General features: G+C 54.5%; 5 protein-coding genes across 6 annotated transcripts; 2 read left to right on the top strand and 3 right to left on the bottom strand.

Annotated features, from left to right (window-relative positions):
- Nucleotides 1-570: 570 nt before the first annotated feature.
- On the bottom strand, nucleotides 571-10,368 carry LOC134136695 (histone-lysine N-methyltransferase PRDM9-like). Of its 2 annotated transcripts, none has more exons than XM_062568631.1 (4): nucleotides 9,197-10,368; nucleotides 7,615-7,735; nucleotides 4,801-4,902; nucleotides 571-4,584 (listed from the first exon to the last, which is right to left on the bottom strand). In XM_062568631.1, the coding sequence occupies exons 1-4, from the start codon at nucleotides 9,560-9,562 to the stop codon at nucleotides 4,058-4,060; spliced, it is 1,116 nt and encodes a 371-aa protein (XP_062424615.1). In that variant the 5' UTR covers nucleotides 9,563-10,368; the 3' UTR covers nucleotides 571-4,057. The 2 variants fall into 2 exon arrangements, with proteins under 2 accessions (XP_062424615.1, XP_062424616.1); XM_062568632.1 differs by having other exon boundaries at nucleotides 7,621-7,735.
- Nucleotides 10,369-12,404: 2,036 nt separating this feature from the next.
- Nucleotides 12,405-32,381, bottom strand: LOC134137623 (uncharacterized). Its single transcript, XM_062570839.1, has 13 exons — nucleotides 31,901-32,381; nucleotides 30,425-30,551; nucleotides 29,377-29,490; nucleotides 29,073-29,189; nucleotides 28,696-28,809; nucleotides 24,887-25,780; nucleotides 22,699-22,766; nucleotides 21,934-22,027; nucleotides 18,021-18,146; nucleotides 17,045-17,158; nucleotides 16,220-16,336; nucleotides 15,934-16,047; nucleotides 12,405-13,949 (listed from the first exon to the last, which is right to left on the bottom strand). Exons 1-13 carry the CDS (start codon nucleotides 32,285-32,287, stop codon nucleotides 12,901-12,903), a joined length of 3,435 nt encoding a protein of 1,144 aa, XP_062426823.1. The 5' UTR covers nucleotides 32,288-32,381; the 3' UTR covers nucleotides 12,405-12,900.
- Nucleotides 32,382-33,938: 1,557 nt separating this feature from the next.
- LOC134136694 (zinc finger protein 777-like) lies at nucleotides 33,939-40,134 on the top strand. Its single transcript, XM_062568630.1, has 7 exons — nucleotides 33,939-34,022; nucleotides 35,000-35,126; nucleotides 36,683-36,796; nucleotides 37,145-37,276; nucleotides 37,373-37,507; nucleotides 37,939-38,521; nucleotides 38,657-40,134. Exons 1-7 carry the CDS (start codon nucleotides 33,954-33,956, stop codon nucleotides 38,808-38,810), a joined length of 1,314 nt encoding a protein of 437 aa, XP_062424614.1. The 5' UTR covers nucleotides 33,939-33,953; the 3' UTR covers nucleotides 38,811-40,134.
- A 1,104-nt stretch (nucleotides 40,135-41,238) lies between these two features.
- LOC134136690 (zinc finger protein 777-like) lies at nucleotides 41,239-45,790 on the top strand. The gene is made up of 5 exons (XM_062568626.1): nucleotides 41,239-41,286; nucleotides 41,627-42,040; nucleotides 42,558-42,684; nucleotides 43,134-43,253; nucleotides 44,277-45,790. The coding sequence occupies exons 1-5, from the start codon at nucleotides 41,263-41,265 to the stop codon at nucleotides 45,332-45,334; spliced, it is 1,743 nt and encodes a 580-aa protein (XP_062424610.1). The 5' UTR covers nucleotides 41,239-41,262; the 3' UTR covers nucleotides 45,335-45,790.
- An 882-nt stretch (nucleotides 45,791-46,672) lies between these two features.
- LOC134137622 (uncharacterized) lies at nucleotides 46,673-65,765 on the bottom strand. The gene is made up of 14 exons (XM_062570838.1): nucleotides 65,718-65,765; nucleotides 64,143-64,457; nucleotides 63,097-63,223; nucleotides 61,451-61,705; nucleotides 60,124-60,342; nucleotides 59,427-59,540; nucleotides 56,998-58,131; nucleotides 54,090-54,205; nucleotides 53,233-53,412; nucleotides 51,609-51,995; nucleotides 50,080-50,203; nucleotides 49,437-49,547; nucleotides 48,748-48,855; nucleotides 46,673-48,029 (listed from the first exon to the last, which is right to left on the bottom strand). The coding sequence occupies exons 1-14, from the start codon at nucleotides 65,739-65,741 to the stop codon at nucleotides 46,927-46,929; spliced, it is 4,317 nt and encodes a 1,438-aa protein (XP_062426822.1). The 5' UTR covers nucleotides 65,742-65,765; the 3' UTR covers nucleotides 46,673-46,926.
- Between the last annotated feature and the right edge of the window lie 1,653 nt (nucleotides 65,766-67,418).

Raw genomic sequence — 67,418 nt, 5'->3', positions numbered from 1 at the left:
TTGCAAACTGGTAGCCTGGCGAATCCCATGTCAAAGCAGAGTGATGCTCTTCAAGGCCCTCTGCGCGCTTTAGACCCTGCGTTACCAGGTCTTTTCTGCCACAAAACAGAACTGTCTTGGGGCTTAGACCTGTTGTTGGGAGGGTGAATAATCTGTAACTCCCTGAAGAGAAGAGAAGCAGTGGGTTTGCTGATGAGTATGTATCTGAGCAGCAGCTGGATCCAGCGACAGAAGGGGAAGGCGTAAAGGATGAAGTTTGGCATTAGTGGTTCCCTTTACCTCGAGGTGCCACGTGGCCATTACAGAAAGCACCCCACAACCTTTCCTACACATATGCTCCCAATATCAACAACAGGCAGGAAAGTGCTACTGGCATGTTTTAAAAGTGAGGCAAAAAGAAATTATGAGTATTGTGCGAGTCAAGCAAGATAAGGCTGAAACCATACAAACACAGATGGGATTGCCTGGGAAAGAGATTCCTTTTTTGATTGCTTTTGCTAAAAAAAACAACCACATCAAAAATGAAAGATGATTTCTTCCCAGAAACGGCATGTACAAAATCTCAGCATGTGTAGTTCATTATTTATTTGCATTTCAGTAGCACCCACAGCATACAAGGCACCAGTCAAACACAGGAGATGAGATTCTTCATTTGAGGAGATCAATAAAAACAGACAAGTACAGAAAAACTTTAAAAAGAAACAATCTATTGTCAACATTAGTCATAAAATGCCAGATAATCTTTAATTTATAAGCTGAACAGAGCAGAATGGAAAAGGACTCTTAAGATGGCAAACCATAAAGCACAGTCAAAACAGGGCAGAAAACCCTCATATGCTACATCCAGAGCTTGTTTCTACCACTTAGCAGAATTTAGTTCTTAAAACTACAAATATTTTATTCTTGAATGTGTTTCTGTCACTGTTATTCTTAATAAGGTGTTATATATCAGGGTAAGCTTTACATTTTTAGATTGAACATGACCAGTAACTATTTTAGAAAAAAAAAGAATTGTAAGTTCTCTTTAATAAATACCTAATTTGCCAAGGATCTGACTTTTTTTCTGTGACTGCACAAACAACAGTTTACACAGTAGCTGGTATTTCCTGATGCATGAAGAGTATTTCTAAAGGCAAATATACTGATAATCACTTAGATTTCTTACTCTCCCTGCTACAAGGTTCAGAACAGAATTTGTTCTACAGAAGGTCAGACTCCATGATTGAAGAGAATTGAAACAAAAGCTCCCAGAGAAGAATTCAGAGAATCTCATGATTCCTGCACATGTGTTTTTATAGGAAGACTCAGGCAAAGAATGGCTAGTGTATACATCCCTCCTACTTGTTTCCTATCTTGACTTCCCAAGTATTTCTACCAGATACTAGACTAAAGAATTACTGTATTTTTATCACACTTCAATCAAGCTTGTTCTATTCTACTTTAGTCTACATTTTGGACTAGGATAATGGCATATGTTGCTGGGCTTTCTGATGCTAAACTTATGCTATATATATATATATATATATGTGTGTGTGTGTGTGTGTGTGTATAGCATATTTAATTTAAGAAGTATATTTATAGTGCAGATTATTTAGCCATGGTAACAGATGGGACATTTTTGTCTCATAACACAGTAAGGTACCTGAAGAAATGCACTGACCAATAAAAGTGCACGTACAAGAGGGCATTTTACTCTATATAGGTAAACATGTTCTTGAAAACAGGGTAATTTGCTCTACAGTGAATTGCTTTTTGGATACAGAAGGAACAGAAATGTCCTATCCAAGTAACCACTGTGTATTAACAATGTGTCACGTCCTTTACCACTGGCCATAGATCTTTATTACACTTTAAGTTTTAGTGTTATTTTTCATGGAGTCTGAAAAGACACTGTTTAAATACAGCTTCAGAAATAACTGATTTTGGAGTTTATATTATGTAATTGTAGTGTGTTGAGAGAGAATGATTACTATAGCACACAAACTATTTGTTTAATTATTAAGGTGCTAAGCCCATTCTCAATTAAGGCAAAATTTCTACTAATATCAATGGAACTGAAAGAGGATCTGTATTTGTTAGAAACGAAGTCAGTAAAACTTATCTTCAAAGCTGAAAGGCTTGACAAGTCCTTTTATTTTCCTTTTCATTTAAAACCCATTAAAATCTCTGCATTTTTTAATGTCACAAGGAGAAAATACTTCATCAAGCCCTTTAGAAGACATCTCTAACCTTAAAGTTACACATTTCTCTTATTGTGCATGCTCCGAGTCTCAGGTCAGACAGGAAGGATGTTACCTATACTTTTCTTGCCAAATCAAAGCCCTTTTACTCATAGCAAATTGAAAATAAGATTTTCACAAAAATCATCGATACAGAGTCTCCTAGTTTCAGTACTTCAGACACTCATTTCTTAGGATATCAACTTCATGTTGAAATGCCTTGTTTTTCTGACTCCACATCTCCCTACAAATCTGAATATTTACCGTTCAGATAAATCCAGAACATTCTTTACAGAAACCACAGTTCCTCTGGCTGTCCATTCTCACTGTGTCCACTGCTAATGCTGAGATCTGCTTAGAATCTTGAACAAGTGAAACTACACATAATCATTATTTAGAATAGCCCCACTGCTGCGTGGCTTTGCCTCTCTAACCCCGTTTAATCTCCGTCTCCATTTAACCCGCTACACAAGCATTAGTATTTGCATTTCGGAGCATACAAGTTCTGTTTGAAGTGACCGCCTCTGCCCAGGCTTTCCCTGGATGGACGCTCCTTAGCTCTGCGCTTGCACAACAGCGGGGAAGGAGGCAGGAGCTCTTTCATTGAGGTTCTGCTTGGGACTAGTGAGATATTAAATTATGTGGGAGAACAACAACAAAAAAGCTGTCCCAGGGCAATTTATGAGAAAGAAATAATGAGAAGCTGGGGAAAAAATTTTCTGTAAGCTATACCCATATTTAGGACTGGCAGGGATCTCTTGGGCCAAGTTTAGTACCATCCTAATGTGGACAACCATGTTACACAATGGCCCTCAGAATTTATCACACTTCTTCACTGCACCCTTATTTTCCTGCTCCTACTATTTCTCATAGGAAGCTGAGAATAGCACCTTAATTCAAGGTCTTACTACAAAACAGGTACTTTGAACTAGGAAGTTACACTAGTTTTTCAATCTTTGCACTCAACTGGAATAAGCAAAAAATACTGCAGATCCTCCCCATGCTGCAGAGAGAAGACGCATGATCTATCAACACTGTCTCCACAGGACTTGTCTCTTCCTGTTTGTTAATCTTGTCTCTGTACATGATGCTATCACTTGTTTCTTTAGTTTACAGAGAACAGTAATTTTACATATACTTTGCACATATGTTAAGAATACACCCTTGCTCTCCTCCAGAACCTCAGAACCAAATCCAGCACCTCACCCACTGTACGCAGATGTTGGAAGCACCCGTGTGATTCTGATTTCCATGCAACTGTGCTTTCCCTGCCACCACTACTGTCCTACTACTCTAAGTGCTGAACTAACATCTTTTTGCTATTCTTACATCAAGCGCAATTATTTACCGTATTGTAAGCTCTCAGAAGCCCCATTTTACTGCTTATAACTCTGCGGACATTCCTGTTCTGATCTAAATATTTTGTGCTGATCTTTCACAGTCTTCTCGTATCTGAAAAGCTTCCAGTGTTTTCCTGCATTAATACAGGCATTCTCCAGTATAGGCTGTCTGGTGCTTCTGTTTTTTTTTTGTTTTGTTTTGTTTTTTTTTTGTTTTTTTTTTCCCTTAATCATGCCTTTGGTACAGTCACAGCTCTATACACTCCCCCTCCCAGATATGAATCATCTGGCCACTAATTAAAATCTGCTACTAATCAATGTTTATTAAGCTGGCACCAACCAGATGCATTTCATATTTGAATTTGATTCAATTGAATAAAACTGCTCTCATCTTAAAGCTTCCCCTATAATCAATATACGACTATAAGCCATCATCTCTGGGTAGCTTTTTTCACAAATGAATGGAAAGTCTATCCCAATAAACTTCTGGCACATGGATTACATGTAAATGTTATGCGTTCGCAGGTGATTCGTAAGTCTTGGTTTTTCTGTAAAACTTTTTTCACATTCTGTGCATTTATAAGGCCTCTCTCCAGTGTGAGTTCTTTGGTGTCTAATCAGATCTGCATGCCGACCAAAGCTTTTACCACAGTCCGTACATATGTATGATGATATTTGATTCTTCTTGGTGTGAATTTGCTTATGTTTTAGAAGTCCTATTTTCAGTTTAAAAGTCTTCTTGCATTCTATACACAGATAAAGTCTTTCTCCTGTGTGGCCTTCCTGGTAAAAATGAATCTCTTTGAATTTAGTAGATTCTCTGTCACCAAGAGCGTTGTTACCTGTTCTGCTTCCCATTGCCTGATCTGCATCTGAATTCTGACAACTCTCAAAAGTTACCTCCTGGTCTGAAACGTGGCAGCTCAGGTCTTGGGATTCTCCTGAAAATGATCCATGCAGTTTTATGTTCTCTGAACTCTGTGCATGACTCTGCATCTCAGATGTGATCACAGTCCCACCGAAACCTGGAATGAAAAGATTCCACACGTTTCCTTTATCTGACCTGATCTAACAAAAATCTCCAAAGAGTAAAAAATCTTGGTGACTACAGCTATACTTTTTTTTATACAAAACTTGTTTTATTTGCAAGAGTATGCTATAATCTCCCCACCATTCTACAAGCCTATGCAGTTTCAAGGAACTGCAGATTTAATTTTTGACTGGTTTTAGACCTCACGCACCTGTGCTAAGACTTGCAGAAATGTATCTTTCCTCAATATCTTGCTGATCCTTGACATGCAGCGCTTCTTGTGACTGGGTGTCATTTTGGGGAGCGGGATGGTCTGCATAAAGCAAACAAAATGGAAAATGTCATTTTTTCCTCTATTTTTTTTAATTACAAATATGTTGCCTAGCCTACTTCAATTGTCTTGATGCATGCAGAGAATTGCAGCAAAGTTGCACAAAGACAGGTGCTGAAGAAGGTTTTTCATCAAGCAGTTCCCTTCAGTCTCCAAGGCCTATAGTTTATGTTTGCCCTTTTTTTTGGGAACATGACTCATTTTCATTCATTTACATGAAAAATACTGCCTTTTTCTTTCCCAAAGAAACCTAAATGAAAGAGCTTTCAAGTCAAGCAATCAGAAACAGCCTTTTCCTCTCTTTTCATCACTGTTCACTATGGATTGAGCAGGCATCCAACAATTATATTTAAGGTTGCCTAGACACTGCTTTCAGTGACTTAGCAATATTTACCCTATAACCAATTGGAGATGAAATATCCATTCAGAATTCTGTTATAAATTTAGTTAAAACAGTTCAGTCAGTCCCTGAGTAAGATGAAATAAGTAATGCATTGCTCTGACACATTAAGAAGTTCCTGCACCCTTTTCATAGACAGGCTCTAACCCGTTAATGCTGTGAAGCAAGGACTTGCTGTTCGGGGAGGGGGGCACCACTGTGGTGCTACCTGTATTCTGAGTGCTGTGAAAACGTGCAAGTTTGCCCCAATTATAAACATCTAAAAGTTTCCATTTTTACAGGCCTAGCAGATTCTCTCTCACTTCCCCCCCCCTTTTCAGGAAATTATCTGATCATTCCCTATGTGCTGAATATCCTCCATACCCTCGCAGTTTGGGTGCTGACACGATGCCCACGGGATTAAGCATAGAAAATCCAGAGTTGTGGGGCTGGAACGGGACTTTCCCGGCCTCCTCCTCCGCCTGCTGGGGCATGAGCAACTGCACTGCAGTCGGGAGGGTCTTCCCGTGCCCTCGGTGGTCCTGCTGCTGCATGATGGGCAGAGCAGCGCGGAGAAGAAAGTTGCCTGACTTACGTGCATGAAAGGTAAGACACTGGAAGCAGAAAGAAAGAAAAGGATGCAAAGTAGGGGCAGTGGGGGGCAAGTATGAGACCTGATAGTGAGCACAACTGAGGCAAAAGGAGAGAAATCATAACAAGAACATAAAGGGAAAATGCTGGAGTTGAAGAGGGTGCTCAGACAAAAACCGTGATGGAGTAAGAGCAGAAAGAGACAATCTGAAACTGGCAGTATAAGGAGGGAAAGGTCTCAGCACTACGCAACATCTTGGGACCCACTGTCTAAATACACCTCTCTCTTTCCCTCCAAGAAAAAAGCCAGTGAGAAGAGCAAACTATTGCTGCAGCTGCTCTGGCACCAAAGAGGGTGGTCTGGAAGCAGAGGGGGCAATACCTATCTTCCTTTTTTTTTTTTTTTTGTAATTAATTTTAATTTTATTTTAAGTATTTTAGAAATTATATCCAAAAGATTGAAAGCGTTCAAAAAGGAAAGGCTCTGGACTAATTACAACCATAAAAACTTAATTCAGCTGTATGGTTCACATATGTAATAGTTCAGTCCCACATGTCTTTCTGATAAACAACTTATTTTCCCCTCAAGTAACCCCTTCTAATTCAATACACAGCACCTTTTAAGATCAAAGTTGTACAAAAAATAGAGGCTGCTGTCTGCAGAGTCCAGCTCTTCCACTGTATAAAATGGAAAGTATGTAAAAAAAAAAACTGAATTAGATTCTCTCATTGTTTCTCTAAAGCTTCAAAGCAATTTCATATTTGAGACTGTGGAAAATAGCAACAGAATGAGGCCAGGCTACATCAGCATTTCTCACACAGAACTAAAAAGGGTCACAAAACATAAGCAGGAATAAACAACTGAGACTGCTGGAGTTCCCAGCAGCTCTCTTCCTCTAGCCTTGAGGACAAGTAAATGTACTTTTAGCCTGTAATTAGAGCAGGTTCTTTCTTCTCTTAATCAAAGCAATCAATTGAAAACTGAGGAGCCAGAAAGGATTCACACGTTGGTATTTAAAAAGACAACAACCTAAAACAAATGTATAATTAGCACTTAAAACTAACAGTAACACATAACTTTTTGGAACATCATCCATGTTGATTTAACTATTTCTGCATCAAAATAGTTCATTAATCTTTACTGACTCTCAAAAACTGCATATAGTTGGGGATTTGAGGCTGCTAGAGATGAAGTGTAACCTGCTTTTTAACTATGATTAACAAATCCATAGGATTCATGGTACTGTATGTCATCGCAAACTCCTAGTGACATTTCCAAATGCAAATTTAAATTAGAACAATAATACTTTCTGCAATTTGTAAGTGAATGGAAACACACATACTAACGTAACCAGCTCATTAGCTCGTGTATCTCAATCTCTTCCATTTGTTTTTTGTTTTATCAGTGGCACCATCAGAGATAATTACCTGAACCCCTTTCCCAGGGGAGAGGCTTTCACTCTCTCTTACTCTATCTGTATCACACAAGACAGGTATCACACATGCACACAGACTGAACATCAATAGAGTGCAGGGAGAAAGCAGATGTGGAGGCATTAGAAAAGTGACTGTCCTTCAGTCTTTAACAGTGTGGAGCTTATGTTTTTTCACCAAAGATTCAGAAGTATCTAAGCACTAATCAAATGATTTCAAGACTGTTAGACAAGAGCCAGTCCAGAAACAGCACACATCTCTCAGCCTCCAGCAAGAAAGACAAAACTAACCTTTACCCAGTGAGGTTAAAGATTCATAATTCTCCTTTATCACTTTTTCGTAAAGTTCTTTCTGCCAATCTTCTAAGTTCTTCCCCTCATGGGCTGCAACATTATCAAATGTCCCAGGGTCCTAGAAACAGAAAGTGTTCAACACTCAATGCCATTTGCAAGCAGTACATCCTTGAAAGCCCTCTCTGTCAAACAGTGTCAAACATGCAATCATCAGCCAACTGTTTCTAGCAGCATCTATGTTACTCTATATCCAGGATACTACTTAAGGAATTTAAATTTCAATCTTTATTTTTAACCAATCTTTAATTTTATTCCTATATATACACTTAAGAATTAGCAAAATTATTTTAAAGATGCGACTCAGCTGGAACAATGATTTTCTAAAATAACCAACTCAAAAATTGGTGGCGAAGAAAAACTACAGTCACTGCAGACACCCACCCCAAAGAAACAAAATACATTCTTGTGTATTTCAAGCATCTTAGACGGTTGACCTGCCTCAGGACGTATCAGATCTGACTGTCAGGTTTTTCCCTTAAAAATAAAATTTAAAGGTTAAGATAAACAAAGGGGGGAAAAAAAACACCCTACAAATACTGAGATGAATACTGCATTTTTTGACAGAGAAATGTTAAGATACATGCTGTTATTTTCCCCTGAATTTCTTTCAACTTGAAGTGAACAGTGCTGAATGCAGTTACTATCACTGCAATCTTATTCTACCCACTCTTTCACTGCCTAGACATGATGTGTTTTTCTTAGCACCAGTGTATTTTTGACAGCATTTTACTCTTGAAGTTTAAATTGCAACCTGCTGAGCTGAATTAATACTCAATACTCAATCTATATTGTGCTTCCGAAACATGCTATCTATATAGGAACACCAAGAATGAATTTATACTTTGCCTTTACACGCTATAGTTACCTTTACCTTTATATATTACATACTGTATATGCATACATCCTGTGTTTGTATATGTATTGAGTTTTGTACATGTTTGCTTTTGAATAAATTGTACTTTGACTTTCAACCAGATACACATCTCACCGGTTCAGAAGTTGTGCAGCTTGCACAGCATACAGAGCCAGCTGCACAAACCTGCTGCCAGCAAAAGTCATTCAGCTAGTTAAGTCTTATAAACTTGTCACTAGGTGGGATCACAGTTCAAGCTAAACACCCAGGAAAAAAGCTTGAGCAGAAGTCAAGGTGTTGTCTCACAGCCCCAAACACTCACCCTGCAGACACTATGCCACCAGCTCAGTGAATCTAAAGGAAACCTGTGTAAGAACTACAGTGTACAAGTACGGGTTTGCAGGAAGAGAACCACTTTACAGCATGAAGTGGGATTGGATTTCCAACAAATATCACACTTTTTCCCCTAACAGACATTTAAGCATAAAATTGGAATTTGACCACGGAGAGAAACGAAACCTGTTTTATCACCAGTATCATCTTTATTGTGTCAAATAGCGTGTTTCACATATTTTTGCTTCCTTGAAGAGCTTTACAAGCAAATAGGCATTTATTATCCTCCTTTAATTTAACAGAAGTAAATATAACAGCAAATACGTTAATTACCTTGAAGCCTTCGGGACTCCGGATTCGTTTTCGAGTTTTATTACTTATTCCACCACAGAAACTTCGAGGTGTTCCAACAAGCCAGTTTCCATCTTCACCCAAAATGAATTTTTTGGGAACAGCTTCTTTCAGTAGACGTCTGTTTTTTCTCATTTTTAAGGGGTCAATTTCAAAAGAACTGTCCTCAAAATGCTTAGAACACAGTCGCTGATGTTTAGAAGGTGTTCCCATGTCACGACCCATGTTGTGAATCCACTGCTTTAAAAGGGGTTTATTTTGTAAAGGAAAACCATAGAAAGTAACTGTACTGTTTTTATACACCCCACTGGTAGCATTTTGACAGTTCAGTGCTGAGCAATAAACCATTGTAAAATGAGAAACAGGAATAAATCCAAAAATAATGTGCCTGGAGGAGGGTTTCAAGAGTTTTTAAGTCAACAGTTGTCTTAATATTAAATAGACCTAAACATCTCAAGAAAAAACATGTTTATGGAAGACAGAGGTGAAATCCCGGAGAAGTGAAACACACTGCTGCGCTTCACTGAAAGAGAGGTGGATCTCACCACAGCCAACATCTGTAAGACACGGAGGGAAGAAGTCAGGTTCCCTTTTCCTCAGGCCAACCACCACCATACAGCTGCCTTGCCTCTGAGCAACTCTGTGATCTGAAGGGAAAAAAATCTTTAAAATCAGCCTAATGGACCACTACTATGCAGATTTACGCTTAAAGTAACTTCTACTGTGAATGCATGTACATATATAGACAGACAGACACTTAACGAGCGTATCCACGAGGAACCCTAACACGCTCCATCACAAGCTCACGACACAGTCGGAAGGCAACAACAGCCGAGCGGTATCTCCTAAACGTTAGAGCTCGGGTTTGCGCGTGGGGAACTGCAATGAAGACCCGCTGCCCTCCTATCACCGCGCGCTGGAGCCAGCGGGAGCCAGGGAAGCCACACTCGGGATGCCAAGCAGAGAGGAGGGGGAGGAAGGGGAGGAGGAGGAGGAGGAGGAGGCCTTCGCACGGAGGAGGACACGGGACGTACTGAGAGGAGGGGACCAAAAACAGTCGCTGCTAAGAAGAATTATCGGGGCAGGCGTGAGCCAAGAACCCAGGAAGAGAGAGGACTCCCCGCCCCGCGGCCTCCCTCCGCCGCGGCGCGGCGCTGCGCGGGCCCCGACGGAGAGGGGCGGGCCCGGCCGCCGCGCAGCGCTCACCACCTCCCCCCTGCCGCCATCTTACCTCCGCGCGGCCCCGCCCCGCCGCGCCGCCGGGCGGAGGCCAATCAGGCGAGACGCCTGCCGCGCGTGCGGAGCGCAGCCGCCCCGCCTCCCCTCGCGATTGGCCAGCCGCCTCTCTTTGCCCCACCTTCCACCCGCCACGCCTCTCCATTCGTGCACGGGGTCAGCGCGGAAACCAATCGACATCAGCGCGTGAGGAGCAACCCCTGCAAGGGGGCGGGGCGGGCACGCTCACTCCCATTGGCCGGCAAACGAAGGCGGAGAACGCTCATTGGAGGGAACGGCCGTGACCTCACGGGGAGGGAGGAGAGCGGCGGCGGCGCAGCGCCCTCCCGTTGTCATGGCAACGGCACTGGGCGGCTGCGGCCTGCTCCGGGCCGGGCCGGGCCGGGCCGGGCCGGGCCGGGGGCGGGTTCCGGCCGCAGCGGGACCGCGGGGTGCCCCGGAGGCAGCTCTGCGGGCAGGGGCGACCATTCCCCACGTAAAACGTTGTTTACACGCGTTTTCCAGAGCAATGACGTGCCTCTAAAACAGGGGCGTGGGAGACAGGAGACCCAGAGCATCTCCTGTTGCTTCAGCCTTCCTCACCTTCACTCCCTCGCCTGTACAGCGATGGAGCAGGACATGCTGAAGGCCGTGTCCAAGCTCATGAAGGACAAGAAGGTGGTCAGGAGCTGTCAGCACGGATTCACCAAGGGGAAACCACGCTGAACCAACCCGAGAGCCCTCTCTGAGGGAGCGACTGGCTGGGGAGATGAGGGGAGAGCAGTGGACGTTGTGTACCTTGATTTCAGCAAGCCTTTCGACACTGTCTCCCATTACATCCTCCTAGAGAAGCTCAGGAAGTGTGGGTTAGACGAGTGGACAGTGAGGTGGATTGCGACCTGTCTGAAAGGCAGAGCTCAGAGGGTTGTTATCAGTGACATGGAGTCTAGTTGGAGGCCTGTGGCTAGTGGCGTCCCCCAGGGCTCAGTACTGGGTCCCATCCTGTTCAGCTTCTTCATCCAAGACCTGGACGAGGGGACAGAGTGCCTCCTCAGCAAGTTTGCTGATGATACCAAGCTGGGAGGAGTGGCTGACACACCGGAGGGCTGTGCTGCCATTCAGAGAGACCTGGACAGGCTGGAGAGCTGGGCAGAGAGGAACCTCCTGAGGTTCAACAAGGGCAAGTGCAGGGTCCTGCACCTAGGGAAAAACAACCCCAGGCACCAGTACAAGCTGGGGGCTGACCTGCTGGAAAGCAGCTCTGTGGGAGAAAGGCTTGGGAGTGCTGGTGGACAACAGGCTGACCATGAGCCAGCAATGTGTCCTTGTGGCCAAAAAGGACAATAGTCTCCTGGGGTGCATTAGGAAGAGTGTTGCCAGCAGGTCAAGGCAGGTGATCCTGCCCCTCTGCTCTAGTGAGGCCACACCAGCAGTGTTGGATCCAGTTCTGGGCTCCCCAGTACAAGAAATACATGGAGCTGATGAAGGGACTGGAGCATCTCTCATATGAGGAAAGGCTGAGAGACCTGGAACTGAACATGAGGAAAAACTGCCGTCTGAACATGAGTAAAACCTTCTTTACTGTGAGGGTGACAGAGCACTGGAACAGGTTGCCCAGAGAGGTTGTGGAGTCTCCATCCTTGGAGATGTTCAAACCCCTTCTGGACAGGGTCCTGTGCAACATGCTCTAGGTGACACTGCTTGAGCAGGAGGGTTGGACCAGATGATCTCCAGAGGTCCTTGCCAACCTCAACCATTCTGTGATTCTGTGAATGACTCACTTCCAAGCTCACAGAATATCCCTAACAATTGTCAGTACAAAAAGAGAAATTTCCAGCCATAGAAGAAGCATCCTAACAAAACTTAAGCAGAAACATGCGAGTAAAATGGCTGCTTAATGTAGCTTGTCACAACTGAGATTAAATGAGCTCTGAACTAAAAGGCTGAACAGCATTGACAACAAGGTTGCAGATAATGCATCTAGAACTTTTTATTACTAAAAGGAATGCGTTTTATCCCTGCAATGTCACAGAATGTCAGGCTCTCACTCCCCCTTAAGAAATATTAAATATGAGTAAAAATAAAGTTCCCGAAGGAGAAGATCATTTAGCAAGCATTTTAATTTTCTATTTCTATTCATATTTCGATCTGATTTTTCCCCTGAGCAGATTCCCCTGCTGGCAGTAATTCTGAGGACTGCAGGTTTCATATTAGCTCCAATATGTCCCAAACAGCAACAGATACAGTCGCCAGCGAAAGCTGCAAAACAGCTCCCAAACCACTTCAAATCAGCCTGAAAGACAAATATCTAGTGTTCTCCCTTCCGTTGGAGGGGGATCAAACAGCTGTTCAACACCCTCCTCCTTCCATGGTCCAGCCCTGAGCTGGGCAATCCTGTTGCTATCCCATCTTCCCGCCCAGCACAGGCAACATCCAAACAGCCTGTGAAACTCTCAGCTGGACAGGCTTTGCTACATGGAGGGCGTTACAGATGCCCTGATGTCACTGCCACTCCAGCTGCCTAAAGTTACCTCTGTTTCTTGCAAGTGACTTTCCTGATGCTTAATGAAACTCCTCCTGAGCACAAACCTTTTCCTGCACAGGTGGCACTGGAACAGCCTTTCTCCCGAATGCCGGCGCTGGTGCTTTAGAAGATAATCCTTTCTCCTGTAGCTTTTGTCACACACTGAGCATTTGTACGGCCTCTCTCCTGTGTGAGTCATCTGATGTCTAACAAGCCAGGAATGGCAAATGAAGCTTTTCCCACAGTCACTGCAGATGTAGGGCTTCCCTTTCCCGTGGCTCTGCTGTTGGCTTGCTAAGCTGCCCTTGGGCAGGCAGTGTTGCCCACACATGGCACATGCCTCTGACTTGTCCCCTGGGTGATCCTGGCAGGGGCTGGTTAACAGGTTTTCTGTAAGGAAGTTCTCTCCACTTTCTGTGCATGCAGATGGCCGATCCCCTCCATGAAGGTCGCTGTGGTCACTAAACCTAGTTGTGACTTTGGGGTTTCGTCTGTACCTGGTGCAAGCCACCCGCTGCTGCCCTGGGGGCAGCCCCTCTCGGCAGTCACGAGCAGCCCTCTGCCTGATGCGTTTCTTACTTGGAGCACATGGATGTGAGCGCAGCGTATGAAACACCCTGTCGTTGGGACTTTTTTCAGACATGGGGCCTGGAAACATCTCCCCTTCTTGGGCTCCCTGAGGAGTCTGAAGATGCCTTTGCTGGTGAGGGTTTCTCTCACATTTGTTGTATGCATGTGGTCTCTCTCCAACATTGTTTTCCTGAGTGTTAAAGAAATCTAAGTGCTCATCAAACTGTTGGTCATTGCAAATGTAATCTCCAGTGTTGTTCCTGGTGGTGGTTGCTTCCATCATTTCTGAATTCCACTGATTGTCCCATGTCACTCCAGGACTGGGATCCTTGGAAACCTCTCCAGGTGTTCCCAGTACATTGGAGTCACACACAGTGCTTTCAAAGTACTCTGCCTGAGGATTACTCCTTGTGTTTTCATCATTCACTAGAACAGACAGATATTAAAATTAAGTTTCAATTAAGAAAGCCTCTTAAGAGTATCACACAGCTTACCCCTCCAAGTCCATGGCTGTGTCGCACCAACGGACAGACAAGCAAAGATGGAAGGCATTAATACTGAGGGGGAGGGCAAATACCAGCATTTCACTGAAACAAATCTGCAGGAGAAAGAAAAGGTCTCTTTGCAATTGATTTTGAAATCACTGATGCAGTAGCAAATATTTTTAGAGTATCACTTTAAAGATGACTGATGCAGTATCAAGTTTGCTCTGCACTTTATGTATGTTCACTGCAGTAAGAAATATCATTGTTTAATGGCTGGATACAAAAGTTTCAATCCCTATCAAAGCTACTTCACACCTCTATCTAAAAGCACTTCAGATACTTCAAGCCTCTGAAAACAGTCTTTAGGAAAAAGAGTCACAATGTCTCTCATCTTCATACCCTTTCATTTAGATACCCTGAGTTTGAGCCTGAAGTTTCCTATGTAATCAACAGAGTGGACAGCATCTCACCTCAGTGCTCTCAGTTCTTCTTTGCAGACTCCACCAAGTATCTAGAGAAGCAAAGGCCCAAGCTAACACACCTAGGCTAGCCAGGTGAGACAGTGCAAATGCACCCCTTCTTGTATGTAAACTAGTGTCTCTACAGGCAGGACTCCTGAAGGGAAACGCTTTCCTGCCCTGTCTGTGCTCAGATAAGCTCAGATCAGTGATGAGCAAAGAGGAAGGTTCTTTTACCCCACAGAAATGTCTGGCATGAGAACCTCAGGGCTCACACACAGTTCAGGCTCAATGCACAGCTGTGCCCAGGCTAAGAGCGTTCAGTTGACTGCCTTTCCCCTAGACACCTCTCCTGCTTTCTTCTGAAAACATTTAAGACTCCCAGTAATCCATCCCCAAAAGGTACTTGACATCTTAGCTGCTTAGCCACAGCTCTAGAATCATGATTAGACAGAAACAAACAAACAAACTTTTCCCTCCCTGCTATTTTCCTGACCTGCAAATTCCTTCTTTCTGTAAGGAACTATTGTTTCCTGTGACACATAACCAGTGTTCTATTTTCAAGATTATTTTCACCAATGCTCTTCAGCCCAGTTCTCAAGTGCACCAGGATTCTTCTCTTCCCTAAAATCCGTGACCCTTCCGACACCTGACTGATGCTATAGCAAGACTCCACTACATTTAGCATCATAAGGGATCGAGTGTCTCAGCAGCATCACTCAGTTGAGTGTTTATACATTGGTTTAGTCTATACCAATTTCATCATCTGTTCATGAATGTCTACATTATTTACATGAAGTGAAGGAATTTGAGCTACCAACAGATCTCTTTGCATCTCTTTGCCAATTAAGCACTTAAGAGCTATACGGAATTGTCCTGGCTTGTGGCCTAAAAGATTGTATCTAATATCCCTATCCAAATCTACACACCCCATCCTTGAGGCTAAGTCTTGATCTAAAGATGAAGCACATTAATTGCATCTCAAGCATGATCCATATTCCAAGTGTGTTCTGTACAAAAAACACCTCTGCATGAATGTTAGCATGGACATCTCCATTCAGCATGTCCTGAAACTGCTCTGCATTAAAGCTGCCTTCTTTTTTGCACCAAGTTAGCTCTCCTGCTTGGGAACATAGTCACGGCTCCACGTTCAGTGGTTCCAGGCCTAGACACTAACAGCCCAGGTGGAAGAACAAAGTCGATCTGTAAGGCTTAAGCACACAACTGTACTTCCTAAACAGAAAACCAAGATGGTGTTTATAACAGTTTTAGGCCACCTGAGGGAAGAAGGTGACTCTTCAGCTGACAGAACCCCAAAATTCTATGAACAAATATAAACTAGTAGACCGAGGTTTTTTACCAGTTAATTCATGGCTAACATTGCTTGGCCACGGCTTTTAATACCATATCAGAAATGCGCCAGAGATTTACTGCTCCTGGAAATCTCAGATCAAACCCACTACTGACCTGTACTGGGATCCGCAGAGACTTCTTCTTCCTCCAAGTCTTGTTGTTCATGGAGGTGTGGCTCCTCCTCTTGTTTAATCCAAGATAAAACATCAGTTGTACAAGTCTGAAACCCTGTTCATTGGGAAGAATGTATACAACAGAGAGACACTAGAGAAAGATGCAAAGCATGGAAGATTTGGGGGTTCACAAGAAAAAGCGTTGAGAAAGCCTAAGGGAAGGCACAACCATTGAGGGCCACCTGAGAGAAATTCCTACACTAGAAGTTTTTCCAGGGAATCCTCACCTGGGTAAGGGCCTGCATGGAGGTCTTCACCCTCTGCATCTGGCAGCTCTGTGACATGAACATCTTTGCCTTTCTTGGTCTGACTGGAAGTGTGAGGCTCATAAAATGCTTGCTCTACTGGAGGAGAAAATTCATGACAAGCACCTCAAAAGTGATTAAGGTCAGAGTTTCATAACTGTGAAATGTTCTCCCCCTTGCCTACATGTCAACCCTAGATTTTATACAAGCTCCCATAAACCCAGCTTATTAATGAAACCTGATGGAAAGGTCTAAAAATCTTAGATTGCATAACACACTAGAGGCCAAGTAAAATCAGCCAACATGGAGCCAACACTTAGAGCTGCCACCCTTTGTACAGGGAGGACAGTCACGCTCCAAAGCAGCACAGGTTTCTGAAATGCAAGGAGGCACCACCAAAATGAGGAGGCAAGAAATAAGTCTCTGGGCTGAGCAGTCTCACCGGGTACAGGAAGAGCACTTCCAAGATGTTAGTGTGCTCACTCATGTCAGAAAAAACACGAAGGAAAGGTGAAGGAGGAAGGGAAAAGGCAGCCTGAAAATGCTGGATATGCAGGAGAACAGGCGCTGTGCAGCTTAGATGAAACACAGCCGCATATTCTACAAACTCAAAAATGACTGTGAGAAGGGAAAGATGAAATACGAGCTGCTTATCAGTCAGGACTGGTGACAAGTCTCTTTGAAACCTGCGAGCTTTTTATGAAAGATTTGGAACACATGAGGAGAGATACAAAGCTTGGAGTGTAATCCCTCGGCTTCCTTTCCCCTTCCCCCTTCCTTTCCCCAACTGAGTATGCAGTTACTCACCCAGGCAGAGCTCTTCAGGAGCTTCTCTATCCTCCACATCCTGCAGATCTGCAGCACACAACTCTTCCTCTTGCTTAATGTCGATTAAGCTGTCTTCCGTATAAACTGGATGTTCTGTTTGTAGGGAGAAACGCTATTTTAATTCCATATACAGAATTAGCTCCAAGCCTCATCCCATCTTGGGCATAGCAGCTCTGTTCCAGTTCATGTACCAGGGAAAACCTCGGTTCAGTTCCACTTCTTGCTGACCAAAAATCTTTCAAACAGAGCTACATATCTTTGTAGTCAAATCCTGAGCAGATGTTGAAGCTTCAGAAACACGCAAGTGTTTCATGCAAGCGTAACACCCGTTTGCTGTAGCACCCATCAGCTAATGCAGACAGGTATATGTAGCCCTGGGTGAGGAAAACACCTCTGAAATTGTAGTCCTCCAGTTCTGCTTCTATTTCGGCTCTGCTAGAATTATGCTATTCCCTTTTCCGCCCCTCAGTGACACGCACAGCTCAGTTCGAGCCCTTCAGGAAAGCACCGCTGGATAGCCACTGCTTGATGGCTTAAAAAAAGGTTAGAAAACACAGAGAGAGAGAATTACGAGCGAAAAAACCATGAAAAAAGGAAAGCGAAGCCCGTGCAATACGTGGGCACAGGGCCGGGCTGGCGCCCCGCCGACTCCTCTGCCTTTCCACGCGCGTGACGCGACCAGGGAACCAGAGCGAGACCTGGCGGGCGCGGAGGGGCCGCTGCGCCGAGCCGCTGCCGCCGGCCGGCGGGGCGGGAAACCGGGCCGGCGCGGCGGGCGAGGCCGGCGCGCGAGGGCCTCGACGCCCGCCGCTGCTCGGCGGCCCCGGCGCGGCGCTCGGGGCCCCGCCGCGGGCCCGGCCCGGTCTGCGGGGAGGGAGCGCGGGGGGGGGGGGGGGGAGAGGGGGAGGCCCGGGCAGCGGGACCGGAGCCGCCGCCGCCCCGCCGCGGCCCTCACCGAGGGAGAGCAGCAGGTCGTAGTTGCTCCGCATGACGGCGCGGTGCAGCGCCCGCTGCCAGCCGCGCAGCGCCCGCCACTCCCGCTCGCTGAAGGGCACCCACACGTCCTGCAGGCTCACCGGCCCCGCGCCCGGGCCGCCGCCGCCGCCGCCGCCGCCGCGCTCCTCCAGCCGCCGCTCCAGCGCCTCGAGGCGGCCGCGCAGGGCCAGCGCGGCCCGCAGCTGCCGCTCCGCCCGCGCCAGCCGCCTCTCCAGCCGCCGCAGCCGCGCTGCCCGCCCGCCCCGCGGCCCGGCCGCCGCCGCCGCCATCGCCGCCGCCGCCGCCCCGCGCGCCCGCAGCGCCCCCTGCCGCCCCCCGCCGCCGCGCTGCGGCGCCCCCCGCCGGCCGCGCCCGGCGCCGCGGAGGGGAGGGCAGAGGGCCGAGCGGCCCTCGGGGTGGGGGGTCTCTCGGAGCCGGGGGGTCCCTCGGAGCTGGGGGGGTCCCTCGGGGTGGGGGGTCCCTCGGAGCTGGGGGTCCCTCGGAGTGGGGGGTCCCTCGGAGTGGGGGGTCCCTCGGAGCCGGGGGGTCCATGGGAGCTGGGGGGTCCATCGGAGCTGGGGGGTCTCTCAGAGCTGGGGGGTCCCTCGGAGCCGGGGGTCCCTCGGAACGGGGGGGTCCCTCGGAGCCGGGGGGTCCCTCGGAGCCGGGGGGTCCATGGGAGCCGGGGGGTCCCTCAGAGCCGGGGGGTCTCTCAGAGCCGGGGCGTCCATCGGAGCTGGGGGGTCCATGGGAGCCGGGGGGTCCCTCAGAGCTGGGGGTCCCTCGGAGCGGGGGGGTCCCACGGAGCCGAGGGTCCCTCAGAGCTGGGGGATCCATGGGAGCTGGGGGGTCCCTCGGAGCCGGGGGGTCCCTCAGAGCCGGGGGGTCTCTCAGAGCTGGGGGGTCCATGGGAGCTGGGGGGTCCATGGGAGCCGGGGGGTCCCTCAGAGCAGGGGGGGTCCATGGGAGCTGGGGGATCTCTCAGAGCTGGGGGGTCCCTCGGAGCTGGGGGGTCCCTCAGAGCTGGGGGGGTCCATGGGAGCTGGGGGGTCCCTCAGAGCTGGGGGGTCCCTCGGAACGGGGGGGTCTCTCAGAGCTGGGGGGGTCTCTTGGAGCTGGGGGGTCCCTCAGAGCCGGGGGTCCCTCGGAACGGGGGGGGTCCCTCAGAGCTGGGAGGTCTCTCAGAGCTGGGGGGTCCCTCAGAGCCGGGGGGTCCCTCAGAGCTGGGGGGTCCCTCAGAGTCGGGGGGTCCCTCAGAGCCGGGGGGTCTCTCAGAGCTGGGGGGTCCCTCAGAGCTGGGGGGGTCCCTCAGAGCCGGGGGGTCTCTCAGAGCTGGGGGGTCCCTCGGAGCCGGGGGGTCCCTCAGAGCTGAGGGGTCCCTCGCAGCCGGGGGGTCCCTCAGAGCTGAGGGGTCCCTCAGAGCTGGGGGGTCTCTCAGAGCTGGGGGGTCCCTCGGAGCCGGGGGGTCCCTCAGAGCTGAGGGGTCCCTCGCAGCCGGGGGGTCCCTCAGAGCCGGGGGGTCCCTCGCAGCTGCCGGCCCCCCTGCCCGCAGTGCGGAGCCTTCGCGGATCTCCCGCGTCGCGTAGGCAAGCGGGTGCCAGGATGGCGCCGGCTGCTGCGGCGCCTCGCAGCCGCCTCCGGCAGCGCGGACGAGGAGTTCGACCCGCAGCGCCGCGACCCGCCCTGACTCCCTTCCCTCAGCGATCTCGCCTGGTGCCGGGGCGATGCGCGAGGGGGGCCGGGGGCTGCCAGGGCACGAGAAGACCCACGGAGCCCTCAGGGGACGCTCGGCCGAGCTCTTCCGGCCCTCGCGGCTCGGCACAACCGTCCTCCGTCCCCCGGGGCCACGCCGCGGAGGGGTGGCTGCAGCACAGCTTCCCCTCCAGGGCGGGGAGGGAACGGGGCCTGCCCCACAAGGGGACGAAAGGAGGCCGACGGCACGCGGACGGCGCTAGCTCGCACCGCTCGGGATGCTCGCGTTGCTCCGGTCCCGGCGGTGCAGCAGGACGCACCTGGGCGCTGCTGGGACGGGTCTGCCGGGAGAGCCAGGCCGCCGGAGAAGGGCTGCAGCGGTCCCTTCTGTGCTTGCGTATGTTCTTCTTGTCTTGAATTTGATCGCTAGGTAACGAGCTGGATGCTGGAGAGCTAGCAAAGCTGAAAGGCAGAAGTGGCAGCATTGCTATAGGCTGCGAAGAATTCCTGCCTCCGTATGGTAAGACACACGGACGCTTTATAAACAAAAATCTGGAATCATAAAGCACTAAAAAACATAGGATTGATCTAATAACAGGAAGCACTTGCAAAACAAACAAGCAGAAGCTTTGGGTGTTTTTAAGTAAAATAGTTTGCATTTGCTGAAATGCAAGAGGCTGATAGAGTTTTGATGTCTTGGGTACGCCTGGGCCAGTTTTATTTTTTCCCTCTATTTTTCTGCATATGTCTTTGTGAATAATACCTCGATCTAGAAATCTGTGTGTCCTCCAACTCTCCGGGCTGAACTTGTTCTCTCAGAAGACATTTGCTCCCGAGACTGGCTTTGAAATTGAGGTTGCTGTGAGATACCTTGGCTTCTGAAATACCAGTCAGCTTGGGGAACGCACATCTGTCTGTGCCACGCATCGCTCCTAGCGCAGCCCCTTTTCCTGTGCAGGCTCTTGAGCTCTCTTCTGACAGCTGAATTAGTGAATCCCTTTGCATGTTCAACAAATCCTGGTTTTGGATGATTTCTCTGGTGGATTAGAACATTCTTGAGCTCTTCGCCACTTTGCATGTTCTCAGGGTTAGAGTCTGACATGCTTCTGGTGGTGAAAAGTAACAGCTGTGTGGGAGCAATGCTTCTTTCCAGCCGAGCTGACTCCCTCGTTCATGGGTACCTGTCCTGCCGTGTGGCAGTGGTCCCCGTCAAGGCTCTGCCAGATGTCCTCCCAAGTCACTCACCTAGCCGTCAGCATCACCTTTAAAGTCTCTCTGTGTTTACAGCTGGCAGGCTGAAACCACCTCGAATCCATAGAAACCAAGCGTAGACATAGAGACCAGGTGCTCAGGACTGTTGAGAGCCCACAGCCTTGGTTAAAAGTGCTCGGCTCCCTGGCCAAAAAAAGCAGAAAGCCTCGTGCCTTGGCTTTTCTACTCCTGGAATCCTCCTGTTAGGCTGATCACAATGAAGCACAAATCTCAAAAGAACTCTCAGATTCATTTTAAATATATGTATTTATCTCTGAAATACAGGGCAACAGGGCTAGAGAGGGGAAACGACTCACTGCAAAATATTGTTTCATCTTTGATATCAAAGGCGGCATGAAGAACAGATGAAATATGAAGCACACATCAAGTACTTCTGATGCTTAGACAACGGTTAACATATTAACTCTCCCATCAAAAAAAAGATAGCATTTTAAAAATAGTGTAACCCTCCCAACCCACACTGCTAAAATGTCTAGCTTTTTGCTATCCAGACACTGATTCTTCTACAGTTGTGGTTACAGAGACATATGAAAAGAGAAGCTAATCTCAGATGCAAACGGCACATCAGTTGGTGGGCAGCTTCTGTGTTCTCTTTTAACTATTGTTTGAAAGTAAAATGTCTAGCAATAATGAAGTGTAGGAGGTCAGCACTAGAACATACGCGACAGCAGCGCTGCAGGGAGGAGAGAGGGTAACGCCGCAGGACTTCAATATTACTCGTTACTGTCCTTTTGTAAGACACAGTAACTGCCCAGAAAAAACACCCATAATTATGTTTGTAAATAACTTACGCACGTTGCCAAAGTGATCTCAACTAAGATTTAGGCTGTTCTAGTCACAGTGGAACCTGCTCATCTTTGAAGCTGGTTTAATTTTTCAATGATAACTGCACCTCCGCTGCTTTATGGAACAGTGTCTTTGAGTCCCACCCTCGAATGCATCTTGCACTTCCTGGATTGAGTGGGCTAAGCTAATGAAGACTGTAATGCTGTGGTTGCTTTTTGCTGGATTGATTTGGTCTGCCTGCAGAATGAGAATTGTATCGTGAGCTTAGAAGCCGTTACAGTTCATGCCCTCTCCAGGTCTCAGATACACACACTGACAGCGGTTCTTCTGCTTAGGTTCCACTGCAATATTATAAAAAAGAAAAAATAAGGAATACTCATGCCATCTTCCTTCTAATTCAACGTAGACTTTATTTTCTGTTAATAGAGTACGATACTACAAATTGCCATTTGCTTTGAGCTGGAAACATGAGTGTGAGATTAGACAGGGATTTCCTGCTCCCAGGGAAGACCAGAGAACGCGATTCCCTAGGAGCCTGGTGACGATGCACGTGAGATGTCCCTGTGGACTCACAGCAAGGGCCAGGCAAAGCAGGTTCCAGGGTCAGGACTTTGTCTACAGCACAGTAGAATGATTGGGGGGCGGGGGGAAGGAAAAAAAAAAAAAAAGGAAAGAAAGCATTTAGAACTTCACAGCTTTAACCTGTTCAAGTTTAATGTTATTGTTATTATTAAAAATCAGGTATCTACTGCTGCAAATTTAATTGCCATTTTACAAACAGATAGAAACAAACAAATTCCCTGCCCCAGAGGGCTCACAGTCTAGGTAACAGTAGGGTAAAAGGGAGACATTAATTTAACTGGAGTCAGTAAGAAACCACTGAAGAGCTGATTAGTCTATCTGCTTACTGGACAAAACGCAGACTGCCCTATCCTGCTAACTGCCAAGCGATTCTCCTCTAGCATGTCAGTAAGACCTGGACAAATGTGGGAGAAAAATTAGTCTGTTTTCGCTGCTTCATGGTAGTGAGGGGCCACTGAATACTAAAAAGTGACAGAACATGAAATCCTCTATCCTCGTGGACTTAGTACTTTGAGAAAACGAATGCATGCACAGAGACAGGCTTGCCACACAGAGACCTACTCACACTCTTCAGAAACTGTGAAGTCAAAGCCCTCAGCAGCACTAAGATGAGAGGACAACGCTGCAGGCAGTTGGTCACCAGGCAAACACCTGCAGCTGAAGACATTTCCACACGTGTGGCTCTGTGCCAGTTCCCACAGCGTGGCTCCAGAGCAGTTCACACAGGCTCTGCCAGCCTGCTCTGGGCAAACACCCGGTTAGTTTAACAGCGCAGGGGCTCTGAGCCGGCCTCACTTGGGCCGAAGGATGCACGGGAGCACTCCTGCATTATGCTCTGCTGGCACGGCAGGCAACGATGAGCAGCAAGGACCTAGAAAGAGACCTCACTCAAATGAGCTTCCAGAGGAAAGCATGTAAAAGCCAATACGGTGCAACAATCGTGGGCTGGTCTTCAGGCTCCGCTGGAGCAGATCTCATTCCACTGTGGCTTGGCTAGGGACAGGTCTGAGTGGGAGTGGGCTGAAAAGCTTTCAGGTAGGTCTGGGGGCAACAGCCTTTGAAAGGGTCTGACTTCTCCAGCTCCTCTGCCTCAGTGGTTACTGCCCATGGTCTCTGTGGCTAAAGGCCACAACAACTCCCCGAGGCAGTCTGCACTCAGCACAAGCCTTCAACCAGCCTTTCCTCTCTCCTAAGTACTCTTGGCCTTTTGTTCCCAAGGGCAGCTCATAGCAGCCACCATGGCAGCCAGCTGCAGTCAGTGCACATCTCTGCCCGAGGGACAAGCCCTCTGCAACCCTCCCCACATCCCCTGGACACCTTGGGGTCTGGAAGCAACCAAGGGGGTTTCTAAACACAGATTAGTAATGGTGGGAAGTAGTACATCTGGTCAAGTAATAGGAGGAGCCCCAAAGCTGCATGACATATTTGGGCAAGTTGCTCAACAAATTTGAGTTGTTGGGAAATGTTTCTTTAACTGTTTGGGACATAATGAAAGCTCATCCTCAAGGGCAAAAAGCATTTGTACCACAGGCTATCCAGGGAAAAAGGGAGATAAAGACAGGAAAAGACAATGAATAATAAATAAGCAGAAGTGTTAATGTACAGGCAGCTACCAGAAAAACCACTATTCCAACACTTACTTTACCACAGGAGTACAGATGTCCACCATCTCTGGCTAACAAGTGGTTTCCCCATTCAGTTCCACTGAAATTGCCTCAGAGGTATCAACAGGAGTTTGGCTGATGCCATCTCCTTTAGGTGCGTTCAGAAGTGACAGAAGATGGAACAAATTCCCCTCACAGTTACTTCAGTGCAAGTCTAGAGTCTCCCATGGAACACATCCTGATGCATATCAGAGCAGCTCAGAGCAGAATTTGGCTCCTCCATTATCATTTACAACAAACTAAACCCAATTTTAAGCTCTAGAGAAGGAACTGAACCTACTTTTTTTCAGCTAGCTTCCTGAGCAGTAGCAGCAATGCAAACATCATTTGGCCTGTGCTGAGGCACACAGAGAGTTGGGAACTTACTGGCTGCTCCACCGTGGTGAATGTGGCATCTGTGCAGATTGTCAGCAAGGCCTCACCTCGTGTGTGCATTTAGTTGCCAAGAGTCTTTTGAGAATGTACAACTCAAACCTGCCCACGAAACTGAGCACAGCAGAACTTTAGCACAGAGAACAGCCAGGGAAACTCCAGACAAAGAGTGGCTGCTTCAGAAAAACTCTACTTAGCTACAACCAGTTCAACCAACGGATTCCATATGCTTTCTTTAAACCTGGAGAGGTCTTAAACACCTTAATTCTCAAGAGGTTTACAGGCTGACTAGGAGGTGCCATGGCATACCATCACACCATGAAGAAAAGGGCAGTGGTGAATCCTAATCTTACTTTGCATCGAACTATCGACCTTTGGATTAAATTGTCAGAGTGCCTTCAATGCTGAGCAGCAGAGAGACTTTCTCCTCTTCCGCCCTTCCAGGGGCTGTAAGATCTAAGCAAGCCCAGCACAACCTAGAAGAAGTTGTCTAGTGGCGTCTTTCTCAGATTCTGTGTACCCAAACGGTTCCTCTCACGCAGGTGGATCTTCTGGTGCTGGAGGAGGTGCTGCTTCTGGGTAAAGCTCTTTGAGCACTCGCTGCATTGGTATGGCCTCTCTCCAGTGTGGATCCTCTGATGCCGGATCAGATTGGAGGGGTGGCTGAAAGTCTTCCCACAGTATGAACAACCCAGAACCCCTCCACTCCGGCCTGAATGTACACGCTGGTGGATGACGAGGGTTTTCTTCTGGGAGAAGCTCTCCTGACACTTGTTGCACTTGTAAGGCTTCTCCCGCAGTTGGCTTTTTTGACTTGGCCTGTAGCTGCTGTTGGTGTTGATGCTTTTCATGCACTTGGGACTGCTGTACACCTTGTCCATGGCTGGGATCCTGGCATGGGTTTTTGCACTGTTGTTGTGCTTGAGGCTCTCCACAGCTGCAAGGGTCCTGTCTTCCACGTGCATCTGCTGCTGCAGCTTGAAGTGCTGCTGATGCAGGAAGCTCTCGTCATGTTCAGCGTCCTCCCCACAGCACAGCGTGCCGTGGCTCTGCTGGTGCATTGTGAGAATCTTCTTCAGCCGAAAGCCCTTCCCACAGGCACCACATGTGTGAGATCTCTCACTGGGACAGCTTAGCCCATAAAACGTGACAGCGTTGCTTTCCTCCGGGGGGGATGGTACCAGCCCACTCGTCCTTTGGTTTCTCTGCTGCACTGGAGAGCTGTACTGACTATCAAAGGGCAGCTCCTCACTGGGACCCTGGAAAACAAGCTCCTGTGATTCCCTGGATAAAGTCTTGGAGGTCTCTGAGCTTTGAAGAGATTCGTCAGAGTCCTCTTCTATTTTGAATGTTAGCACCTCATCTGCTGGAACTGAAAACAACAACAAAGGGGACACTCATTGGCCTGAGACACAAGACACTTCTGAAATCCCCCGATTCCTTCCCCGGCACATGAAGCAAACAGACCTGTCTTACACGGGCAACATGAAAGGCAGCTGCACTCATGGATCAACAGAGTTAGTGGGAAGACTAAAAGGAAGGAGGCGCTAGCTCAAGTGAAAAGCACAGGAACGCTTCCACTTCAGCTGGCTTAACAGCAAATGTGAGAAGCAGTGAGGGAAGGTGCAGAAAGAAGTCCTGCCCTCCAGCACAGTAGGGCTGAACACTCCCCAGTTTCCCAAATTGTCTCCAGCCATCCCCCTCCTAAGTGCTGATATCTCATGAACCTAGGGAAGCCCTTTGCTTCTCTTTTTCACACAGCCTGTGCATCTGCCTCCCTCCCCACACCAGCGACTCTATTTCTCACTCTTCAGAGAGCACCAGCCCATTCCATGGGATCTACCTTCCCTCTGCCCCCCGCACATGGGGACCCATCTGCACAGCCTCCTTCTTTAAAGACGACACGTGAACACTTGCTGGTTTTGACTCTGAGACACATCTGCTACTGCTTCCCTGAGGCAGTAAAAGCACACCTGCTCTGCGGGAGGGGGGTTCCACTGCTTCCGATCTCCGAGCCATGTCTGTCTGGAACTTAGTTTTGCCTCTCATTCCTACCTGAACACTTTCTTTCAGCTGACCTGGATATGAATATAACCCACAGGTGGAAAACCAACCACAGGTCAATGGCACAAACTGCCAACACAACAACTTAGAAAGCTGTGGACAGGATGAGGACAGGATCCAGCAGGCCAGCGTGGGGATTGGCCTCCTGTCTAAAATCTGTTACCTGCCAGTTCATTAGTGCTGCAGAGCAACTGACAATGGGACACGCAGAGGGGACACGAGGCACGACCAAAAGCATCTGAGGTTTATTATCAGCAGGGAAATAGCATCAAAAACTGACAAGCTCCACAAACATCTTTGATGCATCACAAAGAGAATATACAGAGACCAGAACTGCTGGTGGGGAAGAAAGCCCAAAACAAGGAAGTGACTGGTGAGCTGGAAATGGTCTGCTGATCAGGTAAGTAGTATCACTGCAATACTGGGAATAAAAGTCATCCCAGCTCAATGGTCACCACCCCAGACGTTACATAGCTGTTGTGGGACTGCTCTAGAGCACAGTTCCCTTTTCTGAAAATGCTTCCACCAAGCTGAAGAAATTCCAGGAAAAGAGCAGCACATAAGCTTTAGAGGATGTGAGACTGGACCAGGAAGAAGGAGCTTCTTGGGCCAGATCATAGAATCATAGAATCAGTAAGGTTGGAAGGGACCTCTGGAGATCATCTAGTCCAACCTCCCCGCTCAAGCAGGGTCACCTAGAGCATGTTAGACAGGGTTGCATCCAGGTGGGCCTTGAAGATCTCCAGAGAAGGAGACTCCACAACCTCTCTGGGCAGCCTGCCCCAGTGCTCCGTCACTCTCACAGGGAAGAAATTCCCCCTCACGGTCAGGCGCAACTTCCTGTGGTTCAATTTGTGCCCATTGCCTCTTGTCCTGTCACACGGGACAACCGAAAAGAGTTTGTCCCCGTCCCCTTGACACCCTCCCTTCAGGTACTTGTACACATTGATGAGATCCCCCCTCAGTCTTCTCTTCCCCAGGCTGAACAGGCCCAGTTCTCGCAGCCGTTCCTCATAGGGCAGGTGCTCCAGCCCTCTGATCATCTTCGTAGCCCTACACTGGACTCTCTCCAGTAGCTCCATGTCTCTCTTGCACTGGGGAGCCCAGAACTGGACACAGGACTCGAGATGAGGCCTCACCAGGGCTGAGTAGAGGGGCAGCATCACCTCCTTTGACCTGCTGGCAACACTCTTCCCAATGCACCCCAGGAGACCATTGGCCTTCCTGGCCAAAAGGGCACATTGCTGGCTCATGGTCATCTTGTCATCCACCAGCACTCCCAGGTCCTTCTCTGCAGAGCTGCTCTCCAGAAGGTCAGCCCCCATCTTGTACTAGTGCCTAGGATTATTTCTCCCTAGGTAGATGCCCAGAAGCTCAAGGGCTGCAGAGAAGAGCTGTGCTCTGCAGCAGCCATTGCCTTGGCAAATGCTGAGCACAGCTGCCCCACAGCATGATCAGAGCCAGAGACCACTTTCTTATCTGCAAATTTGCCCAAACCTCTTCTGAGTCCATTTTGCTTTCAGCTTTTGCTGTACCCTGTGGCAGTATGTTCTACAGTTTACGCACATGTGGTAACAGACTCTCTGCTGCTTGGTCTAAAGCAAACACCTGCTTGTTTCACTAGGTACTCCCCCGATCTTGGAGTGTGAGAAATAGTGAAGGGTTGTTCCTACAGCCCCTGCCTGCAGCATTCACGAACGTACAGACTTGTGTTGTATCCTCTGTTCTGCCATGCCCTTCTCAGACTAAAGGGTCCTACTGTATTTAGTCTCTCCTGACACAGAAGCTGTCCGTCCTGCAGCTTTTCTCTGGACCACGTCAATGACTACTATACTATTTTCAAAATCAAGTGAACTGCACTCAAGTCTCCAACACTGTGGCATAGCAATGTCTTTGGAGAAGACATTGAAAATTGTTCTCAATGCCTTTCCTAACAATTCCTTGTATTATATTATTTCAGGGATTCCTGTCCCTTCACTTGCAGTCTTTGCCTACCTGGCACTTTAATCTCTCTATCAGCCATGCTGTCCCTAACCTCTCTTGCCCTTCGTAACCTCAGTGTGGTTCTTGTCCTTTCTTCTCTCTCCCACCTGCCTCTGCTCAGCCCCCACAGCTCAGCATATGCTGTGCTGCAGTGGGAAGGTTAAGGGTGCCGCTGTGCAGCATCAGCTCTCCACCTTATCTCCGGCTCTACAGCACATTGCGAGGCTGCTCAGAACTCACCCACGCTGAGCTCTGCAAATTCCGCATCCTCCGTAGCTCCGTGCTCCTCCGCACACGGCTGTTCCTCTTGCTTCACAATGCACGGAAAGCTTGGCTCTGGAATGGCATAGTCTGCTAATGTAAAGAGGACACTGGTTTCTTTACTGGCTATCACAACACCATTTGGCTCTTCCCTTGCAGTGCCAAGGTCTGCACCCAGTTACACTGCTTTTATATGCAACCTCTCTTCAATGTCTCCTATTCCTGTTCTCTTTCTTGGGGCTTTACTCAGCTCTCTAGGGAAGCAGTTTCCCCCTTACCTCTCAGCTGATCCTGTTTCAGGATAGTGCCCTCCCCATCAGACACGTCCAGGCACACTCTTTCAGAGCAACGCTTACCAGCTCTGGGTTCAGCCAGCATATTTATTCTCTCTTTTGGGTCATCCAGTCCTCTCAGGCACTGCACTCCTCCTCCGTTGTCCTGGCTGCTCATATCATGTGTAAACACCAGAGACTCTGTTAAGGGGAAAGATCAATCCCATTACGTTTTTTCTAACACTCTCTTATTCCTCCCGAACCTCCTGCTAGCAAGATCTGACAAGCTCCATCCATAGCAAATCAGGACGATCACCTTGTGACATCCTCTGGTGACCACAATACACAAACATTATGCCTGAGGATAAACTTGTAATTCATCTCTTGCCTGTACTTGGTTCTGCAGGAACATCTCTCTCTCCTGAGTCCGCCTGGTTCCCATTGCAGGGTGCTTCTCCTCTCTCAATCCGGGACAGGAGGTCGGGTTTGGAGATCGCATAGTCTGTTGAGAAATGCAGATATTAAAGTTTCCATGCTGCACCAAACTACCCTCATTGCTGTTTGTGCCAGGTGATGAAAAAGCCTGGAGAAACACATGCCTACTGGGGTAAGCGGATTCAGCTGTATTTGTGGGGAGGAACACTCCCCTGCAGACACTGCTGGGACTCAGCTATGCCTCGCTGCGCAGAAAGACCAGAGTTACCAAACCAATCCCTGCTGGGCAGGGCTATTAAACTGCCAGTTCTTGGGACAGAAATGGAAACCGGCTTGGCATAACTGTTCCCTAGATTCCTAAAGTCCAAGGACAGGGAGTGGCCTTTCCTGAACTTCCAAATCTTGTTTATTGTCTTTAATCCAGTCTGACACCTGAGCACTTACGTCTAGATGCCCAGAGGCTCCGACTGTCTACAGACCATCAGACGGATGTCTTTGTGAACAGAACTGACTGTACATTGTACCAACAGCACGTGCAGGCCTCTAGTGGAGTTGGCGTCTCTGTATTTCCTGTAAACTCTTTGTTGTTGGTGGTGTTCTTCCTCCTCAAACCTGTTCCTTAGTGCAGGTCGTACAAACATTTAACAGCACGGAGAGCCCTCTGCACAAGCCACCAGGAGGTGGCAGCTTCTGCCGCTGACAGCTAACCCCATCCCATCCGAGAAACACTCGTGAGGCCTGCAGACTGGGCGAGGCACCGCACACGGTGTGGAGTGGGTGTCTGGATGTAACGCTGACATGAAGTGCAACCAGTGTCCACACCCAGCAAACACTGGATCCCGAGGGACTGGAGATTACGTGCACCACGCTCCATGCTGACATCAGCAACGAACACAGACATCTACGAGTTTCTGCAACGTTGGTTCTTAGCTGCGGGAAAAAGTCCCCAAAACAGAGCTAGTCCAGAAGCACCAATAAATGACTGAAAAAGTGATATTTACCCAGAGAGATCAGAGGCTCATAGTTCCCTTTCATCACATTTCTGTACAGCTCTTTCTGCCCTTCTTCTAGGTTCTCCCACTCTTGCTCGGAAGAGGAAGCAGCGTCATTTCCAAATGCCGTTGGGACCTGTAAGCGTAAAAGTTGCAAACTCAGCACCTTGTCTGGTACTTTAGCTGGCCCTGCCATCCTTAGCGCATTCAGAAGGGGAAAGTTTCTAATTTTTATTTATTACTTCCACCATTTACAGAAGTGTAGAAAGTACTGAAGGGAGAAAAAAAAATCCTACCTTGGAATATTTTCTACTCAGGCTTAATGCAAACAGAGTACAAAACAGGAGAGAGGAATGACTTACACCTCCAATTTAAAGAACTTTGTTCATTTGGGCTAATTATTGGAAAGCCCACTGTGAATTCCAGAATATTTCTACATGTCCTTATGCAGTGCCTTAGCTGATTAGAAAGGTAGCTAATTTACTTCAGTGTAATTGTTTAAGGGAAAATCTACTACTCAGTGTAAAACGTATGAATTTGTCCTCTTGTAATGAGATACAATTATATATATATACATATATATATATGTGAACAAACAGTCCTTACTTCATACTTGTTTATGACACATGACAGCAATTCTGCAAAAAGCAATTAGAAGATAATTTGTTTCTGCAGAGTTCATTAAATATTTAAAGATAAGCGGGAGGAGGCTGCCACTTGTGTGGGTGAATTACTGTGAGAGCACAACCGCAGCACTAATTTTAAGAGCTGGCCCTTGCAGAGCCTTGGCTACTGCAAGAGGTCTCCTTTGGGGCACCTCATTTCAAGATGAAGTTGAAGAAATAGGATCTCTTAGAAAACAATAAATGAATTATGTTTTATGTTAACAAGGTAGAACGTGTGATTTGTTATTAAGTACAAGAAGAGAACTATCTGCTTAATTTGCAGCAGAAATGATTGAAGTCAGATCCTAGGAACAGTAAGGTGTAAGATTCGTGGAGCACTGGAACAGGGAGCCTGACAAGACTGCAGGCTCCATGCCACCACAGGTCTTCCAGTAGGATTGATGAAAGTCTCAGGGATGAGATTGGGGAACTAAGCCTGTTCAGAACACGGGGAAACAGGAGCAGATCCTGATGTCCCTTCCAGGCTGACGCTTCTTCGATCACTTTAAAGGTAACACGATCCTTCGAACTAAACTGTTGTCTCAGAGAATGCTTGAATTGTCTGAGATATATTTAGAGATCTCAACCCACTGCTCTCTTGCAGTGTAGTGTGATGTATAGTGCTCAAAATCTCCACAAGCAAATATTGCTGCTGATGTATGCGAAAAAACAAAAATCTGAGTTTCTGAAACTTGTGCACTTTGAAACCTTCATTTGTTAACAACAGAGCATCCGTTCAGCACTGGTGTCCGCTCAGGAAACGAGGCACAGGTGACACCCTTGCTGTCCCTCCCCAAAAGCATGCATAGCCATTTGTTACCTTGGGCACCTCGCCCTGGGAGCCCGGCGGCAGCCGCAGGATCCAGAAGTTCCTGTTTTTCAGCAGATTCTCCATGTTCTCCAGGCGCCGCTGGAGCTGCCCGTACTCCTGGATGAGGGTGCCCAGGACGGACAGTTTGCTCTCCATCTGGTTACCAAAATCCACTACTGTTTTCTCACAGTCGAAATACTTCTTTTCGGTTGTCACCGTCCTTCGCTCCAGGTTCAGCAGGCGCGAGGCGTGCGAGTCCACCCTCCTCTCCACGGCCTGAACGGCCGCCACGACCGTCCACAGGGAAATGCTCGCGCTGCTCGACCTCATGCCTTTGGCGGAAGCTTGTTCTGGAACCACGGGGCAGCGGAAACTCGCCGAGCACGGGGAGTCCATTTCCCGTTCCTGAGCCTGCGCGGGGGGACAGCGAGAGGCCTCGGTGGTAGCTCCAACCTTCCCGCCCTTGTGGCTTCAGCACGGCTTCGGCCACTGGGCCCCGGCCTGTCCCCGCGGCTGTTTGGATGTAAAAGGGAAGATGAGGTCAGGAAACACTCCGTGTGGGAGGCAGCTGGCACGCGGCGAGGGGCCCTTCCCCACGCGTGGGGCGCTGGCACACCAGGACAGGCCCTTCCTCGTGCGTGGGGTGCCCAGGATGGGCCCTTCCCCACGCGTGGGGCGCTGGCACACCAGGACAGGCCCTTCCCCGTGCGTGGGGTGCCCAGGATGGGCCCTTCCCCACGCGTGGGGCGCTGGCACACCAGGACAGGCCCTTCCCCATGCATGGGGTGCCCAGGATGGGCCCTTCCCCACGTGTGGGGTGCTGGCACACCAGGACAGGCCCTTCCCCACACATGGGGTGCCCAGGACGGGCCCTTCCCCACGTGTGGGGTGCTGGCACACCAGGACAGGCCCCTCCCCACACATGGGGTGCCCGGGACGGGCCCTTCCCCACGCGTGGGGCGCTGGCACACCAGGACAGGCCCCTCCCCACACATGGGGTGCCCGGGACGGGCCCTTCCCCACGCGTGGGGCGCTGGCACACCAGGACAGGCCCCTCCCCACACATGGGGTGCCCGGGACGGGCCCTTCCCCACGCGTGGGGCGCTGGCACACCAGGACAGGCCCCTCCCCACACATGGGGTGCCCGGGACGGGCCCTTCCCCACGCGTGGGGCGCTGGCACACCAGGACAGGCCCCTCCCCACACATGGGGTGCCCGGGACGGGCCCTTCCCCACGCGTGGGGCGCTGGCACACCAGGACAGGCCCTTCCCAGCGCGTGGGGTGCCCGGAGCGGGCCCTTCCCCACGCGTGGGGCGCTGGCACACCAGGACGGGCCCCTTCCCGTGCGTGGGGTGCCCGGAGCGGGCCCTTCCCCACGCGTGGGGCGCTGGCACACCAGGACGGGCCCCTTCCCCGCACGTGGGGTGCCCGGAGCGGGCCCTTCCCCACGCGTGGGGCGCTGGCACACCAGGACGGGCCCCTTCCCGTGCGTGGGGTGCCCGGAGCGGGCCCTTCCCCACGCGTGGGGCGCTGGCACACCAGGACGGGCCCCTTCCCCGCACGTGGGGTGCCCGGAGCGGGCCCTTCCCCACGCGTGGGGCGCTGGCACACCAGGACGGGCCCCTTCCCCGCACGTGGGGTGCCCGGAGCGGGCCCTTCCCCACGCGTGGGGCGCTGGCACACCAGGACGGGCCCCTTCCCGTGCGTGGGGGGGCCGGGCGGGCCCTTCCCCCGCCCGTCTCAGCGGTCCCGGCCCTCTCCGCGCGTGGGGCGGCCGCGGCCCCCGTCGGAGCCCGCCGCGGCCGGCCCGACCCCGCTCCCGCTCCCGCCGGCCCCTCCCGCCTCCCGCCGCCGCCGCCGCCCGGGCCTACCTGCGCCCGCCCGCGCCGCCGGCCGCCGCCGCCAGAGCCGCCGCGGCGCCGCGGGGCCTCCGCGCCGCCAGGGGGCGCCGCCGCCGCCGCCCCCCCCACCGCCCCCCCAGCAGCGCCACGGCGCCCCCTGGCGGCGCGGCGGGGCGGCCGCGCCGCGCCGGGCCGGGCCGGGCCGGGCCGTGGCGGCGCCATGGCGGAGCTGCGCGGCCGCCTCGCGGTCCTGGAGCCCGGCGGCGCCTGGGTCCCGCCGCTGCCCCCGGTACGGCCCGGCCCGGCCCGGCGCGCTGCGGGGCGCCTGTGGGGCGGTGGCACTTAGGGGTCTGTGTGGTTTGGGGGAGGCTGGGAGTGAGGCAGTGGGGCTCCCTGTGGGTCTGCGGCGGCCCTGGGGGGTCTGTGGGGTCGGTGTGGGCCTGGGAGTGAGGCAGTGGGGCTCCCTGTGGGTCTGCGATGGTGCTGAAGGGTCTGGGGGGTCTGTGTGGGCCTGGGAGTGAGGCAGTGGGGCTCCCTGTGGGTCTGCGGTGGTGCTGAGGGGTCTGTGGGGTCGGTGTGGGCCTGGGAGTGAGGCAGTGGGGCTCCCTGTGGGTCTGCGGTGGCCTTGGGGGGTCTGTGTGGGTCTGGGAGTGAGGCGGTGGGGCTCCCTGTGGGTCTGTGGTGGCCCTGGGGGGTCTGTGTGGGTCTGGGAGTGAGGCAGTGGGGCTCCCTGTGGGTCTGCGGCGGCCCTGGGGGGTCTGTGTGGGTCTGGGAGTGAGGCAGTGGGGCTCCCTGTGGGTCTGCGGCGGCCCTGGGGGGTCTGTGTGGGTCTGGGAGTGAGGCAGTGGGGCTCCCTGTGGGTCTGCAGTGGCGCTGTGGGGTCTGTGTGGGTCTGGAAGTGAGGCAGCGGGGCTCTCTGTGGGGCTGTGGTGGCAGTTAGGAGTCTGTGGGGCTGGGGGGGACACTAGTGGGTAGTTCTGGGGGGGTGGGGGCTGTCTGGAGGACTGCGGGTGTTGTGAGATGCTTGGGCATGGGAAGCTGCTTTGGGGGCACCTTGAGGCTTGGGGGTCATTTATGTGGCCTTGGGGGGCTCTTGGGGGTGGGGGCTGGGCGTAAGGCCTTGGGAATTGGGGTGGGTTTGCTTAAGTGAATGGCATGTGATCTGTGGGGGCCCTTTGGGGCTCCCCGGTTCCTGCCCCATGCCCCAGGCTGGGGCAGGGGGCTGCCCCCCTCCCGCGGCGCTGAGCGCATCCCCTGTGGTCCCAGGTGCCGGTGACCTTCGACGACATCTCCGTGCACTTCAGCGAGCCGGAGTGGGCAAGCCTGGACGAGTGGCAGAAGGAGCTGTACGGGAGCGTGATGCAGGGGAACTACGAGACGCTGGTTTCCCTGTGTAGGACTCTGTTTGCACTGGTTTGGCAGCAGCGCTCGCCGCCCGGGGAGCTCTCTCGGGGTTGTTTTCCTGCCCCTTTGCATTTCACTGGGATCTCGAGCCCTCAAGCTTCCTGCTCAATTTCTTGTCCCCTCTGGAAGTGAGCGGAGGCTGGCAGATACACACAGCAGGGGCAGTAAGTGCTTGGTGTCTTCTCCCCATGGAGAATAGGTACACTGAATTGCCAGAGCCGTCGTTAGAGAAATCCCCTCTTTCGTGTCTGTCTAGATCCTTACATGCATGCTCTCAGTGTGGTGGATGTGCTGTCCACCTCTCTTCACGCAGCGTAGGGAGTGAGGCTGGTTGCACCCACTCGTGCGACAGGGAGGCAGGGGGGAAGGTCTCGTAGGCAGTATTTGGAGTGCCTCTGGCTGATTCCCAAATCCGTGCCACTCGCAGCTGGAAACGAGCTTTCCAAAAAGCCAGGTACCCACCGTATAAATCCTACTGAAAAGAACCTGCTGAGGAGCTGGGAGTGCGACTGAGGTGTCCTGAACTGAAAACACCACTTTGCGCTGCCTTGGAGCTTGTTGCAGACCTGCTGCTTGTAGGAAGTGCTGTAAATCAGTTCTCCCAAGTGGGATGTTTTTCAGGATTTGTCTTCAGTATTGTTTTTCTCTTTAGGAAATGTGTGTGTGTATAAAATGTTTGGAGTTCTGCTTGTTGCATGACAGCAGCTTGTTCAGCCCAGCCAGGACTGCACGCTCATCGTCCTTTGCAGGTGTTCAGACGATGGAGTGGAGGCCTGAATTTACCAGCACGGGTACCAGGGCTATCCCCTCTTGTCCTGTGGGCTCTCCTCTAAGTGTAGCCTGAGGAACCAGAACAAAAGCTCTGAGGAACTAGAGGTGTGAATGTGATCCCAGAGCAGGTCAGGGAACTAGAGTCTTCCTCATAGCAATGGCTCTTGTCACAGGTGGGATGAGTCAAAGTCTTTTATCCTTGTGGATGAGGATCCTCACTTTGCTGTCAGACTGGCTGAGCTCATGGCTAGTGATGAGCAGTAGGCAGAGGTAGTTCAGAGCAAATAAATGTAGTGACTGATGATGAGCCGTAGATAGGGGTGGGTTGAAGGAGATAAATGCAGGGGGGCAGACTGTGGAAGTAGATGGAGGTAGAGCTGTTATGTGAGTGAACAGCTATCAATCAGGACACTTGCAAGTCTTTTTCTGTGCTTCAGAGAATTTTCCCACCTGCAGTGTGAATTTCTGTGAGAAAAGACAGTTTCTGTAGCGAGAACTTCCCCTGGATGGAGTGGGGATGGATTTCTGAGAGTTGTTACTGGCTTTTTTTAGCTATATCAGAGGGTTCTTTTCAAATTCTCCCCCTAGGGCTCCTGCCTGCTGGTCCCTGTCCTATAACTCCCTGAGTGCTGGTATTAACGCAGTTGTGTTTAGAGATGAAGCTTTTCGGGCAGGGACCGGGCTCTCTACTGAGGCTGCATGCAAAAGGCTGTGGATGCACCCTCAGAGATGCTGTCACATCTTGCCCCTGCTGTCTGTCTTGCCCTTGAACAGACTGTGCCCTATGCAAGCCTGACCTCTTATTGCGGATTGAAAAAGGGGAAGAGCCGTGCGTGCCAGCGCAGTCAGACCTGGAGAGAGCAGATGTGCCTGAGGATCTCCCCACAGGTGAGTGGATTTCTTCTGTGCCAGGATCCTGGCTCCTCTCTGTTTAACAGGACAATTGAGATCCTTGCCCTCAGCTGCAGGGATTGAGCTGTCCCCTGTGGTGGCTGGAAACAGCCTGTGCTGAGAGATGCTGGGGGAACATGTGCTGGGATGCATCAAAGCCTGGAAACCCTCCCTTGATACAGTAGCTCCTGTGGTAATGCTTGTGCCACAGGGATTGTGCTCTACGTCTCCCGAGACTCACTGTGAACCTAGGGGGAGTGGACTTGCATTCCCCCCATGCCTGCACTGGCTCCTTTGAACTCCTAGCTGGCCGCTGGTAAAGCAGAACGCCCTTTTTCTCCCCAGAACTGGACTCTCCTAGCTGTGTGAGCAATGATGCTCTGCTGCAGGTGAAAACGGAGAAAGAGTCTTGTGAGGGGAATTGCGGGGACCTAGAGGAAAACAGCAGCCCAGCAGACCCACCAGACTGCTGCACATGTGAGTGGCTGGCAAATCCAGCCTATGTGAGGGGTTTTGGGCCCCTCCTTGGCTACATCTGATCCAATATCTTAATCACTGTTTCTTCTTTTGCAGCACACATCCCTCATGAAGTCCTTCCTGTCCCAGTGGATCTCAGTCTACCAAGCCCTTCCCCTCCCTCACCTCTCTCCACATGCTCTCATGAAGTGGTGAATCCGAACCAGTCTCCCCATCCTCCCCCTGCAGCAGGTACAGAGTCCTTCATCCCTCTTTGGAGAGGCCTGCAGTCTCAGGGGGTGCTGGCAGGCTCAGGGAGCAGCAGGAGGTTGCTGCAGCTCTATCTTTGGGCCTGTGGCTTTCAGGACGGGATTTTACATGATCCAAATGGGCCAGGAATGGTTTCGGATAGTAAATGGTGTTGCCAGTGTTGAAACTGTAAGGGGTAAGGCATGGCATAGTGTGAACCAGCCCACCTGGTTATTTTGCTTGGAAGGATGAGCCCCTGATGTTTCTGTTGGATTCCCTTCATCCTACTTAAGAGTTGATTGTTGTCTCTTGGGGTGATTTGCTAGCAGGGGGGATGAGAGGGAAGGACGCAGAAGGAGAACCCTTTGGTGTTTATACTTTGTCCTCAAAATTGAGTGGAAGCATGATATTTTGTTCTGTAAAATTTCCGGCAGATGCTGTGGTGGGGGCTGCAGTAGAGACACAGCAAGTGGAGGTTGCTGCAGAGAAACCGCCAGTGCCTGAAATGCCTTTGAAGAGGCTAGAAGAGGAGGATGTGAAAGATTCAGGGAAAGGTGACCAGGATCCAGTGAATGATGTTTCTGAAGATCCAGGTAAGGAGGATGTATCAGGTCTTTGCAAAGCAGTGGCGCATGCAGATCCAAGCCACCCAGTTACTTCCTTGGGGAACCCAGTGGAGAGCTCCTGCATGGGCAGAACTGCAGCCTGCCAGCGAAACTCCACTCGGGAGAAATTCTACACGTGCTCTGTGTGTGGGAAGAAATTTCTGCTGAAGATAAATCTCATCCTCCACCAGAGGAGCCATGCCAGCTGGGTACCGTACATCTGTACACACTGTGGCAGGAGCTTCAGATCCAAGAAAAAAATCCGACGTCATCTGCATATCCGGACAACCAAGGGGTCCTGCCTGGCCTCTGATACTGAGGAATACTCCGGCGTGGCACAGTGCCCTGCCTCACAGTCTGTTGCCCAAAACAAGGGCACCGTTGCTGAGTGGGAGAAGTCCAGCCCCAGTAGGTACTCTCTACCTCCTAGGAAAATTATGTATACTTGTAGCGAATGCATGGAGAACTTCTCCAGCCAGAGCTTTTTGATCCTCCACCAGAGGATGCACACTGACCAGCACCTCATCCTATGTCCTTGCTGCAATAGGAGCTTTGCCTGGGCCTCTGACTTTGTCCGCCACCACCGGATCCACACGGGTGAGAGGCCGTATCAGTGCCCTGAATGCCAGAAAGCCTTCAAGCGGCACCACCACATGGTTGTCCACCGGAAGACCCACACAAGGAAGGAAAGGCCGTACTAGTACAGCGAGTGCGAGAGAGTTACCTCAGTCTGCAGCATCTGTTTAAGCACAAATGTGTCCGTGTGAAGTAGACAGCGTAGTGGAAGAGGAGGGTGAGAAGAGGGCCTTGGACACTAAGTTTGGAGGAACAGGGCAAAGTCAGGAGGTGTCTTTCCTCTTACAGCTGCTGTCTTACCTTCTCCTCTCTCCCTCCCCACCCACCGGTGTGACTGGGTTGGACGAACTCAGTAGCGTGGCTGGAGCACGCAGCGCTACGCTGAGCTTGGCTTACCCCATTGCCCTGCCCAGTGCTGCACGCACCATCCATGCTCCTGAGTTGCTCCTCCCATCCTAGCGATGGAAGAGCGGATACAGTAGGCAGAGGCACTGTGGGAGAGGAACTGGGCGATGTTTAGACGAAGGACTCTTCCTTTATTAGAGGGTATAAGCAGATGGCTGTAGAAAGCAGGTAGCTTCTGACAGCTGAAAACTGCTTCCTTCAGTCGTCATCTACCAGCACCGAACCCCTCTGCGGCCGGGTGCTCGCTCTGCGTCAGCCCTTGTGCCGTTGCTTCCCACGCTCTTCCCCGCGATATCCCGGCCTCCCTGCGTAGCGGTTCTGTGTAGGCTGTATGGGGCAGGTCCTGGCATTGGCGTGTGGGACGTGGGGGACTTTGTGCTCTAGAAGAGCCACCTAGGTCTTCCCCACCGGCCTGGGAGGCATGCGTTACATGTGAAATTAGGTAGGAAAGTGAGTGGTCACGTTAGAGCGGAGGAGCTGGGTAATGAGCTAACGGGAGAATAAGTTCAGATAAAAGTGTTGCTGAAATAAGACTTGAGCATTCTCAGGGCAGGGTGAGCACTGGAGCTAAGGCTGAAGGGCTTCAAGGGGACAGGCTTAGGGAATGGTTGGGCTGGGTTTTGTAAGAATATAATCTAAAAAAGGAGATTGTAGGACAATTAGTTTGGTGGGTTGTTGTCTTGAATTTCACCGTGTGCCTTTTTTGTCGGTGCCGCTGAAGGCCTGTGCTGCCGGGTCCTTTCCTGCGGATGGGCAGGGGCTCCTTGGACCTTGCTCCACTTGCTCTTTCGGTAATTAATTGGCCGGTGGGGCCAAGGGGGTGCTGCAGCCCCAGGCAGCTCGGGGAGGGACTGGTGTGCGGCCGACCGCAGCCCCTGCGTGAGGGGCCAGAGTGAGCCTGGCGAAAGCAGGTTTGAGGAGCGGGAAGGAAACGTCTCTGGCTGCAAGCGAGTAAGGGCTGTGCGGCGCGTCCCGGGCCAAACTGGCGGCGTTACCGGGATGTAACGGGCTGGAATAAAGAGCGGGAGCTGCTTTTGTCCTGTGGCCGTGTCGTGGCTGGTGTGCTGTCCCCGGGGCGGGCGTCTGGGGCGGGGATGGGGGGCCGCGGGGCTGGCAGGGGCTGGGCCCGCCCCGTCTGGGCTGCAGCGGGGAGCTGGGGCCGGGGGGCTGGGGACGCTTGAGCTGAGGGAGCTGGGACGGGGGGCACCAGGGCCCTTGGGACTGGGGGGAACTGGGGGGCTGAGGGAACGGGGGCCAGGGAAGCTGGGACGGGGGCAAGCTGGGACCAGGGAGAGCAGGGTTTGGGGGAGGAGCGGAGCCAGGGCAGCGGGGGAACTGGATCCCTGAGCTGGGGGGCTGGAGAAACGGGGCCCGGGCTGGGGTCGAGCCAGCGGTGCGGGGAGCTGTGACCCGGGGGGGGCTGGGGAAGCGGGGCCCGGAGCCGGGGGGGGTGTCCAGAGCCGGAGCGGGGCGCTGCGGGGGGACCGGGTCCCGCCGGGGCGGGGCGGTGCCGCCGGGGGCGGAGCGGTGCGGTGCCGCGGTGGGGCCGCCGGGGGCGGAGCGGAGCCGCCAGGGGCGGAGCGGTGCGGTGCCGCGGCGGTGCCGCCGGGGGCGCTGCGGTGCCGCCAGGGGCGGAGCGGTGCGGTGCCGCGGTGGGGCCGCCGGGGGCGCTGCGGTGCCGCCAGGGGCGGAGCGGTGCCGCCGGGGGCGGAGCGGTGCGGTGCCGAGCGGTGCCGCCAGGGGCGGAGCGGTGCCGCCAGGGGGCGGAGCGGTGCGGTGCCGCGGCGGGGCCGCCGGGGGCGCTGCGGTGCCGCCAGGGGCGGAGCGGTGCGGTGCCGCGGCGCGGCCGCCAGGGGGCGGTGCGGTGCCGCCAGGGGGCGGAGCGGTGCCGCGGCGGGGCCGCCAGGGGCGCTGCGGTGCCGCCAGGGGCGGAGCGGTGCGGTGCCGCGGCGTGGCCGCCAGGGGGCGGTGCGGTGCCGCCAGGGGGCGGAGCGGTGCCGCGGCGGGGCCGCCAGGGGCGGTGCGGTGCCGCCGGGGGCGGGGCGCGGCGGGGCGGTGCGGTGCCGCCAGGGGCCGCCAGGGGCGCTGCGGTGCCGCCGGGGGCGGGGCGCGGTGGGGCGGGGCGGAGCCGCCAGGGGGCGCTGCGGGCGGCGGCGGCGGCGCGGGGCGGCCATGGCCCGCTGGGGCCCCGCTCAGGTACGGGGGCGCGGGGCAGCGGCGGCTGCCGATCCCGCCGGGGCCGGGGCCGGGGCCGGGGCCGGGGCCGGGGCCGGGGCCGGGGCCGGGGCCGGGGCCGGGGCCGGGGCCGGGCGGACCGGGCGGCTCGGTTCCCGCCGGCCCCGCTGCGGCCGGGGCTCGGCGTGAGCCGGCAGCGCCGCCGTGGGGGCGGCAGGCCCGGCCCGGCCCGGCCCGGCCCGGCGGCGGCAGGACCCGGCAGCCCCCCCCCAACCCCTCCCGGTGCCCCCGTCCCGTCCCGCGGCGCCCCGCAGCCACCACGCAGCTCAGCGCCCCCTTTTCCCTCCTGTCCCTGCTGCAGGAGCCGGACTGGGGGCCGGAGCCCTGGCAGCAGGTGCCCCCGCAGGCCCCCGGCCACGTCCCCGTGCCGGTGCCGGTGCCGGTGCCGGTGCCGGAGGGCGAGAAGCAGCTGCAGGTGCCCGAGATCTCCCTGTGGACGGTGGTGGCCGCGGTGCAGGCCGTGGAGAGGAAGGTGGAGTCGCAGGGCCTGAGGCTGCTGAGCCTCGAGGGGCGAGCGGAGACGGCCGAGAAGAAGATCACGGACCTGGAGAAAGCGGTGCTGGAGTTCGGCAGCCAGCTGGAGAGGAAGTGGGCCGCGCTGGCCTCCCTCGTGCAGGAGAACACGCGGCGCCTGGAGAACGTGGAGCGCCAGCTGCAGAACAGGAGCGGCTGGCCCCGGAGAGCCGCCCCGGGCCCCAACGGCGGCGTGCCCCAGGTAGCGGCGTGGCGGGCGTCCCGGCCGCCCTCCTCCTCCTCCTCCTCCTCCTCCGCGGGGACGCTCGCCTCCGCCGGCGGCCCTGGGCTGGCCCGCCGGGGCCGCGGTCGGAGCGGGCGCCTTCCCGCCGCTTCTCGTCCCCGGTGGAAAGGGGGGGACGAGGCAGGGAAGCCCTGAGCGCCCGCAGCCTCGCCAGGCCCCCGCAGGCGGCCTTGCCCTCCGTGCTGCTTTCCTGGCCGCTCCCGGCGGCTCGTGCGGAGAAGGGGAAGGAGAAGGGCTCGCGGACCGGTCATCAGCGGGAGCTGCGGACGGAGGGAAACCACCGAGCAGGAGGGAGGGAGCCTCCTTCCGCGGGCCTGAGGCCGGTCCCCGAGTTCGGCGTCCGCCAGGGCCCTCTTCTCTAGGGGAGGAGAGACCTGCGTTTTGTTTTCCTCGTCTGGCTTCCTGCGGACGTCGTGGCAGTGGTGGGAGAGGAACGCGGTGGGGAGATGCTCAGAAACACCTTCTGTGGCTTCAGGTCCCAGCGGCTTGTGAGGATGATGCCATCAGTCTGCCCGAGCAGGAGTGGGGGAGCTTGGACACCCGGCAGAAGGAGCTCTACAAGATCGCGACGAAGGGGATTTATGAGGCTGTGGTCTCTCTTGGTGAGGGTCGATCTCCGCTCGCTTTTTGGATGCTTCTAGGTTGAATCTAGCTGCGGGCTGTTTGCGGGCTGTTGTGTTGCGTGGAGGACAGGTAGCGAGACGTGAAGCCTTTTCCCATTTACGGTTTTGTGCTCCTTGGTCATGGATGACGTTTACTCCATGCCCAGCCTGTGCATCCAGAGAAAATCACTTTGCAAAGAGAGTCCTGGCAGTGGTGTCAGTAAGGGCAGAGAGTCCTCAGGCACTGTCAGGATTTGGCCTTCTGCCAGCCCTGACTTCAGCGCTTGTAGTGCGAGGCCTTGTCCCCACGAGCAATCGTTGCTGGTGTTTTAGCACTGACCCCCTCCAAACCTCCCCCAGCTCTGACTGCACCTCACACCTCATGCAACGAAGGGGTTGGGGCCAGTCCCCAGCATCAGCCGTTCATACAGCTGCTTCCTCCCTCCTAGGACCGGGTGACACCAGCTCCAAACCTGCTCTGCCGTCGCCAGGTGAAGCCGGGGAGGACTCGGGTCCCAGGACTCAGGGGCTGCCGGAGAAGGGAGCCGTCCCTGGGCACCGCGGCTCTGGTGAGTTACCGCTGCTGTCACAGCCGGCTCCTGCTCAGCAGCGAACGCTGAGAAGGAGCATTAAGAAACAAGCCAAAATGAACTCCTGGAGGTTGTTAAGGGTTGCATGAAACTTAGATGGCTGAGTGAATGGAAATTAAGAACTAAGGAGGAAAAACACCGCTTTAGAGAGAAAGAAATCTATAATTTCCACAGTGAATGCCCTTCTCCTAGGGCAGAGGAGAGCCAAGCAGGGTTTATATTAAATGCGCCTGCTTTGCTGTTGCTCCCACATCTCTGGTACGTGCCCAAAGTGGGATGGGAGTTAGATATTGCTTGCTAAGCATCCTGCCTCGTACCCTTCGGAGAGGGGCCAGCACAGCCCTGCCTGCGCGCTAGAGACAGCAGCAGTGTCTCTAATAATGCGTCAGATCCCTGTAGTTTCCAGTTTTTCACAGGGACAGAAACTGTTGAGATTTTAAGCCATGTGATTTGGGCCTTTTTAAAAACCCAATCTTTAATCCCAAAACAATCCATTTGCCAAAGAGAGTGGAAAATAGAGAGGCCGGGATATCTGTGGCCAGACTCAGCATGAGTGTGGCTCCGCAGCTGTTCACTGCAGACAGATGTTCATCCCTGCTCCTGGAAGGTTTTGTTTTGATCCTGTTTCCCAGACTGACCCAACTAAACTTTGTCATTTCTGACAAAGACTCATTCCAGGACAAATGACTCTGCAGCCTCAACTTTGCCTTTATATTTTTCTCTGGTTTTTGGCTTCTTTAAGACTATTGCATTGTCAGGACATTGAATGGCCCTGAAGTTCAACACGAGAACCCCAAAAGATGCCAAAGACCCCCTCATCCTCGTGTGTTCTTCTCCCTCTTTGATCATGGTAAAAAATCTTCCTGCTCGCTTTCTAGTGGCACATTTGGGGGTTTGTGTTGCCAACATGCAGCAGAGGAAGCTCAGCTCCTGCTCCTGAATTGGGGCTCTTAGCATCTGAGAGTTTTCCTTTGCCGGGCATGAACGGCTGTCTCTCGGCAGGTGAGAAGATCGTGATCAAGACAGAGGAGCAGCAGCCACAGGAGGAAAGATCTGAAATCCCGGCTGGGCCACGGACATCCTCAGCAAGACTGGAAGAGGAGGCTCCCCCGAGCCAAGAGCAGCCAGTGCCCTGGGAGAGTCACTCCAGCTCAGATGAGCGGAAGGGAATGGGAGACAGCCTAGGGGAGCTCTGCAAGCACCACGCCGCCCAGCCCGAATTCAAGCCCCTGCTTGTCCCAGCGGAAGCGCGCCCTGCCCCAGGCTTGTCCTTCCCAACAGAGCACGGGCACAGCGTTGGGACTGAGCAGCAGTTCACCTTGCCCCAGGGAATCCAGCTGGGAGAGGAAACCAGCGCAGCAGCTGCCTTGTCACAGCCCAGCTTGGAGGAGGCTCGGCCGTGCGCCGCGGGGGATGAGCCCCGCATGTTCGCGCTGGGCTGGAAGAGCATCCGGCTGAAGCGGAACCTCCTGGCGCGGCAGCAGAGCCACACGAGGAAGAACAACGGGTCGTTCATCTGCGCCGCCTGCGGGAAGAGCCTGGCCCACCACGCTGCGCTGCTGCGGCACCAGCGCCTGCACACGGGCGAGCGCCCCTTCCAGTGCCCTGCCTGCGGGAAGAGCTTCAACGAGAAGTCCAACCTCAACAAGCACTACCGCATCCACACCGGGGAGCGCCCCTACCGCTGCTCTGCCTGCGGCAAGGGCTTCATCCAGAAACATCACCTCCAGAAGCACCAGCGCATCCACGGGGTGCAGCTGCGGGGCGGGTGGACAGGCCGGCCCGCACGGGCCAGCGCGGCCGGGGAGAGGCTCTACCGCTGCATCGAGTGTGCGGAGAGCTTCCCCCAGCAGGCGTCCCTGGAGGAGCACCAGCGCCGGCACACGCAGCAGCGACCCTTCCAGTGCACCGGCTGCAGCAAGAGTTTCCGGCACCGGCAGTCTCTGAACCACCACCAGAAGATCCACGCAGTTACCAACTGTCCTGGGACTAGCTTGCTGAACCACCACCAGGAGCCGGAGACCAGCCCCTGCAAGGGATTGACCCAGGATAATCCGTAGCACAGGGGCTGGAGAAGGGAAGGGGCAGCGGGATTGCAGGCTGCTCCGCAGAAGTGCAGTGGTTTGTGGTGACAGGACACACCACGTGCAAGCGCAGCTGGTGCTGCAGAGCTCTGCCCGGCTCTCCCTGGACTCTGCCTTGCAAGACGAGGACAGAGGGAATCTGATGTGCTGCCCAGGCAGAGCAACGCGCTGCGGGGTGAAGTGACAAAGCAGCGGAGGTTTGGCAGCAGCGGGCAAAGTCACATCGTGCTGCTGCCTTACGGAAGGGGCAGCGGAGGATCAGCTGCTGCGTGTTCGACACGGTGTAGCGGGGAGTGGTGCAGTTGAACTCAGGGTTACCTAAGTACAACCAGCTACAAGATCAACTGGGGGTGTTCAGCGGCCCTCGGAAAAGCTGTTGCTGTGGGCGACAGCTGGGGCCGTCAGACAAATTGGGAAGAGGCTTGGATAAAAGATTGGGGTGATGTGGTCTCCTGTTGAGCTTTGGGATCTCTGCAAGAGGGGCAGGTTCTGGGGCAGCTCCTGCAGCTCCCTGCACGATCCTCACTGCCCCATGTGCGCTGGTTGGGGCCAGGGTTCGATTTCTGCACTCCAGCCCAGCCCAGGGTGCTCAGGGGCCCCCAGGAGCCTGGTGGGGCAGCGCGGGGGCCCCTTCCCTGCCCTCCTGCAAGCTGAGGAGCTGTGTCCAGAGCAGCAGGACTGTCCCGGGGGGGGCCAAGTGTCCCTGCTCGCCCGAGGATTGGGACCACGTGCAGAGCCCCCCTGGTCCATGCAGCGGTCTCTGGGTAGCTGCTCGGCGTTTGCTGTGCTGCCGTGCCCAGGATGCAACAGCGGCTTGGGCCGTTCTCGCGCTCGCAGGGCAGCAGCTTGCTTCTCCCACAGGCTGGGTGCAGGCCAGGCCCTGCGCAGCCCCACGAAGGCCACAGCCTGGCCCTGCCGGGCAGGCTGGAGAGGAAGGGGGTCCCGGCCCTCCTGCAGCACTGACCCCAGCTCAGCCCCGCGCCCATGTCCCTGACTGCTGCAAGGGGCCTGCAGCCTTCGGCAAAGCTCAGGCCCACCGGGGCTGCTGGCTCTGCCTCTGCTCCCCCACTGCGCCCCGGCCCGGCAGGCGCCGCCTCTCGCGCGCCCGCTGCCGTAACGCCGGGCTGTCCCTGCTCCCACTCCGCAGGCTGCAGTACCCTCCGTGCGCTGGTGACCGCCGGCAGCCTGCGCGTGGGTGGAGGTGGGCCAGGCTGCCCGGCTCCCTCAGCCTCCAGGTGTTTCCGTGGTGGTCTTGCCAGCCCGAGGGACGAGCCCGCTTCCCCGCAGTGCCCTGACAGCAGGGCAGGCTCCAGCCACCTTCCCAGCGTCTTTATTCACAGCTGAAGCAGCTTAGAGCATAGCAACACCGCATGAGCCGCAGCCCCCACCCCACAGACCCTGCACGGGTGCGCAGGAACACTCCCAACACCATGGTACCTTCCCTAGGGCATCAGTCCCTCACGTGGCTTCTCCCCGGGGCGCGGTTAGAGGCGCGTGCAGTCTGCACAGCAACACCCGTGGCATGCGGTGGGGCAGACAGCAGGACAGCCGCCCCTGTGTCCCCATCGTCACTCCGTACTCTCTACCTTCATGGATAGCGCAGCGCCTGTGTGCTCTGGCGGGGAAAAAGCCTGGCCCTCACCCATGCCCTTGTGGGAAAGGGGTGCCGGCGGGCAGCGGGGGGCTGTGGGGCAGGGGCACCCCCCACCGTGCACTCGCTGGTGTTTGAGGGCGTGCTCGTGCTGCACGAAGCTCTCGGGACAGTCCCCGCAGCGGTGCGGCTGCTCCCCGCTGTGGGTGAGCGCGTGCCGCAGGAGCCAGGAGTGGCACACGAAGCTCTTGGTGCACTCGGAGCACTCGTAGAGCTTCTCCCGGGAGTGGTTGCGGAGGTGCTTGAGGAAATAGGGCTTCTGGGCGAAGCTCTGGCTGCACTGGGCGCACTGGTAGGCCCGCTCGCCAGCGTGCGTGTTCTGGTGCACCGTCAGGTTGGCCAGGCGCGTGAAGCTCTTCTCGCACTGGGCGCACTTGTAGGGCTTCTCGCCCGTGTGCGTGCGGCGGTGCTGCTCCAGCGTGGACAGGCGCCCGAAGCGCTTCTGGCACTCCCCGCAGGCGTAGGGCTTCTCGCCAGTGTGGGTGCGCTGATGCTCCAGCAGCGTGGAGAGCCGCCCGAAGCGCTTGGGGCAGGTGCCGCAGGGGTAGGGCTTCTCGCCGGTGTGGGTGCGGTAGTGGGTGGTGAGCGTGGACTGGTGGATGAAGCTCTTGCCGCACTCTGTGCACACGTAGGCCCGGGTGCTGGCCGCGCGTGCGGGCTTGGCCGTGCTGGCTGGCGGCACCAGGCCCTCGGGGCGCTGCCCCGGGCCCGTGCACTGGTGCTGGCCGAAGAGCTCTTGGCGGCTGAAGCTCCTGCCGCAGGCTGAGCACGGGAACAGTCTCGCTGCCGCGGCTCCCCCCGTGCTGGCTCCTCGCTCCAGCAGCGCAGGTCGCTCCGGGCCTGGGCCCGTTTGTGCTGTGTCCTGGCTCTGCGGAGTCTCACCTGCCCGGCCCTGCTGCGTGCCTGGGTAAACGCTGCCGTCCAGCCGTCCTGCCGCAGACTGGGGGGGCTCCAGCTGGGTCACGTCCCGCTCCGCGCCCTGCTCCTTCTCCCAGCCGGGCAGCCAAGCTGCTGCTGCTGCTGCAACAGAGAGGCCACGTCAGACACCGGGACCAGGCGGGAACGGCCGCCAGCACGTCACACGCTGCTGACAGCGGCTCCGCCTGGGCGGTGTTGCGGCCCCCAGGCATCACAGACACCTCAGAGAACTTGCAAACTCAGGGAAACTAGGAGCCTAAGTGTGAAGGGGCCCTGGCCTCTGCACGGGGGTCCCGGGGTGGAGGAACACAGTGCAGCTGTGTTGCCCAGCCACGAGGCCAGTGCTGAGCGCAGCAGCGGGGCTGCAGAGAGCCGTGCAGGACGTCCCTGCATCTCTGGACATCAGCGTCCCGCCAGAGAGGTGGCGGGAGCAGCGGCAGCAAATCCAGGAGGGCAGGGGGGAGAAGAGCAGCTGAGCAGGGTCGAGGCCTGCGCTTGATGTGCGCCCCTGTTCAGGGCAGCGCTGGGGACCCCGATCAGCAGTGAGGGCCAGCTGTGAACAGAGCTGAGCTACAACGTGACCTGGTTCCTGTCGGTCCCCTGCGGCCTGCGCGGCAGCTGGTCTGGGAGCTCTGCCCCAGCGAGGAGCTGCCTTGTGGGAACGCAGCGCTGCCAAGCCCAGCCCCAGTCTGACGGGGAGCGGTGACTGTGGGATCTCGCTGGCCAGAGCTGATGTTGCGTTAGCCATACAGAGCCTTACTCGCCCTCTTGCTTTGGAGCTTCTCTGCAGTGTTTAGGGCCACCTGGGCCCATCACCCACCTGCGGGTGTATCCTGAGCATCTCCTTCCACATCGTGCTGATCTTCTTCGACCTGCTCTTCCTCCTGCTTGATCTGCAGAGAGACTTCCAGGCTGCAGCTCAGAGGCTCTGTTAGAGGAGGTGGAAATTAAGCTAAGTTCCCTATGAAGTCACTGACCATCAGACAACAAGACTGTTCTCCTCTGCACCACAGCAACACAGAGGCTCACCCATCTAACTGACCCAGAGTCTCTGATGGAGATCCCAGTAGCAGAAAGGGCTGGCTGGATTTAATCCAGCCAAAATCCTCTTGTTCCCCCTGCTTCCCCCGTGCATGCCAGGTCCAAATGACCGTATGCCAAAGAGGGACCAAACCCGGGTGCGTTTGCACAGCCAGTATCTGCACAGCTCCTACACCATGCTGTGCATCCCTGCTTATTTGCTCCTGTAAACCTCATACTTTTGGGAAGTTATTCCATAAACTACTCAGAATAATCTGTAATGAGTCTGCTGGAGGAGAACACTGTAACCACCTGCTTTGCGTTCAAAGAGGATATAGAGGGAACAAAAGCCAGTGCTCCGGAGCACTGCAGCATCACAGCAGTCGAGAGGGCTCGAGACGCACACTGGGTGGCCAAGGTGATCCCAGAGAGGCGGCTCCAGAGTGTGCAGGACGCACTGACACGACAGCTCAGGTCTGCGCCCCTCACCTGCGCTGGGGTCTGCCGAGCTCACTCTCCCCTCCTGGCTGGGTCGCTCCCGCCGACGCGGCTCTTCTCGCTCAAGCCGAGACAGAACATCGGGCTTGGAAATGGCATAGTCTGCTCATGGGAGAGGACACGACATGGATAAGCGAAGGCAGAGTCACAGTTCAGAGCCCCTCGTTGGAGTGAACAGGTATGGAGTAATCGGCCAAAGCAAGGTCACAACTGGGTTTGCAGTGGCGACAGCCTGTGGTGCTAATAGGGCTGTGGGAGGCAACATGTCTGGTGGGTAGATGCAACCACCACCAAAGTGCTTCTGGCAGCCTCTGGGACCAGGAGCGGCCGTGCGGCGTGGCTGCCTGTCTCACCCGCAGGGACGGGCAGCAGCAACCACTGTTACCTGCCCCTTTCCTTTGGGACGCCTCACGCACCGCACGGCAAGACCCTTCCCCTGCAGACCCCTCCCCATGTCACGCTAGGGTCCAAGCCAGCCCGGAGAGGGCTCTGCGCAAGGGACAGAGGGTCACACTAGCCACTGCGACATCGTGGCGGGTGGCAGGGTCAAGCTGCGCGCGCTGCACATATGCTGAGAGCACACACAGAGCGGACCCCTGAGCCTCGTGGAGTGAGGCTTCACCCCAGCTCTCACCTAGCGAGATCAGGGGCTCGCAGCTCCCTCTCAGCGCGTTCCTGTACCACTCCTCCTGCTGGTGCTCCAGGCCTCCCCGCTCCTCCTGAGGGAAGACTGTACTGTCATCAAATGCTGCCAGGACCTGAAAGCAAATATTCAGCTCAGCATTGTTGGGTACCAACGTGGAGAACGGGGAGCAAACACATCACCACTCCAGCACTGCTCTGTGCTCTAGCTTAACCAGTATTTATACACACAAGAGACACAGGAGGGAATGGAAAAGAGGTTGGATTTGCTAGCAGGAAAGCCAGTACAAAAATTACCCTTCTTAACTCAGCAGCAGCACAGTTCAAGGTGACTGCAGGCCCCTCTTTGTACGGATTACATGTGTTGCTGCAACATCTGGGGACCCCACTAGCCCAAGCCCTGCTGCACAGACCAAGCAAGAGGCAGCCAGACAAGCACACAGGACTCGAGGAAATTATCTCAGCAGTGTCAAGAAGGCCTGTGTGCACTTGCTGCAACCAAAGATTAGTTAGGAGAACAGGGGCAATAAGAGCGCAGTGCTGCAGCTCTGAAGTAGTTTTAATCAAAGACATCGCAAAAGCACTAAAGAGAACAAGGCCCTGCATTTGAGGGAAAAGAGACAGACATATCTCAGGCTAAACATACCTGCAGCTCCATTCAGCTGGGGCTACGTTTCAGTTTCCTACAGAGAGTCTCTAGGGTTTCTTAGCACTTGTGTGTGCAGCACTGACACTTGATTTAAGTGCTGGTAGTCCTCTGGGTGTGAGGAATCCTTTGCCTTGCCTTGTGGCAGCAAGGCAAAACAGCCCTGCTGGGAACAGAGAGGAGCTTGGTGCCAGGGGACTTCACAGTAGCACAGCCAAGGGAGAACGTGGTGGCCTGGCCAGGAACATCACAGCAGGACAGACGTGCTCTGTAGTCTCCCTCTGCGTACTGCCAGTGGGCATTTTGTTGGAGTTTGAGACATCCCAGCTGTTGCTGGCCATTGCAAAGGGTTGCAAGCAAACAGCCTGTCCCAGGCTATATGGCACAGGGAAAAGGGAGCGAGCAGATGCTCCTTGAAATGGCATCGCCCACACCGCCCTGAACGACCGGCTCCAGCATTAGAAAGGACAATCCCATCCCTCAAGGGACATGGGCTCCACACTGGAGAGACAGGAGGAACAGTGTGACCAGGGTGGCAGCACAGGCAAAGCAAGAAAGGATCCCTGGCATCCTGGCATGAGTGCGCTGCTTCCCTGATGCCCCTGATTTGCAGGCCAATTTAAGGCTTGGGATGCTGACCACATTTCCTGCTCGTCGTGGGGTTAACTGATCCTCTCGGAGCATCTTAATTCACATGCTCACAAACACAGGAAAGACAGGGCTCGATGGCTAGCACGGCCTCCTCGCAGTTCAAGTATTCCTGAAGGCAGTCACACACCCTGAAGCTAACTAAATTGCTCTAATTCCAAGGCTTTTTTAATGAAAAAGGACACTCCGCTGCTACCCGTGCTCTGCAGAAAGGAAGAGGCACGTACCTTCGGGATGTCTCCGTTAACACCGGGGGGCAGCCGCAGGATCCAGAAGTTCCTGTTCTTCAGCAGGTTCTCCATGTTCTCCAGGCGCCGCTGGAGCACCCCGTACTCCTGGAGGAGGGTGTCCAGCGCAGCCCATTTGCTCTCCAGCTGGTTCCCAAACTCCATCTCTGTTTTCTCACAGTCAAGTATTTTTTTCTCAGCTGCCCCTGTTCTCCCTTCCAGGTCTAGCAACCGTGTGGCAAAGGAATCCAGCTTCCTCTCCACAGCTTGGATTGCTGCCACGAGGGTTCGCGTGGAAACCTCCGTGTTTTGGGGACGTGTTTGTTCCAGGACAGCGGCAGGTTGGAGAGGCAGTGGGCAGCGGGGTCCCGAGTCCCATCCCTGTGCCTGTTTGCCAGGAGAGAGGAGGGAAGGCGCTGAAGCGATGGCACGCTCAGCTCACACCAGCCGCAGAGAGGATGAAGAGGGCCGTCTCCATACTACGCTGCTCAGCGCGTTCCCGCGGGGCGGCTCCTCCACACGTGACGGCCAAAGATTCCCCACATCCCCTGAGTCCGAGCACTGAACTGCCCTGCTCTTTCTTAAAGTTAAGCTCCATGCACTTCTATAAAAAACACCAGGACCCAAAATTAAAAGCCTGGACACAGCAAGAGCCCCTGGACCTCCAGGGCAGGGTGGCTGGTGTGGCCAGCTGAGCGCAATGAGCTTCAGCTCCGGCCGCGGCCCTCACGGCCATTGCGATCTTGCTGCAACCTCGGTGTTTTACCAGGAAGCTCCCTGACAACGAGACAGCAAGTGACACCCAGCCTGGAGCCCTGGCCACGGCCTGAGGCGCCTCCAGGGGCCCCTTCTGTGTCCCTGGCTCCCCTGGCCCATGGCGGCCACCTGACCTCAGCCCCCAACTCGGCCTGCGACGCCAGGCTCTGGCCAGGGGGATCTGCCCCGGTGGGTGAGTCCTACCACCAGGGCCGGGGGGGCACCGGGGGCCTGGGGAGGGGGACACGTGTGCCCCAAGGGGCGCCACGGCCTCGGGATGCGACCCAAGCCGCGCTCCCGGGGTGTGACGCCAGTTTGGGATGGAGCCTCCCAGGGCAGCAGATCCGTAGAGCCAAACTGGCGCTGATCACTGGGAGCTGGGACAGGGGGATGGCGGGGACACCTGGGGACAGGCAGGGGGGAGACGGCCCAGGGGACACCCAGGGACAGCGGGAGGGGGGTGATGACGCCCCAGGGGACACCCAGGGACAGCGGGGGGGGGGCGATGTCCCAGGGGACACCCCGGGGACACCGGATGGGGGGGTGGGGACGCCCCAGGGGACACCCGGGGACACCGGAGGGGGTCGATGACGCCCCAGGGGACACCCCGGGGACACCGGGGGGGGTGGTGACGCCCCAGGGGACACCCCGGGGACACCGGGGGGGGGGTGGTGACGCCCCAGGGGACACCCCGGGGACACCGGGGGGGGTGATGACGGCATCCGTGGGGCCTCTGGTGACGAAGGGGGGTGACGACGCTGACACCGGAGACCGTGGGGGTGTCTCCCCGAGGAAGCGGGACACACACGCCCAGCCCAGCCTGGCGGGAGCGGGCGGCGGGGCCGGGCCGGGCCGGGCCGTCCCTTACCTGCGGCGGCGCCCAGGCGGCCATGGCCCCGGCAGGAGCCGGTGCAGCGCCGCGCTGCACGCCGGGAACGTGCCGCGCTGCACGCCGGGAGCGTCCCGCGGCCCCGCCCACCGCCGAGGGCTGCCCGTAGCCAACATGTCCGCCGCCAGTTTCCGCCGAGGCAGGGCGCCGCCATCTTGACTGAGGGCGCCGACGGCGGCTTCCGCCATGCTGGCTACGGGCAACCCAGCCCGGTCTCCCGCTGGGATCGGGAAGGATCGCTGCCTGCTCCCTGCCCCGGGCAGCGCTTTCTCCCTGCTGCCTCGGCCCTGCAAACCGGAGCACCCCCGGCCTTGTCGCTCTGCCCCTGGATGATGGCTCCTCCGTGCCGGGACCCCAGGCGCCTGCTCCGACCTCCCCAGCGCCACGCAGCCCTCCCGACGCTCACGCGCTCATCTTCTGCGCGGCAGCAGAGCGAAGCCCCGGCTCGCGCTCCTGCTCTGCCTCGGGGTGCCCGGCCCTTCCGCCGGCTGCGCCGCTCACCCCTGTGCCAGCCGCCTTCTCCGCGGCAGAAACGGCTCCGGCCTCATCTACGCTCCTCGGGAGCGCCGCGGTTGTGTCACGAGCACCTCCAACGCTCAGGCAGCTCCTCCAGCTCGCGCAGGAAGAGGCTTTCCCCGAGCCTGGACCGTTCTGCATCTACGCATCGGCTCGGAAGAACAGCGGTAGCTCCTCACGGGATGCTTGCGGGAACAGGAACACCGGGAACGTTACCGAACGTTTCTCACTTCCTAGTAATACCAGCAAAGGTGGCTCAAAGCAGCGGTCTGTTCCTTGGTAGCGTTTTCACACAGCGCAGTCAGAGCTGGCGTCGCTACAAAGCGGCGCTCCGGCAACTTCTTTCGTTTGGTGCTTTCAGTCATCACATCGCTTTGAGCAGAGACGTGAGGAACAGCCGGGAATGAATCAGGCGCCGGGCTGCCGTCCTCGCTGCCTGCGGCACAGCGGAGTCAGCGCTGTCAAATGCCCTTCAGATCCCACCGCGGGCTAACGCAAGGGGCAGTCTGATAGCAGGGCTCTGGTCTTGGAGGTTTCCATTCTGGCTCGTAGACAAAAGCAGCTGTTGGTGGTTGCTGGCATGCAGCCTGATCAGCACAGGTCCCAGGGGATGTCATGATGCACCTGGGGTAGCTAAGCAACTCCCACCTCCTGCTCTGAACTCTCCCATAATTAATCGGGATGATTTATATGATAAGCGGTGTTGATACACACATGGTGAGCGCCCCAAGGTCACTACAAACATCCTCATCTCCAAGGAGCGGCGCACAGCTGGAGCACAGGCACTGCAACACCATAGTGATCTACAAAAAGTCAGCGGGACGGTCTTTGGAGACCAGAGCTCCTAACATTATCCCAGGCTCAAAAGGGCATGTTTCAGTGACATGACAACTGTGAAATACAGCCTATGTTTATCAAAGGCACCCCCATGTATGCAATCAGAGCTATGTGCATACAAATGCTGCAGAAGGAAAACCAAGAAAAACAGGAAAATGTACAGACAAATACTTTATTAATTCCATAGCCTGAGAGAAGGATCTGGGACCTCACACCAAATGCTGGTCCCAGTCACAACAACATACAAAGGCCCTGGGCTGGGCAATCAGCCCGAGGGAGAGGCCAGCTCCTCCACGAGACCCAGCACCGGGCTCAGAGGCCCAGCTCTGCCCACAGGCAATACCACTGTCCCAGCTCACTCATCCCACACAAGCCACAGGCATCAGTGGCTCTACCATCCAGCAATAACCAGCTCAGTCACTCAAACTCATGCAGCTGTGCCTGTGCCGGCTGGGGGAACCCAGGCCAGAGAGCGAGCTTGCCTCCCAGCCCCACTATCACAGCACAGACCATAAGGCATCAACCACCTCTGTATCTCACAGGGCTCTGCAGCACGGGCTGACCTGTCTGGCCACCGTCACCCCTTCATGGCTATAATACAGTCTAGGCACACTCTGCATTGCAATCTCAAGGGGCAGGAAACAGGAGCAAGGAAACGGCCCAGAGGAGTGCTGGGACATCCCGTGCACCCGAAAGGAGCTCTGAGGAGGAAACCCTCAGTGTCTCCATCTCCAACACAGCCTCGGAGGGGAGTGGCAGCACTGCCCCTCCAGGCTAGCAAGGAGGTGGCTGGGCACTGCTGGGTGTAGTTCACTGAGCACTAACGAGTTACACCACGACACAGCAGGAACGACATTATCTCAGTGCCCAAAGCACCTTGCCAGCAGCAGCCCCATCTGCAATCAATTAGACCCTGCAAATGGCCAGGGAAAGTGAAAGATATTCTGAGCAAACCAGCTCCCCATGCCCCCTGGCCTGGGAGGGGCAGAGAGTTGGCCATTTCAAACAATTACATCAAACACAATTTAATGGGAAAACAGAAAACTAAACTCAGGAGTCATAAAAGCTTCTCATTTTGCCATGCACAGCGATGCCACCAGGATAGGCTTGTTTTCTCTATGCATGTGCTTCATATTTCCTACTAGTGCACACACCTGCAGGGCTCTGGCTGTGGACATGAACAGTTGAAAGGACTCTTGGGGATGCCTGAGCCACATCAGCTAACCTGGCCTGGCTTTCACCAATTTCTGGGCTGCCTGCGGGCAGATCTTGCTCCAGGACATCTGAGGTAGCTAGCACAACTAGTCTTTCACAGGATCAGTTACTGATGGATTCTGCACATGGCTACGCTGGATGTGGAGACCACTTTCAACGCGGAGACTGGGGCTTCCCTTTGCAGCACAGCAGAGGGGATGAGCCCAGTGTCATCAGCCTGCGCCAGGACCTGGCTGATACACTGGAGGTGGAGGAAGGGTCTTCACATGGCCTGCTGCAGCAGTGCAGAAGTGCTAGGGTAATCCTACCTGTTACATATTTCCAAAGGGACTCTTCTACTATGCCTGTTGCTAACCCTAGGGGTGTTAACCCTGTTATGTATTTCAAGTTGTTGAAGGGTTGACTCTTTGAAGGAAGTAATGCTGCTGGGGCCTTGGAAGCGCTTGCAGAATCTTTGCAAACAGGAAATATTGCAGTTTGATTCATTCTATTTATGTTCCATTGTGGGCTGTTGTATCAAATGTCAAGCTCACCTATGCAGTACAGATACTCTCAAACTGATCTAGCATTTAGCATTCAGATTCTGTCACTGGGCTGGGTTATCAGACAAGCATGGCTAGAACAGGATGGAGCCTCAGAGATGCCAGGCTAACAGGGTGAACTGTTGCTTCTGCCAAAGTGGCCCTGAGATGACAATACAGACTTTAGTCTGCAGTAAAGAAACTTTAGCAGTGAAATGAGCTCCTCAGGAATCCAACTGGGCTTACTGTCAGGCTGATTTGTCTTCTTCACTGTGCAATTTTATTTCCAAATCCAAGGGATCAGCTCCAACATCATGTAACGGGTGAGCTCAATTCCTGTTTGCAATTCCTCTTGCAAGGGCTGCAGAAGAGATATTTGATAATCTAGGAAGGTCAGTGTAGGTTAATTTCTTGCATCAGCCAGCAGACACAAGAGTCTGAGGAATGGTAAAGCATTATGTATCACTAGAAGTGTCTGTAATTTTCTCTCTTTGATGGTATCCAAGCTTTGATTCACTCTGTAATTCAAGAAAACTCCCCAGATCCAGACTACAGATGGCTTACAACCCCAGTGCCCCATCTTGTCCAAAATCTTTCTCAACACTCACACTGTTTCTCTCTAGGGACACAAGCATTTTGGATCTCTCCTATAGTCATTTATCAGTCGTGCCCAAAACCACAGCCCTATTTCCTAGTCTTACAACAGGCTGGATTGCTCTCCCACCAAAGTGGTGGATTTGGCAGTGCCTATCTGAAAGTACGGGATTTGCAGGACTGACCAAGAGAGCATCAGCTTCGGTTGCAGTGGGTGCAGGACTAACATCACTCTTCGATGCATGATTCAGTGAGCAAGGAACATCCTCTTCTTTGGGTACCCCTAGGGCTTCCCTTTGCTGGGGCTGCTTGGGCACAGGCAGGACAGCCTTGGACTGGGCTGTCTTGGGCTGTTGGACCATATCCAGGGCTTTCTGTTGGACCATATCCTCCAGGGCTTTCTGGCGGTCGTGTATTTTCTGGTGGCGTGAAAGGTGCGTTCTGCGGGTGAAGGATTTCTTGCAGTCACTGCAGTGATATGGTCTGTCACGGGCATGGGTCTGCAGGTGTCTCCGAAGGGAAAACGGGCACGAGAGACTCTTCCGGCAAACATTGCACTTCAGCAGAGACTTGTCATGTGTCCTGCGTCTGTGGTTTTGGGAGAAATGCGTGCTGGGCAGGCTCCTTGCGTCCGGTTCATTCTTTGCCTGGCCCAGCCAGGACTCCCCAGTGCGCGCCCTGTGATCCAGACTGTAGGCGCCTCCATAGAGAGCCCCGCAGAACTTCTTCCTCGGCCCGATCCTCAACTCCGGATGGACGTTCCCCCAGACCTTGGCCCCAAAAGCCCTGCCTTCCGTGTGGATGCTCTGGTGCAGGTCCAGATGGCTTTTGTCTGCAAAGCTGATCTCGCACACCGTGCATTCATAGGGCCCGTCTTTGGCATGGCTCCTCTGGTGGATGATGAGGTTGATTTTCAGACGGAATCGCTTCCCACACTCTGTGCAGGGGTGCGACCACTCCCGTACATAGCCCCGCCGACAGGTTCCCATCAGCAGGCTGCTAGCTGCACACCTGTTTGGCTTCTTCTTGCTCTTGGCCTTGGTCTCCTCCTTTTTTGGGCATTTCTGGATTTCTAGGTCAGGAGAGGGTGTGGAAACCTCTTGCAATGCCTCGGGTGCTTCCTTCTTCACTTCCACATTCTCCAGAGGAGAAGTCCCATCACAGGCTGTTTCATTTTCCAGTGAAAAGCCTTCCTCTGCAATGGAATGACAAGACAGGTATTAGCCATTCATGCTCTTAGGGTGATCTCAGGTTATGGTTGAGTCCCAAAGCACCGTGCAGGTTTTTAGCAATAAGGGAGTTACCAGGAAATCTGAGAACAGAGTTGGAAAGAGCACAGAGTCCTGCCCGCACGCAGTAAGTAACCCAGCGTGGTCTCAGCTGCAGCAAATCTGGAGTTCCCAGGAAGCACCAAGACTGTGGTCTGCTGCAGTGCAATTACGGCAGGTTGCACAAAGGGATCCACCTCTAACACCATGGCACCAGTGATTGCCACAAAATGTAGCAGGAAAAAACCATCACTGAGGAGCTAGTCTGCAGCACTTCCAGGCTCTTCACCTCTGTCACACTTGTGACTATCACTAGATGCCAGATGTTAAAGGCACAGAAACTCTAATGAGGGCTGTGCAACCCAGACTTGCCGTGAACTCTCCACAATCCCCCCTGCAGCCAGGTAATTTAGTCTGCACAAGCCCTGCCCAGAACCAGTCCTGTTTATCACCATGCCCAGAAATAAACTCGGAAGTCCCTGAAGGAGGAACATGCACTGCACATTAGCTTGACAAAGCTTCAGCAGCAGAACGGAGGGTCTCTGCAGGCCGCTGTCCCCCCCATTCCTATATCCTCTACCTCCTCCGCTCCTGCAACAGAGAAGAAGGCCTTATCACAGGAAGCATTAGGCAATGTGACCTTGAGGTCAGGCAGCCAGTTCTACCGTAACGCAGTGAAGCTGGGAGGAAGGATGCATGCTACTGCTGCAAACTTCCTTCTCCCTCCTCTCTATTCTGCTCCACTGCCGAGGCTCTCCAGTTCCAGCCAGATCTGGGATCCAGGACTACTCTCTGCTGCCCGCTCTCCTCTTACCCAGGCCGGCTTGGATGCTACCCTCCCTTCACACTGCTACGCTGTTTAGCACAGTTCTCCCCCAGTTTCTGACAGAAGGATCCTGACCGCCCTGTTGTTCTTGCCACAGGCAGCGCTGAAACACCCCACCCAACACTAGCCCTCTTCCTTACTAGGTAATAAAGGAGGGGTCTGAAAACAACCTGGGTTGCCATAGCCATGCAACACTGCCCTTCTCAGAAATCCCTGCATGTCTCCAGCTCCCTGTTTCTGCACGCACCACTAAGTGCAATCCATGAACCCTGCTGCCCAGAGCCCCAGCACTTTCCTCTCTATCCCCATTTCAAGCACACTGGAGAGCTGGGAGACACTATAAAACAGCTGCTCCCTGCCTGCAGGGCACCCTGTCTCCCAGGTACAGTTACTCACTGGCACTGAACTCAACTGGGTCCTCTTCCACCTCTGTCTCTGGCTGATTCTCCCTGCTCAACTCCTCTTCTTGTGCACTCAGGGACATGACATTCATCACCAAGATAGGGAGTTCTGTTTGCAGAGAAGAGAATAGCAATTTTAAACATTCACAGAGAGCTTGGAGAGCTTCTCATATCTTCCTGCTCTGGTATGATCCTCGCTAGGGATATATTGAGAATACAATGAAGAGCCACAGAAAGCTGCAGCTCGTGAAGCAATGACATGCTCTAGGTGACCCTGCTTGAGCAGGGAGGTTGGACTACATGATCTCTAGAGGTCCCTTTCAACCTTACCGATTCTGTGATTATGTGCTCTGAAGGAAAACGTGTAAGGTGTTAGCAGAAATTGAAGTGAGCCACGCAAAGGTCCAAAAGCAGAAAGACGTCTGAAAGGAAAGGCACCAAGGTGCCACACGCTGTCACTTCTTCAGAGCAACCTCATCCCTCCTATTGTGTTCAGGTCCTTGAATCCTTTCTACTTTCCCCAGTAACACCTCAGTGCTGCTTGCTCCCCAACCCAGGACTTCTGCCTTGCCCTATCTAGGCACAGAGGCTTGCCATGCCCTCTCCCACAGACATTGCTAGGAGATCTCCCACGAAAACTGGAACAGGAACAGCCCAAGGAAGCACGTCCTCCTGGCACCCATGTAACTCACCTGTGTCAGCTTCCATAGGGGTTTCATCTTCCAATTCCTTTTCCTTCTGGTTTGTCTGTTCTGGTGGCTGTGGGGGATTCTGACTGTCTTGGATACACGTCTGTGGGGGTTCTTGACCATCTTGGGTACATGTCTGTGGGGGCTCCTCACTGTCTTTGGTGCAGAGCTCTTCATCCCTCTCCATGCGGGACAGGATGTCAGGCTTGGATACACCGTAGTCTGCTCATAGGACAGGAGAGCCGTGAACAGCATATTTTGTTAGGAACTGGCTAGATCTTTATTCTATCAAAATTTTGAATGTTTTAAAGCGATCTTTCTTTCCCTAGCCGCAGGGCTAGTAGGAATACAGACACAGATATCTGTGCTGTAACAGGCAAAATGGTGGTGTTGATTTTGTTGCCCTTGCAGCAGGATTCACACACAAGAACAGCTGTAGCTGAAGTACAGAGAAAATCTAAATAATGAAATGTGACTTGAAGTCTCAAAGGAGATGAAGAAGCTTTGTCTTTATGCACTTTTTCCTCTCTTCCCTGTATCATCTGACAAACATCCCCCCAGATACAGACTTGACACAAACCATTCCCTGGTAACACTCCTCAAAGGACAAGGCTTGCCTTGCTCTCTGCCCTGCCTGCCAGTGGTCAACCAACCTTTCTTGAAGCTTCTTAGCCCCCCAGCTCCTCACTCCAGCCTGAAAGAGCTTTCAAACACAGCTCTTCCTGTTAGTGTCATCTTTTCTTGGCTCTATCAAGGTCTCTTTGTGGTTTTCTAATGTTTCCTTCTTTCCTTGCCCAGCCTTCCCACTATGACAATTCATTCGTCCAACTCTTCTATGCCAAGTCACAAAGCTCTCTGACCTGCTTCTGCTCTCCATAGCCCTTACAGAGCTCCCTCGGCCTCCTCTTCCCATTGCTGCAGGAGGCTGAGGTTCCTCACTTTCCACCATGTCTCCTCGCAGCACAAAAGCAAGCAGGAGTGTCTACGGAGGCACTAGGGCTGATGCATGCAATCAGGTAAAAGACTTCAGAATTGCACAGAAACAGCTGTAAGGGACCACAGGAGGTCCACCCCACAGCTCCAAACTCCATCCCAGCCCTTCCTAACACTTTTTGTCTATTTTTTCTCTGTGAGATTCATCTGCCCAAATATTAACGTTCCTCTTGGAGGCAAGATCCCTATGCATTCCATGGAGGTCTAGTCAATACAGCCAAGAGAGACTCAGAGAGGTTCATTTCTCTCCAGTACAACACTGCTGGAAGATCTCCAGAGAAAGCTGGGACAGGAACAGCCCAGGGAAGTACATCCTCATGGAACCTATGCAACTCACCTGTGTCAGCTTCCATGGGGACTTCATCTTCTCCCAGCGCATCCTCCTCCCAGTCTGTCTCTTCTGGTGGCTGCGGCGGCTCCTGACCATCTTGGATACACGTCTGTGGGGCCTCCTGACCGTCTTGGATACATGTCTGTGAGGGCTCCTGACTGTCCTGGACACATGTCTGTGGGGGCTCCTCAATATCTTTGGTGCAGAGCTCTTCATCCCTCTCCATGCGGGACAGGATGTCAGGCTTGGACACAGCGTAGTCTGCTCATGGGACAGGAGAGCCGTGAACAGCATATTTCGTTAGGAACTGACTAGATCTTTATTCTATCAAAATTTTGAATGTTTTAAAGCGATCTTTCTTTCCCTAGCCGCAGGGCTAGTAGGAATACAGACACAGATATCTGTGCTGTAACAGGCAAAATGGTGGTGTTGATTTTGTTGCCCTTGCAGCAGGATTCACACACAAGAACAGCTGTAGCTCAAGCATGGAAAAAATCTAAATAATGGAATGTGACTTGAAGTTTCAAAGGAGAGGGATAGGATTTGTTTTTATTTAAACCTCCCCCTCCTGCCCCCACCACCATTTCAACTTCAGTAATGACTTAAAGAACAATTCTTTTCCACTATCATTAGCAGATGAATTTAGGTCTGGAGTAGAGATGGAGAAATTCCTGCTTTGCAGAGGTGTCTATGTCTGATGGACCATCAGAGGAACAAGCTTTTTTCTGTTTCTACAAAATATCATTATGAAAGGGGAAGCCTTATCTCCAGTAACTGTACAAACTAGCACATTATTAGTAGTGCCTATGAAACAATTTTTGATAGGGAATATTTTATAGCCCAAATCATCCAAGAACATGTCAGATTTCCTTATGAGGACCAAACATGAACAAGCCAGTTCTTTACCAAGGCACATAGGAATATCTCTTACAGAATCACAGTATTGTTGAGATGGGAAGGCACCTCTGGAGGTCGTCTAGTTCAACCCCCCTGCTCAAAGCAGCAGCAGGTAGTACAGGTTGCCTAGGACTGTATCTAGTCAAGTTTTGAATAGCTCCAAGGACGCAGATTCCACAGCCTCTCTGCCCAACCTGTTCCAACATTAAAATGCCCTTACAGTGTAAAAGTGTTTTCATGTGTTCAGAAGGCATTTCCTGCATTTCAGTATGTGCCTGTTACCTCTTGTTCCGTCACTGGATACCACAAAGAATCTGACCCCATCTTCTGTACACTCTCCCATCAGATATTTATAAACATTGATAAGATCCCTGTTACTCCAAATCAGGGCTAAATATACAGAAAACCAGAACAAGATCATGATGGTTCCTTCATTCTGCAATCTACTTAAGTAGTCATTAGAAATAGCATCTGTTCTGAATATTGTTTGTAAAAGATATTTTTTATATCATTGTTATTGTTAATTTCTATGAATATCTCTTATACAGATTGTTCACGGCTTATGAGCAGGAAGGAAAAATAAGTTGTAGTGGGAAAATAAGTGGGTTGGATTGCCCGGGAAAGGTACTGCCAGTTACCGACTTCCAGTCCCACATGCCAGACCAGCAGACAGACAGTAGGAAACAGTTCAGCCTACACTGAAAAGAGGCTCATACAGAGGCGTAAACCCGGGGAAATCAGAGTTCGTGCCTTACCCAAGGAGATCAGGGTCTCATAGTTCCCCCTCATCACAGCTCTATACAGATCCTTCTGCCAGCTGTCCAGTCTCTCCCACTCCTGCTCATTGAAGTACACGGAAATATCATCAAATGTGACTGGCACCTGGAATCACAAGTGTTATGCGCTCAGATTCTGCTGCAGTTACAAATAAATGGAAACTGCACGTGCACAGTGAATGTTTGGCTTTGGTCACAGGAGGCTCAGGACAGAGAGCAAAGCATAGCTTGGCTGATCAGGGCTTGTAAATGGTAAGTTTTGTAAGATTCACAGATGCTTGGCCCACTAAGCCCACTTTTAAGATTGCTCTGGCATTTCCCAGCCACCTCCAAAGCTACTCAGCCCTGCAGGTACTGGCCTTCCAGGCACCAGCAGTTCAAAGCCAGCAGCTGGCCCCTGCCCACTCACAGAGCTCAGAATTACTAGGAGGCCTGGAGGCCTCTAAGTGGGATTTGCAACAAAGCCTGGTCCCACTGGCACAGCACTGGGGCAGCCCCTCGGAGTGCGGGGCACAGGTGTGTGCACGGACCAAGGGAGAGTCACCACAAATGTGGCACATCGCTATATATGCTAGACATTTCTGGTTACTCTCTCCCCTTTCCTTCTTGAATTCTGCATTCAGGAAAACTAGGCTGAGACATCTAATCGTAGCAGAAATTTTGTTCTCAGCATCCTGAGAACAGAGAGCGGCCTCCGCTGGTGTGAAACACACCCTCTCTGGTCCAGCTCCCTGGGTAGGAGCCCACTCATCTGTTTCTCCCTGCCATAGGGACCCCACATGCCCTGGCGGCTGGTCTCCCACCCACTCACATGCAGGCAGTGCAGCCCCAGGGCCCGTTACTGCCATTCGCACAGCGTGGAGCAGCATGCACCAGAGCGCTGAGGGGGGGCAATCCACAAGTGCGAGGCTCCCCCCTTCCTGCACCACCACAGCCCCACTGACCCACAGTCCTGCTTGAGGCTTTAACCACGGCGCAAGGGGCTCAAGGACCTGGCTGCCGCTGGTGCCAGCCTGGATTCTCACCTTGGGGACTTCGCCTCGGGTGCCCGGCGGCAGCCGCAGAAGCCAGAAGTTCCTGTTCTTCAGCAGGTTCTCCACATTGTCCAGGCGCTGCTGGAGCTGGCCGTAGCCCTGGAGGAGGGTGCCCAGCGCGGCCACATGGCTGCCCAGCTCCCCAACTAGGTTCTCGCAGGCCAGGAGCCTCCGCTCCGCCCTCTCCGTCCTGCTCCGCAGCTCCTGCAGCTGCTGCGTGTGGGCTTTGGCCTGCCCTGCGGCAGCCCGCGGCCCCATGGCCTGCACCGGCACGCGCTCGCTGCTGCCCGAGTCCCACGTCAAGAGCTGGGAGGGAAGCGAGAGATGAAGGAAAGGGTGAGATCCCACTCCTGCTCCTGATCCTGTGGGGCCTGGCACACCCCTGCAGGGACTGGCATCCCCAAGGGGACCACTCCCAAACCCCGCAGCTACCCCTGGGCCCTGGCACCCTCAGGGCAATCCCCCAACATCCCCTCCTAGGGACCAGCAGCTGCCAAATATTGGCAGCTCCAAGGGGTTCCCCTCATGAGGATCCCATCCCATGCCCACATCCACCCCAGGGACTGGCACCTCCTGAAGTCAACCTCAGATCCCCCACCACCCTGGACTGGTACCCCCCAAAGGGTGCCCCCCTCACGATCTCCCCTAGGACTGACCCCCTAAGAGGACCCCCTCCCAGCCACTACCCCATGGCGACTGGAACTCCCCAAGGGGACCCTCCAGCCCAACATTCTCTGGGGACCAGCACCCCCAAAGGACCTCTTCCCAGCCCCACATCCCCACAGGACTGGCACCCCCAAAAGGGGCCCTCCAGCCCCACATTCCCCAGCATCAGCACCTCCAAGGGCTCCCCTTGCAGCCCCACAACCCCTGGCCTGGCACCACCCAAGGCAATGCTCCCAGCCTTGCATCCCCCCAGCCCCATACTCCCTCCACCCCAAAGGGGGACCAGCACCCCCAAGGTGACCCCTGCAGCCCCACATTCCCCCAGGTCCCGCACCCTCAAGCTGAGCCCCTTGCAGCCCCACATACCCTGGGACAAGCCCCACAAGGGGATTCCCCAGCCCCACATCCCCCCCAAGACCCCAGGATGGGACCCTCCCCCCAACCCGTTATCCTCTGGGACCAGTACCCCAAGGGGCACCTCCAACCCCCCTAAACCCCTAAGGGGGCCTAGGCCCCACATTCCCCCACCCAGCCCTCCAAGGGGACCCCAGGCCCCACATTCTCCCCTCAGCCCACCAAGGGGACCCTCCAGACCCCCCATATCCCCCACCAGGGGACCCTCCAGACCCCACAGCCCCCCACCCCAAGGAGCCCCTCAGCCCTACACCCCCCTCCGGCCCCACACGCTGCCGCAGGCTGCGGCGCCGCAAGGCACCAGGGCGGGCAGGCCCGGCCGGGGATGTGCCCGCCGGGGCCGGGGCCGGGGCCGGGGCCGGGGCCGGGGCCCGCGCCGGGCCGGGCCGTGCAGCACCGGGGCTGCCGGCCGCGGGAGCGGGGCGCTGCGGCGCCGCGAGGCCGGGGCCGGTTCGCGCGGGGGCGGCGGGCCCAGGCGGCCCTTACCTCAGCGGGGCCCCGGCGGGACATGGCCGCCGCCGCCGGCTCCGCCGCCGCCCGCCGGGCCGCCAGGGGGCGCCGCGCGCCGGGGCGGGGCGGGGCGGGGGGCGGGGCAAGGGGCGGGGCGGGGCCGGCCAGGGGGCGGTGCCGGGCGGGGAAAGGGGCGGAGCGGTGCCCGCCAGGGGGCGGGGAGGGGCGGGGAAAGGGGCGGGACGGCGCCCGCGTGGGGCGGGGCCAAGGCGGGGCGGGGCGGGGCCGGGCAGGTGTCCCCGCGGCACCGCGGCGCCCCCTGGCGGGCGCGGCGGACGCCGGCGGGGCCGGGCAGGGCGCGGGGCCGCGGGGAGACACGGGCACCGGGACGCGCGGGGCCGCGGCGGCGGGCGGGGAGCGCAGCGCGGGGGTGGGAGCACGGACACGGGGGGCCGGGCACGGGAGGGGACCCTGCGCCCTCCCGCGCAGCCCCTCCGTCCCCCTGCGTCCCTCCTGCCCCCTCTCCGTCCCTCCTGCCCTCTCTCCATCCCTCCTGCCCCCTCTCTGTCCCTCCTTTGCTCTCTCTGTCCCTCCTGCCCCCTCTCCGTCCCTCCTGCCCTCTCTCCATCCCTTCTGCCCCCTCTCTGTCCCTCCTTTGCTCTCTCTGTCCCTCCTGCCCCCTCTCCGTCCCTCCTGCCCTCTCTCCATCCCTTCTGCCCCCTCTCTGTCCCTCCTTTGCTCTCTCTGTCCCTCCTGCCCCCTCTCCGTCCCTCCTGCCCTCTCTCCATGCCTGCTGCCCCCTCTGTCCCTCCTTTGCTCTCTCTGTCCCTCCTGCCCCCTCTCCATCCCTTCTGCCCCCTCTCTGTCCCTCCTTTGCTCTCTCTGTCCCTCCTGCCCCCTCTCCGTCCCTCCTGCCCTCTCTCCATCCCTTCTGCCCCCTCTCTGTCCCTCCTTTGCTCTCTCTGTCCCTCCTGCCCCCTCTCCGTCCCTCCTGCCCTCTCTCCATCCCTTCTGCCCCCTCTCTGTCCCTCCTTTGCTCTCTCTGTCCCTCCTGCCCCCTCTCCATCTCTCCTGCCCCCTCTCCGTCCCTCCTGCCCTCTCTCCATGCCTACTGCCCTCTTTCTGTCCCTCCTTTGCTCTCTCTGTCCCTCCTGCCCTCTCTCCACCCATTCTTTGGTCTCTCCATCCCTCCTGCCCTCTCTCCATCCCTTCTTTGGTCTCTCCATCCCTTCTGCCCCCTCTCTGTCCCTCCTTTGCTCTCTCTGTCCCTCCTGCCCTCTCTCCATCTCCCTGCGCTCCCGGTTCGTGTTCTGCAGCTCCCCCCCGCCCCCCGTGGTTTCAGCCCTTCCCGTGGGGAGGCGGTGCCGGGCTCCCCAGGAAGCAGAGCCGGGGGCTCCCCGGCCTCGACGACTCCCGGCTCGGGCTTGAGCCCCGTCCCCGTGGGGCCGCGAGCAGCCTCGGCCCGCGCCGACGGCTCCGCTCGGCGGAGACCCCGCGGCGGCGGCGCGGGTCCCGATCCGCTCCCCGCGGCGGCGGAGGTGGCTCTGTGCCCGGCCCCCCGCCGCTTCGGCCCTCTGCCGCCGCCTCGGCCCCCCGCGCCACCTCGGCCCCCACCCCCACCCCGCCGCCACCTCCCCCCCTGTCCCCCTCCCCGCTGCGGGGCCACGTCGGGCCGCTCCGCGCCGCGTCGCTCCTGCGCGCCCCGGCCCGGTCCGTGCCGCTGCCGTCGGTCCTGTG

Source organism: Rhea pennata, chromosome 2 (genome assembly GCF_028389875.1).
Source record: "Rhea pennata isolate bPtePen1 chromosome 2, bPtePen1.pri, whole genome shotgun sequence".
In the NCBI taxonomy this organism is placed as follows: Eukaryota; Metazoa; Chordata; class Aves; order Rheiformes; family Rheidae; genus Rhea; species Rhea pennata.
This window is presented reverse-complemented; position numbering and strand designations above follow the sequence as displayed.

Bases quoted from the DNA above. Each gene is read 5' to 3' on its own strand.
- LOC134136695 (XM_062568631.1), bottom strand. From the start codon at position 9,562: ATGGTTTATTGCTCAGCACTGAACTGTCAAAATGCTACCAGTGGGGTG. The intron at 7,736-9,196 runs GTAATTAACGTA...TTCTGTTTCTAG, and splicing joins GGAGTCCCGAAGGCTTCAAG to GACCCTGGGACATTTGATAA. The intron at 4,585-4,800 runs GTGCGTGAGGTC...TTTTCATTCCAG, and splicing joins TTCTGCAAGTCTTAGCACAG to GTTTCGGTGGGACTGTGATC.
- LOC134137623 (XM_062570839.1), bottom strand. From the start codon at position 32,287: ATGGACTCCCCGTGCTCGGCGAGTTTCCGCTGCCCCGTGGTTCCAGAA. The intron at 18,147-21,933 runs GTGGGACTCAAA...GCCCGGGCGCGG, and splicing joins AGTGCAAGATGCATTCGAGG to GGCCGGTGAGCCTGCAGGAC. The intron at 16,337-17,044 runs GTGAGTAACTGC...TTTCTCCTCCAG, and splicing joins TCCTGAAGAGCTCTGCCTGG to TAGAGCAAGCATTTTATGAG.
- LOC134136694 (XM_062568630.1), top strand. From the start codon at position 33,954: ATGGCGGAGCTGCGCGGCCGCCTCGCGGTCCTGGAGCCCGGCGGCGCC. The intron at 37,277-37,372 runs GTGAGTGGCTGG...CTTCTTTTGCAG, and splicing joins CCCACCAGACTGCTGCACAT to CACACATCCCTCATGAAGTC. The intron at 37,508-37,938 runs GTACAGAGTCCT...AATTTCCGGCAG, and splicing joins CCATCCTCCCCCTGCAGCAG to ATGCTGTGGTGGGGGCTGCA.
- LOC134136690 (XM_062568626.1), top strand. From the start codon at position 41,263: ATGGCCCGCTGGGGCCCCGCTCAG. The intron at 42,041-42,557 runs GTAGCGGCGTGG...CTGTGGCTTCAG, and splicing joins CCAACGGCGGCGTGCCCCAG to GTCCCAGCGGCTTGTGAGGA. The intron at 43,254-44,276 runs GTGAGTTACCGC...GTCTCTCGGCAG, and splicing joins CCCTGGGCACCGCGGCTCTG to GTGAGAAGATCGTGATCAAG.
- LOC134137622 (XM_062570838.1), bottom strand. From the start codon at position 65,741: ATGTCCCGCCGGGGCCCCGCTGAG. The intron at 59,541-60,123 runs GTGAGTTACATG...CTCTGCAAACAG, and splicing joins CCCTATGGAAGCTGACACAG to AACTCCCTATCTTGGTGATG. The intron at 50,204-51,608 runs GTACGTGCCTCT...ATTTGCTTTCAG, and splicing joins TTAACGGAGACATCCCGAAG to GTCCTGGCAGCATTTGATGA.